Raw genomic sequence first — 72,089 nt, 5'->3', positions numbered from 1 at the left:
CATTGCAGAGTTGCACATCACCTAATATGCTTAATTGGTAGTAGGCTTTCGAGCCTATACAGCTTGGAGTAAGACAACATGCATGAAGAGGATGATGTGGACAAAATACTCATTTGCCTAATAATTCTGCACTCCCTGTAGTTATCCACAGCGTGAATTATGCGCCAGCAATAATTCCACAGCTGTGCGAGGTACTTTCCCTCTGAGGCAAAAGGTGAGTCCGCTGGATCCATCTTGTGGTCGCGTCGTTCTGTCAGGGCTCTGTGTGCGGGCAGGCGGAGAGGAGGATCCAAACGCAGGACTCTGACACTAACTTGAAACTCAAAAACCTCAGCTTTATTGCTGGTACGAAAACAAAACATGAAGTGAACACGGAATATGGAGAACAGAAACACACAGGCATAATCTGATGGTACGACACAACACCAAGCATGGGAAAACACAGGGCTTAAATACACAGGGTAGTAATGAGGGAATGGGCAACAGAAGGGAGACACAGCTGGGGGAGATCAGGGCTAACGAGACGGGGGAGCTAAGCTGCACACTCTAACATAAGACAAAGACTTTCACAATAAGACAGGAAGTCAAAGGAGCTTGCAAAGAAAAGCGTCTGGACTTCTTTAAGTTACTTGAAGACGTTTCACCTCTCATCCGAGAAGTTTCTTCAGTTCTAAGGTCAAATGGTGGAGAGTCCCAGATATAAACCTAGTGGGAGTAACCCCCCACAGAGGGACAAAAGGACACCCTGATGATCCTCTAATCGCCTGAACCAAGGTGTGAAACTGGGTGTGAGTCACAATCAGCCAGAGTTTCGGGTGAGCTCATTGTGAAACCTGGCCCCACCTTATCATGCGAATTCCTGAGATCAGATGGCCCAGGATGTGAGTGGGCGTTAAGGCGTCTGGGAAGGGATCTCAAAACTGGATTATAGATGGCAGAGAGTTGGTGTCGTAAACCCCCGCCTCTGTTCAAAGATGGTCGCTCACAGTGGACATAGATGGCTTCTTTCACTCCTCTTTCAAACCATCTGTCCTCCCTGTCCAAAATGTGAACATTGGCATCCTCGAAAGAGTGTCCTTTATCCTTAAGATGCAGATGGACTGCTGAGTCATGTCCTGTGGAGGTGGCTCTTCTGTGTTGTGCCATGCGCTTGTGAAGTGGCTGTTTGGTCTCTCCAATGTAGAGGTCTGAGCATTCTGCACTGCACAGTACAGCAAACACCACATTGTTAAGTCTGTGTTTTGGCGTTTTGTCTTTCGGGTGAACCAGTTTTTGTCTGAGCGTGTTGCTGGGTCTGAAATGCACCGGGATGTCATGCTTGGAGAAAACTCTCCTGAGTTTCTCTGATACACCGGCTACATAGGGGATGACAATGTTGTTGCGTCTGTCCTTCTTATCCTCCCTGGCTTGTGTCTGGTCTTCTTTTCTGTGCCTCTTTGCTGACTTTAATAAGAACGCCCATTTAGGATAGCTGCACGTTTTGAGTGCTTCTTTTACATGTGTGTGTTCCTTCTTTTTTCCTTCAGGCTTAGAGGGAACATGTTCTGCCCGGTGGTGTAGGGTCCTAATTACTCCAAGTTTGTGTTCCAGAGGATGATGGGAGTCAAAGAGGAGGTACTGGTCCGTGTGTGTGGGCTTCCGGTAAACTTTTCTTTGCAAGCTCCTTTGACTACGATGACCTGGATGACTGAGAACCTTCATAGACAATAAGACAGGAAACAAGAATTACTAAACTAGATGCAGACATGACACTGAGAGACAGACTAGACACTGAACAGAAACTGCAACACACATGAGAACCCAAAACCTAAGAACTGATCCCTAACCAAGAATAACAGAAACAGATCTATAATGATAATAATAAACAAAGCACCAGAACATCAGAAAACAATCCATAATGAAAAAAAGAAACCAAAACATAAACTCAAAATACTGGGTCCAACGGACCCAGAAACGTGACAAGTTGGTTTTGCTCTTTAGTTTGATGTTGATGAATTATGGGTCCTGTAAACATCACATTATAAATCTTCAGTGTAAGAGCATTAGCCTAGTAGATTACAGCAGACATTTGAAATTGGCCTTATTCACTAACTGTGCACTATTTGACATGTCCATTCAGTCTTGCCAAAATCTAAGTGTGCTCTGGCTGTCCAAGATTAACTCTCAAAATGAATGCTTAGTGCTTTCTTTCATGATAAGTTCTGTAAGAATATATGATTGCAGTAGAAAGTAGGAATTACCGTAAAAATCATAATTAGAACAATGATTACTTGTTTTATTTTTTTCTTGTTCAATGCACTAATACATGAATATTCTTTAAAAAATAATACGTTTAGAAATGTCATGATCTTTTTTATTTCATTTCTTAACTTGAAAATTCAACTAACTCTTGTGTACTTATTTCGACAAATCTATAGTGTTATATTCATAATAAATTGAATTTAGGTTTATGCATTAAATGTGTTTTCATTACAGTTAACCCAAAATGTTTATATTCCAACACTAACCTTAAAAAGAGACCAATAAGATGGTCATTTATTATTTGGTATAACTGAAGTAATTAAATGCTAAGGGATAAGATAAAATGGATAATAAGATAAAAGGAATAAAACTTTATTTTGGTAATCATCACCCTCACGTTGTTCTGAACCTGTTTCTTTGTTCTGTTGAACACAAAAGAAGATATTTTCAAGAATGTTGGTAACCAGTTTCTTGTCCCTACTGACTTCCATAGTATTGTTATTTTATACTATGTCCATACTATGTCAATGGGGACCAGCAACTGTTTGGTTATCAACATTATTTTATGTTAACCTTTCCAAAATGGACTTTCCTGTTGCATCATTTTTTGACAATGATTTTTAGGCTTTTCCCAAAAATCGTTGGTTTTCTTCAAACTACGTGACATCCATAATTTCCTAACATTACGTAGTCCATATATATCCAATATGATTTTACACCCTCAATAAATACAAAGTATGACCTAGTAACAGAAAAAAAAATCTGATATTTCAATAAGGAACAGTCAGCATTTCACAAACATTACACTTGTTTTGAGAGAGTGAAAGCTATCACAAAAGGACAGAAGCTGTAGCTACCTAGTGAAACTTTTTTCTGCTCTCCATTATTTATGGAAGCATCACTTCATTCATTATTGCAGACAAAACAAAAAAAAGAGACAAATCAAATAAAACTTGAAAATGCTACAAACAAAAATAAGCATAAGAAAACTGTAAAAAAAAAAAGACCCTGTTGAATTTTAGTGGTATTTGATGAGGGTGTTGACTGAGCATCCACCCATCTCTAAAGAAACAACAGTTTCATGTGTGACTGATGGTGCCAACAGTGTTTTTTTAATGGGAGTTGGTACAGTAGCACATGAGGAAGTGAGGCTGATACAGTGACTTTGTAAACACTCTCACATTACAGCAAATATTATAATGATACTTCTCTCATGACAACTTGCCATTGAAGGATATAAAAAAACAACAGCAATAGAATAATATTAAACACAAAGTGAACCCGTCTTCCTTCATTAAATAGGTTCTTTTAGATGTTAAGGAGGAATTGACTTAGCCAGGCTGGCGGAGAATGAAGACAACCGGACACCTGCAGCAGATGGGGGAATCAGTGAACTTTTATTGAGACAGAGACAACCTCTCAAACAGCTCACATCAGGAGATTCCCAATATTTGCTGTGAGGATGGGTATATATTCTCTAAAACTTACAGGAGGGGGTTGTGAGGACAGTGCTGCATTAGCAGAAAAACAACTCCATAAAAGGAAAGCGGCCTTGGGTGTTCTAGTCTCTTCGCTTGCAGATATCTTGCACCTGCAGAATGAGGCGATCGCTTCTTATCGCTCTCAAGGCCAAAGTCGTGAGCGCATATTTTTATTACACAGTTGCACAGTAACTTTAAAGCTGAACAATATTTAAAGCTGAATAATGTTTGATCAGATTATATTTTCTTCACCATCTACAACTAACTATTTTCCCATAAAGGTGAAGATGGTCTCCAGAGCTGAAAACATTCATGAGCTTTCTCTTTAAGGTGTAAACTGTAGTAGGATAAATGATACATTTTCTCACAATCAGCTTCTTGTATGGACTTACAAATATTTACAAATACAAACACGTTTTCAGTTTTTGCAGTTGATGTCAAAATCATTCAATCCAAGCTGTAACTTGCTTGGTGCATCACAATGACCAAGCCATGTTATGCTATGTGTAAATGATGCTTTTCTTTGAGTTGCTGCAATGAAACTTTGTCAAATCAAATCGTATCAAATCTGATTTGCTTCCAAAGTGTTCATTTCCTTTTTTTTAAACTGTCTATTTTATGGCTGTTCTTTATTGATCTGTTACCCATTTTAGGTATTTTGTTTTTCATAGAAATACTCCGATATCACCATGAAGCACTTGGGTGTGACACTGAGACCAGTGGAGAAACATACATGGGAACAAGACTGATTGGGAGATAGAAAGAGAACACCGAATGCAGAGACAAGACTAAATGGAAAGGATAAGGCTGACTAAACATGGGGCATGGAAATTCCCCTGTTCCGTGCTCCATGATAACAGAAACCTACAGACTAGAAAACAAAACTAAGAAGACCTAAGAAAACAAATATAAACAGAGGGATCACAACTGTACACCAAAACGAGGAACAGAACCTTAACCATAGAACATTAAACAACCCAGAATCAAAAGTCCAAACACATTTACACTGAGCCAAAGACCCAGGAGCGTGACATCTTTGTTGACAAGCAGTCAATAAATGAAATTAAACATCCATGAAATTCAAGCTGGGTGGAGAGAATTGCATAAGGTTGGTAAAGACAGGGGTAATTGGGCATGGAATCAAAACATACTTAACCCTATAAGACCTACCATAGAACCAAGTCCGCTAGAGCTTCTATTATATTTTTACATGTTGTAGTGCCATTTTTGGGAGCATTTCAAGTTGCTATACATCAATACAACCATTACAGCCTAAATTTTAAAAACATGCATGCATTAAGTGTATAGTAATTAGATAAATTGCAAAAAAAAAGGTGCAATAAACTAAAAATAAAAATTCAAAATGGTTTTTGTTTTTTTAACACATATTTCTAGTTAGAGAAATTTAAGAGGCTTATCCCTCAAAACTTTAAATACAAAAAAGTTGCACAAATAGTTTCCCACCACAGGAAATTTATTTTGAGTGTCTTCATAGTTTTATTTTTGAAATACACCAATTTCTATACACTGCAGGAAAAACGAAAATAAATATTATACTGCAAATTTGCAAAAAAGCAGCATATGCATCAAAATACACTATTTCCAGCAGTGCAATATGAGTCCTAAGGATCCCAGAAATGACACAGAAAGTCAAACATAACTTTTAAAAACACTAGTATAAGCTCATGAGGCCCTGATGGTAAAAAACTACATTTCCGCGAAAATGACATCACTTCTGGTTTCGGGCAAGTCATTGCGGACATGCAACAGTTCGTGCTGATGGACGTAGGAAGTGTTATGAACAGCTGATCGGATCGGTAAAGCGTCTTTCTGGAATATTATGTTTTTGTTGCTCCAAGTGCTTTTTACGCAGTTTTTGCAAAGCTATATGTGGAAGGAAACTGTGACCTAGGACAAGCTGATAGCATAAGATGTAAGTGCAACTCCTCGGGTTTCATATGCAAAAAAACCTTATTGCGCTAGCTTACGTGGTTGCAGTGCTACCAGGATTTAAAAATAGTTACGCAAAACGGAGCATGCCCGCTCCCACCGGCTTTAAAGGGTTAATTATTTCTAGTTCATTTCTTCCTGGTATTGAAATGTAAATATAAGAAAGTGTATATAAGTGCTCATCTCTACATGAGGGGTGAAGCTACAGGCTGGCACTTGAAAGAGGAGAAGACATTCTACAGACTAGTGATGGGTCGTTCGCGAACGAAATGGCTCTTAGAGCCGGCTCTTTGACATGAACGACGCGAGCCGGCTCCTTATCGCGAGCTGTCACGTGGTTTTTTTTTTTTTTTTCTCTCAGCCTCTCTCTCGCACTTTTTTTCCGCTTCACTCTGCACGCGAGCCTTGTGCTTTACGCTGGGCAGAGGGGGGAGGGGCGGTAGTTACACTCAGTAGCACAGGAACAGAGCCAGAGAGAGAGAAAGCGAGGCAGGGACAACAACATTAGAAAGGTATAGTAATCATCCACAACTATTTTCGGTTGCAGATGATAAAGGATTGAGAAAGTTTATTCATGCAGGTCCATATGACAGAGAATGTGCATGTTCTTTTAGTTTTCATATTATAATTTATATTTAATTGTGTTGTGGTTTGCAGTGTTTTGTGTTCTTTTCACTTTAAATTTGTGAAAGGAAAAAGCTGAAAATTTAAATAGTTAAAACTTGAAATGTGAATAGTTGATTTTTATATTATATGATTTATTTATTACATTTTATGTGGAGTAAATAAATAAAAGTATATATACGGTGGCCCCTAGAGACAAAGCACATACAAACTTCAAATCACGTACGAACTCTGAAGCATGTACAAACTCCAAAACATGTAAAAACACGTACAAACTCCAAAACACGTAAAAACACGTACAAACTCCGAAGCACGTAAAAACTCAGAAGCATATAAAAACTCAGAAGCACATAAAAACTCAAAACACGTACAAAAGACAACAGAAGTGCTCCAGGATGCTGGGCGCAGTGTTGAGCCTTTGTTATCTTGTGGCTACACAAGCCAGCAAGTACCAACGACCGGATTTGGTGTGTCATAGTAACAGGTAAATGAACTTTTTTTTAAATTATTTGAATATATATATGAGTGCCTGTGTATAAATACACAAACAATACACACATGCTTTCAATTGTGTAATTTAAGTGATCTAGTAGCTCTGCTTTGGAAGTTCAGTTCATGCTAGAAATGTGTTTTGGAGTTTGTACGTGTTTTGTCTCTAGGGGCCACCGCATATATTTATATATAAACATATATAAATAAAACCACTTGTTTTTATGTTAGGAATTCCTTTTGTGCATAATTTTATATTATTGTTAATAATAAATTAATTAAATCAACAAAACAACCTGAAGAGCCGGTTCGGAGCCGAAAGAGCCAGCTCTTTTTAGTGAGCCGAAAGGAAAGAGCCGGATCTCTAAAAAGAGCCGGAAATCCCATCACTACTACAGACAGGTATGTTACAAATATGCTGAGTATCTTCTATCCTTTCTTTATCAAACTGCTAATCACTTTTGTTAATGTGTTTCTTACAGAGACACTAAATATCATCATGAAGCTGCTGACTGCATCTGCACTTCTCTGTGCAATGATGGCTCTGACCGCTGCTCAGGGTAAGTATAAAATAGGTTACTAGTATCATACTGAATGTTGTGCATGTCAATGGGCTATATACAGCTGTCCAAATAATAAGATCTATTTTTAAATACATGTTTTTAAAAATAGAAATCTAAAGGAAAAAAATGACACATTTTCCAATTGAAATTTGTTGAAAAATAAAACTAATATCAATAAAACACAAGTTAATGACCATAATTATAATTATTCCAGTAAAGGGGGAATTGAGTCAGCATTTTGTCACACAATATGTTTGCTTTCTCTTGTCAGATGAGTGCTATGTTCTCAAGAAGTCCTCATCATGCCCTGCTGGTTGGACTGAGTACAACAACAAATGTTACTTCTATGTTTCTACACCCTTACCCTGGGGTGATGCTCAGGTAATAACATCAGGACTCACCAGTTACTGTTACTGGTTTCTTTGATTCTTTAATATTTGGATAAGAGCTTATAATAATATTTTTTTAATATTATACTAAACATTTTTATATTGACAATTATTAAAATGTTATCAAAGCCAAAGTACTGTTAAAATTTGTCTAAAATTATAATAGTATGTATTGATCATTGTTAATGTTATCATTTTTTGAATTTTAATAATGCTATCATTTGTTCTAATATGTATGTATGTCATATATAATAATGAATTGGATTTCTATAGCGCTTTTCCAGGCACCCAAAGTGCTTTACAATGCCACTATTCATTCACTCTCACATTCACACACTGGTGGTGGCAGCTACGGTTGTAGCCACAGCTGCCCTGGGGCAGACTGAGAGAAGCGAGGCTGCCATATCGTGCCATCGGCCCCTCTGGCCAATACCAGTAGGCGGTAGGGTAAAGTGTCTTGCCCAAGGACACAACGACCAGGGCAGAGAGGCCAGCGAACAAACCGGTGACCTTCCGGTTACAAATGCGCTTCCTAACCTCATGAGCCACCGTCACCTCATATGTCAGGTCAGGTATCAGATGCCACCCCTCTAGGGACAGGCCCTCCAAAGTATGGAGGGTTATCCCCCCCCTACCCCATACGGTAGGGATCATTGTAAAGGGGGGCCAACTTTGCAGAAAAGTTGGATGATGCATCCGATTTCGGGTGAGACCTCAACCATACAAGGCCTGGTTGAACGGCTGCTGCTTATCTAACATGACACACAGCGTTCATACAACCCGTAACGTTGCAAAGGGTTTCTGGAGGAGTAAAACATATAAAGCCGTCTCTCTCCATGTATTTGCGTGCAAGCATGTTGCTCCCATAAGTCACAGGCTGTGTCCGAATTCAGGGGAAGGATGCTTAAAATGCCATATTTGGATGCAATGACGTCCCAGCGACGTGACAAGGGCTGTCCGAATTCAAAGAGCACTCAAAATGTGGCGACAAATGCGTGCTACTTTGCCCCAAATTTTAAGGATGGGTCCGATGTATCCTTGGTGTCCTACCATATCCCAGGATTCATTGCGGGTCATAGAGGAGATTTGTTTCTGATAACGATGGTGGTCAAAGCAGGAGAGGAAAACACTTTCAAATGTAAGTATATGAAAATCTGGTTGTACAAAAGTTAAATTGTTATAGCAGTCGTTTTGTTAAGCTTTGGGCATCTGCATAGACATGTTTCTTTTATTAAAATAACCATAAACCAGCTTGTCCCATGGTTTTTCATGTATTGCCGCTTACATACAGCTAATTTTGATTTTTTTCGAATTGGTGATATGTTGTGGGGAACAAAGACCAAACGGCTTAATTTATTAAAACAAGGAGAAAACGATCACCTCTTCACTGGGGTGAAGATTTGGGCCGCTACGGCGTGGAGGTACAAGAATCAATCAATTTACACATCATATTCATATGAGTACGGTCCTATTAACCTTCATGCTGTACAGCAGCGGTCCCCAACCTTTTTGCGCCACAGACTGGTTTATGTAAGACACGGACCGGCCTTTAAGATACAAAAAACCAGTAGATGTTTCTGTTTGCCTTCCTATTAATTCATCTGTAATTCCTGGCATTCTCAAGACATTTGGGATTTGATCTTCCAAGGAGAGGTATATGTTAGGGTCCCTGGGTCGTTGACCCAGTGTTTTGTGTTTTTGGTTCTTTGATTTTGTTATTTCATTATATTCTAGTTTTGCTTTATGGTTTTTAGGATCATTCTTAGTTTAGGTTCTCTGGGTGGGGTTTGGTTAGAGTTTTAGTGTTCTGGGTTTCTGTCTGTGTGCCATGTTGCTGTCACCCCTGTCTGCTGTATCCCCACATCCAGTCAGTGTCTGTCTGCCCTGGTCCCATGTCTCTGTTCCCTTTGTTATAGTGCCTGCCTGTGAGTCTGTGTTATGTTTCCTGTTTTACTTTGGAAGTCCATGTTTGATGTTAATGTGTCTGGTTTTGCTTCCCCTTGTCTTGTTAAGCCTGATTTGCCCCAGCTGTGTTTCCCTCCTGTTACTCATTCCCTGATTGCTCCCTCTGTGTATTTAAGCCCTGTGTTTCTCTGTGTCCATGTGGTGATCTACTGTTTATTTTGCTGTGTGTTTTGTCTGCTTGCCTGAGTTTATGCTTAAAGTCTCAGTTCTGGTATTTTTTCAGTTCAGCATTAAAGCTGTTTTTTTTGGAAGTTTACTTTGTGCCTCCAGAGTCTGCACTTTGGGTCCTTCTCCTGCCTCCACACAGCCGTCACATAACAGTATATGAAAAAGTTATTGCTAAAACCTACTTGCTTTGTCATAGCAGTGTTGCCAACTTAGCAACTTTGTCGCTATATTTAGCAAGTTTTCAGACCCCTTAGCGACTTTTTCTCTAAAAAAAGTCACTAAAAAAAGACACGTAAGTGCGTATCGCTTTTGCTCTCAACAAGCAGCGGGTGCTGTAACGCAGTCAGTTCTTCTTTTACTCTTTTACTCTTATGCTGTTTTGTGGATCACAAGGTTTAAAACTACTTATAAACACACACGCACAAAGTAACTCCACCAGAGTGCCTATTTCGGGTCACTTCTGCCGGTCCAAGCCCGGGTAAAGGAGCAGGGTTGGAAATGTGACATTAAAAAAAACAATAATTGCTAAAAGAAATTTAATTTGTAGTTCTAAATGAACTCTAAATGCATTTAGACATTTTTTACTCACTTTATGTCTCTTCCACGATGTTATTTCTCTCTCCAACAACATAGGTTACAGTTACATTAGCATGACCAATTATGCAAATTAGGCGATGACGTCATTTAGCGACTTCTAGCGACTTTTAGGACAACCAATAGCGATTTTCCTTACTGGGGAGTTGGCAACACTGTGTCATAGGCAGTGTTGGGTAAGTTACTTTAAAATAGTAACTTAGTTACTTCTCTCAAAAGTAACTCAGTTACTTCAAGTTACTCGTTACTTTCAAAGTAACTAGTTACTAGGGAAAGTAACTTTGGTTTTACTCAGAATTCTCTTGTTAATGTGTTTCTTCCATAACTTTGCCAGTCTTCTAGCTTGCTTACTTGTCACAAGTGCACTGTGCCACCTACCAATAGAAAGGAAAAGATAATGTGCATATTTCTGTTGTGATATTTTGATACCATGGTAGCATTTACAGGATATTGTTTTATAGTGATATTATACAGGAAAACTGTTACTCAATAAGGCCCATTTACTAGTTGTTTTTCTCTTTCTCTGTGACCCAAGAATTAATGTGTAAGACTCACAGGCTGGTACCCCAAGGTCGAAAATACCACAGAGATGAGACCACTTCCTTACTCCCATCCTCCCTTCCTTATCCTTTAGAAAAGAGCTTGTTAAAGGCCAGGTGGTTTGTTTCAGAATTCACTAATGAAAGAACTCTGTATTCTATGTCTAGGAGTGTATTTTGCTGGGATGATCATAAATTGTAGCTGAACTGATAAACTACACAAAGGATACCTCTTTGCTCAGGAAGACGTTTCCTTATTTGGTCTGTACCGGTTTGAACTGAGAACCTGCTGACACATGAACCTTTTTTTCCTTTATATAAACTGTTGTATACTGAATAAACCTTTGAGTTGATTGTGGGAGAGCAACCTGAACAGTCTCTGTATCATTTTGTTCTCCTAACTGCTCCCGACGTCGTAACTAACCCAGCTGAACGGCATACCTGAGCGTTACTTTGAATAATTAGGAATCTTATAAGGAAAGGACAAAACTCTGCTTATCGGTGCTCACGCCTTGGAGGAAACCCGATCCACGGAGAAACCCGGGACGGAGATTTCTTTCAATTTCCATGAGAGAAATCCCACGCCTGGACCGTCATTGACTGCTGCCATGATTCTAGCCTACGTCACAGCGTCATGTGCGCCTTTTACATCCAACACAAAAACTGCAGTCGTGGTGCTTTCGTTTGTCCTCAGAACTCGGAAATTCTGCCTTCTGAATAGGAAGATGTAGGCAACACCAGACTGCAGATGAGCTGCATACAGGGCTGGACTGGGACAGAAAATTGGCCCGGGCATTTTGACTAGAGACCGGCCCAGCATTATAGGAAAAATCATAAAGCCTTTGAATGAAAACAAACGCTGTTGTGACAGTGATGTACACTGTTTTGATGGAATATATGCATCAATCTATCAATCGTTTGTTGTAAGATTCAGATAATTATTTTTTAAAAGCTAGACATTTTAAATGAGAATAAGAAAGAAAAGTATTTCTTTGTGCCCCCCTTTCCCTTTTAATGCCCTACATGCCCCCCTGGCAACACATTGCTAGATCCGCCCCTGCACAGTTACCAGCTGTCAGCTACCTAAAAAAGGATCCTGGTGTTATTTGTTTCTCAGAAACAGTTCATAACTTCCCTTCAACTCATTCATGTCACCTAAAAGGTAAACCTGTTTCACCATCACCTGTTCAGCTCTGATGATTCAGTAAGGACATCTCCTGGTTTCATCTTCATGTTTCCCTCTCACCAGATAACCAAACCATATCATGACCAGCAGCTTTTTTGCAGCTGTGGCTCCAGCAAACATCAGCTGATACTAGAAATTAATATTAAATAAATTCTAACAATAGCTGATCAAGCTTAAACGTGCTGCTGTTTTTTAGCGCGACATCCGCTGGTTTCCTCTTTCGGCGCAAAGTGGGCGATAAATAAACAAGAGAGAAAACCTATCAGCTGATCATTGATCAGTTTTCATGATTGAAGTGGAAACGGGAGAGGGAGGGGGAGAATGAAAGAAGAAGAGGCAGCTGTGCAGCAAAGACACAGAATAACTGCAGCTTTGTGCCTTTTTCATTGTAGCTGAATTACGGGACAAACTGTTCCTTTTCACCTCAATAAGAAACGCATAATATTTTCTCTGAATACCAGACGGGACGGTTGGCAACTCTAATAACTTATGAACAAAATAAAGTTCAACATCAGTAACATAGCACCCACCCAGCTGTATAGAAACTCCGTCATGCTAGCTAGTCAGAATAAGGAAAAAAAATTACACCTAAACTTGGTTCATATCTGACCTAGAGAGACTGCAGGTCATAACTTCTTACCTGAAGTTCAGTTCACACTTGGACCGGCGGCTGCTTCGGGTCTCTCCTCCTCCTGCCTCCCTTTTCCTTCATCCACCTGCTGGCCTCCACCACTTGCTAATGTTACTGAATCTGTGGAAGCTCCGCGATGCCACCACACGAAGTAACGAGTAACGCGTTCCTGATTTTGGCATAATAACTAGTTACCGTGCTCGTTACCACAATAATAACGTAGTTACTGTAACGTTACTTAATAACGCGTTAGTCCCAACACTGGTCATAGGTGATGTTGCATTGAACACAATGAACTTGGTCCAGCTCAGCTGACATTATATTACTACCCTGTTCACACACATAACAGATTTTAATGTCTTTTGTATCATCAAAAGCTTTGTAAAATGAATATTTTGTCCTGCATGCTGAATCACTGCCACCAACAACATTAAGGATTTTCATGATATCTTCAAGACAGTCGTTGGTCAAAATGTGTTTGAGCTTGAGTGCCAGAAATAGTAGTTGGTTTTGCTCTTTAGTTTGACCTGAATCCACTGGGACCTCTACCTGAACAGGACCTGCAGTGCACTCTTCTTCATTAGTCATCAGCAGAGTTCTGTCTTCTGGAAGGGTGTCTAGGATTTCCTTGAAAAGAGAAGAAGGAGAGAATTATGGGTCCTGTAAACATCACATTATAAATCTTCAGTGTAAGAGCATTAGCCTAGTAGATTACAGCAGACATTTGAAATTGGCCTTATTCACTAACTGTGCACTATTTGACATGTCCATTCAGTCTTGCCAAAATCTAAGTGTGCTCTGGCTGTCCAAGATTAACTCTCAAAATGAATGCTTAGTGCTTTCTTTCATGATAAATTCTGTAAGAATATATGATTGCAGTAGAAAGTAGGAATTACTGTAAAAATCATAATTAGAACAATGATTACTTGTTTTATTTTTTTCTTGTTCAATGCACTAATACATGAATATTCTTTAAAAAATTAATACGTTTAGAAATGTCATGATCTTTTTGATTTCATTTCTTGACTTAAATTCAACTAACTCTTGTGTACTTATTTCGACAAATCTATAGTCCTATATTCATAATAAATTCAATTTAGGTTTATGCATTAAATGTGTTTTCATTACAGTTAACCCAAAATGTTTATATTCCACCACTAACCTTAAAAAGAGACCAATAAGATGGTCATTTATTATTTGGTATAACTGAAGTAATTAAATGCTAAGGGATAAGATAAAATGGATAATAAGATAAAAGGAATAAAACTTTATTTTGGTAATCATCACCCTCAAGTTGTTCTGAACCTGTTTCTTTGTTCTGTTGAACACAAAAGAAGATATTTCAAAGAATGTTGGTAACCAGTTTCTTGTCCCTACTGACTTCCATAGTATTGTTATTTTACACTATGTCCATACTATGTCAATGGGGACCAGCAACTGTTTGGTTATCAACATTATTTTATGTTAACCTTTCCAAAATGGACTTTCCTGTTGCATCATTTTTTGACAATGATTTTTAGGCTTTTCCCAAAAATCGTTGGTTTTCTTCTAACTATGTGACATCCATAATTTCCTAACATTACGTAGTCCATATATATCCAATATGATTTTACACCCTCAATAAATACAAAGTATGACCTAGTAACAGAAAAAAATCTGATATTTCAATAAGGAACAGTCAGCATTTCACAAACATTACACTTGTTTTGAGAGAGTGAAAGCTATCACAAAAGGACAGAAGCTGTAGCTGCCTAGTGAAACTTTTTTCTGCTCTCCATTATTTATGGAAGCATCACTTCATTCATTATTGCAGACAAAACAAAAAAAAGAGACAAATCAAATAAAACTTGAAAATGCTACAAACAAAAATAAGCATAAGAAAACTGTAAAAAAAAAAAGACCCTGTTGAATTTTAGTGGTATTTGATGAGGGTGTTGACTGAGCATCCACCCATCTCTAAAGAAACAACAGTTTCATGTGTGACTGATGGTGCCAACAGTGTTTTTTTAATGGGAGTTGGTACAGTAGCACATGAGGAAGTGAGGCTGATACAGTGACTTTGTAAACACTCTCACATTACAGCAAATATTATAATGATACTTCTCTCATGACAACTTGCCATCTAAAACTAACTATTTTCCCATAAGGGGGAAGATGGTCTCCAGAGCTGAGAACATTCATGAGCTTTCTCTTTAAGGTGTAAACTGTAGTAGGATAAATGATATCCTACTACAGTTGTCAAATCAAATCGTATCAAATCTGATTTGCTTTCAAAGTGTTCATTTCCTTTTTTTTAAACTGTCTATTTTATGGCTGTTCTTTATTGATCTGTTACCCATTTTAGGTATTTTGTTTTTTATAGAAATACTCAGATATCACCATTATCAGATTATTCTGTTATTATATGTTACCTTATATATGTAATCAAAGTAGTTGAATTAGAATACTGCTGTAGATCATATTATACCCTTTTATATAGATTGTGTGATCTGTATGTAGTTTAGTTCTCATTATACTTTTGAGTTAAAAGAACATATTCACTTATTAGTTTATTAGATAAGTGTGCATCACTCTGTATCCTTGATCTGCTGTGAATGTATTACACTGTTTTCGTGACATGCTTTACTGTTGAATCATAAAAAGAAAGATTGTTCAGGAGACTCTGTGTCTAAGACAGGGGAGATAGACCACATTCCATACCCCCACTTTACAGAGAGCAGAGAAAGACAGGGAGCCGAGGTCATAACTTAGGCGCCGTAACAGAGAAAGAATGTGAATGTTTGGGCTTTTACTAGGTGGGGGCCACTAGCGGCTATAAGAAGCTGAGTAACACGTCACCATTTCGAGACTGCTGTGACCCTCTTCAGGCATGTCTCCCCATCATGATGGTTCTAAATGCTCTTTGTGTTGAATTGTATGGAAATAAATGATTGTTGATTGAGCATTTATACACCGAGTATTGTCCTTCCTTCAGCCCAAAGATTCAAAGAATTGGGAGATTTCAACACCATGAAGCACTTGGGTGTGACACTGAGACCAGTGGAGAAACATACATGGGAACAAGACTGACGGGGAGATAGAAAGAGAACACCGAATGCAGAGACAAGACTAAATGGAAGGGATAAGGCTGACTAAACATGGGACATGAAAACTCCCCTGTTCCGTTCTCCATGATAACAGAAACCTACAGACTAAAAAACAAAACTAAGAAGACCTAAGAAAACAAATATAAACAGAGGGATCACAACTGTAAACCAAAGCGAGGAACAGAACTGAGCGTGACATCTTTGTTGACAAGCAGTCAATAAATGAAATTAAACATCCATGAAATTCAAGATGGGTGGAGAGAATTGCATAAGGTTGGTAAAGACAGGGGTAGTGAAGCATGGAATCAAAACATACTTAAGTATTTTTAGTGCATCTCTTCCTGGTATAGAAATGTAAATATAAGAAAGTGTATATAAGTGTTCATCACCAGATGAGGGGTGAAGCTACAGGCTGACACTTGAAAGAGGAGAAGACATTCTACAGACAGGTATGTTACAAATATGCTGAGGATCTTCTATCCTTTCTTTATCAAACTGCTAATCACTTTTGTTAATGTGTTTCTTACAGAGACACTAAATATCATCATGAAGCTGCTGACTGCATCTGCACTTCTCTGTGCAATGATGGCTCTGATCGCTGCTCAGGGTAAGTATAAAAGTATGTAACTAGTATCATACTGAATGTTGTGCATGTCAATGGGCTATATACAGCTGTCCAAATAATAAGATCTATTTTTAAATACATGTTTTTAAAAATAGAAATCTAAAGGAAGAAAATGATACATTTTCCAGTTGAAATTTGTTGAAAAGTAAAACTATTGCCAATAAAACACAAGTTAATGACCATAATTATAATTATTCCAGTAAAGGGGGAATTGGGTCAGCATTTTGTCACACAATATGTTTGCTTTCTCTTGTCAGATGAGTGCTATGTTCTCAAGAAGTCCTCATCATGTCCCACTGGTTGGACTGAGTCCAACAACAAATGTTACTTCTATGTTTCTACACCCTTACCCTGGGGTGATGCTCAGGTAATAACATCAGGACTCACCAGTTACTGTGACTGTGTTTCTTTGATTCTTTAATATTTGGATAAGAGCTTATAATAATATTTTTTAATATTATATTAAACATTTTTATATTGACAATTATTAAAATGTTATCAAAGCCAATGTACTGTTAAAATTTGTCTAAAATGATAATAGTATGTATTGATCATTGTTAATGTTATCATTTATTGAATTTTAATAATGCTATCATTTGTTCAAATATGTATATATGTCATATATGGCTTTACTTTTTAACAAGTAAACAGTAACAATATATTAGTAAACAAGAAATACAAACAAAGAAGCAAACAAACTAAAGTCTCCAGTTTCACGTTCCTACAATTTATGCCATGGATAAATCACCTGTCAATTTTTGCTTCGATTAAAACCAGTTCTTATATGTACTGTGAAATATGCACCCAAGCTTATAATAGCAAATATTATTTTTTAATTTATAAAAATAATGCTAATTATTGCAGTAAATGGTTTAAGCCACCAACATTAACTGCATGAAATAATTCTGAATGATAAATGATTGTAAATGTATTAATCATTAGTCCTTTCAATATAATAATTTTTTAAAAACTTTATTTTTTATTACTTGTTGAATGGTAAGCTATTAATAAAAGGTCAGATAATTAAAATCAATAATTCTGTCAGTCAATGTAAATATTTCTTAGTATGTTTTATTATTATTTGTATGTTTGTGGTGGTGTAATCATGAAGGTTGTTTTATAAATCTTCTGTAACTCTTCTGTCTTTTTGTTTACTGTAGAGAAACTGTCAGTCCATGAGTGCAAACCTTGCATCTGTACAGAGCCTTGGGGAATACCAGCTGATTCAGAGGGTGATATCTGATGGGAGTAGAGCTAATGGACGAACATGGATTGGTGGTTCTGATGGTCAACAGGTATGCCAGTCTGCCAGTTAAAACATAAATCTATCCACTGGATATTTTACTTATTTCTCATTCTTATCTTTTTTTTCATTGCCATATAATTCCATATATCTTGTTTCATATATTTGATATCTTCAGTTTCTATCTACAACGTCGGTAGTAGTGAAAGTAAAGACAAACCAATAAATGAGAAGGTGTGTCCAAACTTGGTAGTCGATGTATAATGTTAAAGTGTAGTTTCGTTAAAAAACGATTTCTTATTTTTAACTTTTTTCTGTTCTGTAGGAGGGTTATTGGTTTTGGATCGATGGAACACGTTTCCAATACACAAACTGGTGTCGGGGGGAGCCTAACAACTTGGGCAGCGAGCAATGCATGGAAATGAATTTTTCAGGTATAAAATTGTAAATAATATATACAAGTGCTATTGTCATTATACATAAAACCAAAAAAACCAAAATATTTTTCTCATATATTCTATATTTTTGTGTCCATGCAACAAAAATTTCAGTTAAAGTTGATTTTTGGTGCTTACAGGAGATCTGTGTATGAATGATATCTCTTGCCAGTCCCGATTCCCTTCTGTCTGCATTAAGAGTAAGTGATGATTCCTGGGCTGACATGAAGGCACGTCATCTGAAAAAGAAAGAAATCTTCTCATATATCACTCAAAATATCTGTTTTCACATCTTTAACTTTTTTCTTTTGCTGTAACGATGCATAAGGAACGAAGCGACAAGTGACATAAAATAGTGTGATTGTGTCTTTTAAAAGGAGCAATTGAAATGTGTAATGGAAAGAATGCTTTTAGCAAAAACTTAAAAACAAAACTTTTTTTCTCTTCTGCATCATTAAACTATTAAGCATTGAATCAAACTGGTCTGTGAGTATCTGTGTTTTTGTGTAACATTATGTAAGCTTGGAGTTCAGTTTTTAAACACTCACTGATTAGATTAACTCACTGATAGATTAACCCACGTATAAATCTTCTTGAAACTACACCAATTTCTCTTGAAGTTACTTTAATCTTTTTAATCTGATGCTATTTGCTTCTGTGTCCTGTTTCTGCTTTTGATGGCATCACCACACACGAGCATGCAATTAGACACTCACACACACACACGATGAGGTCTCCTTTAAATAAGTCTGCCCTCTTTTGCTTCCCTCGTCCCAAACTTTTAGTTTCACCTAATAGTGCTAAATTTCAGAAATAACTAAATATTTTGCTAAAGCTTTTGTACATTGTCATACTTGTTAAGATACAAGCTTGCACCCTTTTCACAAACCTCTAAACACAAACTGAACTTTTTTTCACAAAACCTCTGCAAATACATAATAAAACCATGTTAGGTTACTTTTATAACAACTTCTGGGTAAAAGCCGTAGGTTATTAGTTTAAATGTTGGTTTAAAAGTCGTGACTCAAGAGTTGGGTTGGCGATGTGCTGGGTTAATTAACTCCCTGGCTTGAATAATTCTATTGGGTCATAGGTTCGCTAGCTTTGATCAAATATTGGGCCAAGATTTTACCCAATTGTTTGTGTAGAAGATACGCTTCAGAAGAAGCCACATTATTCTTCTGAAACTGCCATTTTCAACTAGACTGTGACCTGATCAGATATCACTGATTTCTCCTCTACTATGAAATAAAACATGGCAAGCAAAAAGTGAATTCCAACACTCTAAAAATCACTGGGTTATTTTTGATAATTACACTTTACTGGTTTATTCTAGAACTTTGATTAAAGGCCTTTTTACAGACAACAACAGCTAGCTTGAGATGAAGAAAGATAAAGTTATTTCTACTTAAAAATGCTCGATAATGTCTTTTAAACTTATTATTTGAAATGAGGCTGAGGTTGCTCTGTTTGACAAATTATTTAGAGATTACTACATCTAGAAAATATTTTGGTTTTGCATCTTTTGTTGAATAGATGAATCTCAGGACATGAATCAAATATGACCAAATTAACGAGGGCTCATTTAGCTATGATGGAAGCATAAAATGTTGCTCATTAAGGTGTATGAAATGATCTGAGAGGGAGAGTCCCTCTTGCCACTTGTAATGTTGGGTTGTGTTCAGTGGTTGAGAATAGTCGGTAGAAACCTTAGCAGGATAGTAGGAAGGATACACGATCATACTGGTACTGGGAATTCCACAGCGTATCCTTTAGTGCACATTCTCTTCATCAACCACACAAGGCCTTGCAGGAGGTCTCCTCTCTTCAGGAACTCACTCTGCAGGAAGGGGAGCTACAAGAGAGGTGGAGGAAGATCTCAGCCTGGGCGTCTACTGTCTTGTGTAGTCTGGAAGATGAGTGGATGACGGGGTGGGTGCAGTTTTCTCTGTGGTGGGGTCGGGTGGGCTGTCCTGGGCTCTGCAAGGCCAGGCAGCGCTGCTGAACTAGGGCCCCCCTTTCCCTGGTGGGTTGCAGAGTATGGGGGTGCCTACTGGGGTCAGCGGGGGAGCTGGGGCCAGCTCTCCCAGGGAGGGGTCACTTGCCCCGCTCCCTTCCTTCCCTCCCCATCTCCAGCTGCCTCCCTCTTCCCGCTCCACCACAATCACCCACACAGGCAGGGCCTTCGGGTAAAGGTGTGTCACAGGGTGCAGGGGAGGCACCCCCCCTTCTGGCTGCCTGTGCCTCAATTTTATCCCACAACTTAGACATTCACATTACTCACACTCGCATTACACATATGTAACCACGGTAACTTCTGACCCCACTTCCGCCAGTCCCTTTATTGTGGCGGGAATGAACCCTGCATAAGTTCCGGGTCAATCAGCTGCATGTTCCCTGCTCCTCTGGCTGTTGTTGTCCCTGTGGTTGGCGTACTTGTCAGATATCGACAAACACTACAGACCAGTTGACAGCGTGCAATAACCTGGCCGATTCATTCATCTTTACACTACCTCACAATCGAGTCAACGGTGAGTTAGTTGTTTGTTTGTTTGTTTTTTCACAATTAATGAAAATGCGGAGCCGGTAAAATGCCGGTAAGCTAATTCTAGGCTAGCGACAGTAAGTGCAATTACTAGTTTTATTTATTGAATATTGTTGTTTTTGTTTGTTCCATTATGGCCGAATGTTGACTTAACGTATCTAGAGTTGAAGGAGTGATTTGAATTTTCTAGTTTTGTCCGTTTTGGATGTTTTTTGTTACTTTTCTGATGAAATGCCAAAACGGCCTATGAGATTTTGCATAGAGTTAAATTCCATTGAGATTATTGAATCTGTTGCGCAACACCTGTGATTAAATGAGTTTTGTAAATATATTTGAATAACTTTGGATAATTTTTATTAGCTTTATTGCTGATATACTTTGACCCATGAGAATGGTTTTCTATAATAGTATTTTGAATGAAATTCATTATAAGAGATGATGGTTTATTGATTGTTGTATGAAACATGGCATTAATTAGTTGTCTTTGTTATTTATGGATTTATGTATTTATTTTGTCACAGCAGTAGAATGCTGTTTCATTTTCTTCGGTGAATGATAATTTATGTTTTTGACCTTGTTTAGGTCAGGTTTTTTTTCTCCCGCGATCAGCGCGGGATGGCGAGCCACCCGACCACCGCTACGTTGCGGTAGGAATCGTAAACCTATGGACTGAATTAAACTGTTGACACATGACCTATCACAGGTCTATGGAACTAAACTAAATCTCATACTGGACTACACCTCATCCCACCTCCTTTTGGAACCTAATAAGCTGTTTTGCATTGTCAACATTATTTTTGTTTGTGATATATATGCATATTTTTTAATTTTTTCGTACATCTGTCTATACATTTCTCATACCAAACATAATATATATATTTTGAGCTCTAATTTGCTTTCCTGTGCTTTATTCACACACTCAGGCTCCATAGTCGAAACGAATTCTGATAGCTCATTGTCTATGAAGCTGCAGTACGGCGCCCTGGTCCTTTAACCGCGTTACACATACATATAGGATCTTGGGGGTGGGCACGCTACACGGTACCCAAAAGACCATCAGGGTGTATAACCTCACCCCTGGCGTTGTTGCCCACCTCTCAATTTTAAATACATTTAGACATTGAGGGCTATCAGGAGGGGCTATGCGCTTACCTGCTGCTCTCTGGCAGGTAGCTTCATGCCCTCCTGGGTTTTAAATGCACCTTAGAACACACATGCATCAACACTACATATGAGCGGGCGGAGGGAGGTTTGGAGTCTTCACACACCCCCGTTCTCTACGGCCTGTTGGAGCAGGTGGACTAGGAGTTGGAGATGGCCGCCCGATTGGGGTCTGGAAAGTGGGGCCTCACTGCTGCTGCCGAGCTGGGGCGGTCTGCTTCTCTCCACCCCAGGGAAAAAGGGTAACACTACCTGGGTCTGGGTAGCAAGGGTACCTAGACCCGGGGCTTAGAGTACGCTTGGGGAGTGTGATTGTGTGTACAGTGTCTCTTTATGTCTGTCTCCACGTTGGGTGAGTGTTGAGTAATTGCATATGAGAGCATGAGGGTGGGAATGGATGTTTGTATCTGTGTGTGCCGATATGTCAGGTCGGGTATCAGACGCCACCCCTCTAGGGGCATCTCAGGCCCTCCAAGGTATGGAGGGCTATCTCCCCCCCGCCCTCAGACATCGGTGCGTTGGTGGTTCTTTGTGTCCAGGGATGGGCGTCCGGGTAGCCACCGGCTCACTCCTTGGTGGCTGCTTGTCGGGGCCTGGAGCCTGGGGCTCGCTCGGGAGACTTTGGGGGTGGGGTGCCCTCGGCCTCTCGGCCTGGGGCTCGGTCACTCTGGCACAGCTGGCTGCCAGCGGAGCTCACGGGCACGTCACTGCAACTCCCCCTGGCTTCTGCTCCGCAGCTGCTGAGTGAGCCCTCATCTGGGACTCTCGTCAGCTCTTTCTGGGACAGTGGCGCAGCTGCCCCTCTGTTGGTCTTCCTTGGTCTCTTGTGCTCAGAGGGTCTCTGGATGTCTGGAGTTTTGATCTCCTCCATACCTGCTTCATGCCCTGGAGGGTGGCTGTGGCTCCCCACACCCTCTAGCAGATCATTACATGAAGGAACCTTTTAATACAAGCACGCTCATGCTCACAGGTGTACACATGGGTGCTCACACACACAAACTACACCCTTTTTGGCTCCTACCTCAAAGCACACTGTGCGCTGTCGATCTTACGTGCTGCACAATAATGTTTAATATTTAGTATTTACTGTTATATTCCCATATATCATCGTGACGTTGTTTATTATGTTGATCTTTTTTTTCTTCTGCTTGTTCTCTCCTTTTTTCTTTCTCAACAGGTGATCCAGGTGATTGATATATGTATTTTTTTTTGTCTGCTTATTTTGTTGGTTTTTGCCCTTTATCCCCGTCCCTCTTCCCAGCTGTTTTTCTTTCCCTTTCTTTCTCCCCTTTCTTTTCGCCAGTCAAGTCCATCCCGTATTTAACAAGTGAAAATAAAATAAAATAAACAATAAAAGGTGAATCAAATAGGCCATTACGGCAAGGCTGCGATGGTCAATTTGGTAAAGTAAATCCGTTGGGCATCTTTCTTCGCCTTTAGACAATAATTCTGATGGCAAAAGAGCCAAACGGGACAGGGGGGAAAAAAACAAAACATACAAGGCCTGGTTGAACGGCTGCTGCTTATCAAACATGACAGACAGTGTTCATACAACCTGTAACGTTGCAAAGGGTTTCTGGAGGAGTAAAACATATAAAGCCGTCTCTCTCAATGTATTTGCATGCAAGTGTTGCTTCCATAAGTCACAGAGAGGGCAGTGGCACACACTAATGACATCATTAACCCTCGACTTGTGTTACATTAAAGAGATACCACACCATTGTGACTGTTGCATATTTCCCCCGGGTTAAACAAAGGCTGTCTCCAGCCGAACACAGCAAAGGTACAATCCAGACTTCACCGGCCTCCATACATGGTTAGCAGGATAAGATGTTGAAACCAAAACAGGGAAATGCACAGTGCAATATTGACAAACTGGCATACATGACAGTATCCCACATGGTGTATGTCCATTTGAACAAATGTTATAGAAAGAAAATAAACTTAGGACAGCCAAGACAATTAGAGAATAAAATTCCCTCTTTGTCGTTATTTATTTCTTTTCCCCAAAAACTGCAACAGTCAGCATGAACATATTGCCACAACATGAAAACATTGCCAACATGACCACACAAAATACATAAAAATGCAAATAAGGTCACTTCAGGTCAAATCTGTCACTCTGAAAAGGGTTGGTCCAGCTATTGCCTGACCAGTCAGTGGTGACCAGGGCCGGCCCGTGGCATAGGCTGTATAGGCAAATGCTAAGGGCGCCGTCCATCAGGGGGCGCCACGCCAGTGCCACAAATGTTGAAAAAAAAATGAAAAAAAGTTTGTACTATTATTTCTAAATACAAAAAAATAATCCCACGTTAATTAAAATGCAAAGTAAAGCTTATTTAATAGAAATATTATTTGTTACAACATTACACTACACTGCTGATGTAGGGAGGCGCCACGTAAAATCTTGCCTAGGGCGCCAGATTGGTTAGGGCCATTTCTGGTGGTGACTCTAGGCACACATCTCGGTCTGAGGTTATAAGAACCTCCAAAAGCACACCCATTGTCAGCAGGAGGTGAACTGTTAACCTCTGTCTCCAGAGCAATGTCAGCAGTCTCTTGTAAAGATTTCTGGTCCATGAAAAGCGGGACAGTGTCAGTACGGTCAAAGTCAGTCTTAGCAGTGGTGTCGCTAGAGACAATGGGGGTTGTGTCAATAGCATCACAGTTATTGTGGCCTGGGTCTGGAAGAGCAGGAGACAAGCTGCTGTCTGGGGGATTGAGATCCAAAGCTGCTGCAGCCTTTAGCTTTCATGTTTGCCAGATAAAGCTGTGGCCCAGGTGTAGAATGGTTGCAGGTTTGCAACATGAAAAACTCCAACTTTCTCTCCAGTGTCCACTGTGGTGAGAGAGATTCACATCAGACATCCTCTTAGAGATACAGTAGGGATCATTGTAAAGGGGGGCCAACTTTGCAGAAAAGTTGGATGATGCATCCGATTTCGGGTGAGACTTCAACCATACAAGGCCTGGTTGAACGGCTGCTGCTTTTCAAACATGACAGACAGTGTTCATACAACCCGTAACGTTGCAAAGGGTTTCTGGAGGAGTAAAACATATAAAGCCGTCTCTCTCCATGAATTTGCGTGCAAGCATGTTGCTCCCATAAGTCACAGGCTGTGTCCGAATTCAGGGGAAGGATGCTTAAAATGCTATATTTGGATGAAATGACGTGACAAGGGCTGTCCGAATTCAAAGAGCACTGTATCCTTCGTGTCCTACTATATCCCAGGATTCATTGTGGGTCACAGAGGAGATTTGTTTCTGATAACGATGGTGGTCGAAGCAAGAGAGGTAAACACTTTCAAATGTAAGTATATGAAAATCTGGTTCTACAAAAGTTAAATTGTTATAGCAGTCGTTTTGTTAAGCTTTGGGCATCTGCATAGACATGTTTCTTTTATTAAAATAACCGTAAACCAGCTTGTCCCGTGGTTTTTCATGAATTGCCGCTTACATACAGCTAATTTTGATTTTTTTCGAATTGGTGATATGTTGTGGGGAACAAAGACCAAACGGCTTAATTTATTAAAACAAGGAGAAAACGGTCACCTCTTCACTAGGGTGAAGAATTGGGCCGCTACGGCGTGGAGGTACAAGAATCAATCAATTTACACATCATATTCATATGAGTACGGTCCTATTAACCTTCATGCTGTACAGCAGCGGCCCCCAACCTTGTTGCGCCACAGACCGGTTTATGTCAGACACGGACCGGCCTTTAAGATAAATACAACCACATAAAATGATCCGACCAAGACAAAAACTGTGGTATTTTGTAAATATAATAACAAAGGTGATTAGCAGCGTCCTCCTGAAAATGTGCCAACACTTAGAGCAACATCCTCCTCTCTGCCGCTTAATGCTCTCTGGTCGCTATGGTAACGTAAATATTTCTTTCAAAATAAGACACACAACTACAACACGGGAAAGACCCAGGGAAACCGAGTTAACGATAAAAACCCCGAAAACCATAAATTTCACAGCGGCGCCTCAACTTTCGTGGCCAAACGACTCACGAACCGCTGCTGTACAGAACCTGTGATGTCCAGACGGTGTTCCTCTGGTGTTCTGCTGTGAAAACTTTTGGGTTTAGGGATTAACATAGTTGTCATGGTTTCCTTTCTTCTCTTATTTGTTGAGTATGATCAGGACAATTCTGGAGAAGATGGGCCTGCAGGGGAAAGTCACCCTCTTGCAGGCCAGAAGACATGAGATAACTTTAAAGAATACAAAGTACATATGTGTGTTATCAAGAAGAAATTTCTTAAGAACACAAGTTAATAAATGTACAATTACTAAGGGTTGTTGTATTGTTTTTATTTGTCTACTGTCATTTTTGATTTCCTCTGCCTTTAGGATTGCAAGTATCCAGGCTCAGGAGAGGGGGTCAGTGGGAAACCCTCTGCTGCTACTTGGCCCTGGTTTGCCCTCATGGATGAGGTGATAGGACAGATGTCTTCCATTAAGCCTCCTGTCCTAATGTCCTCTCTCCCTGAGGACACTCCAGGGCCAAGCGCAGCAGTGGGTGACCAAAACAACAGCAATGACGAAGCAAGTCAGCCACCTATGACAGGGAGAAAGAGGAAAAGAGACCGGGATGATGAGCTGCTAGACCTCATCAGAGAGGACATGAGGCAGCAAAGAGAGGCTGAGGAGAGGAGAGCAGGGAGAGGATGGACACACTGTGTTCACTTCTAGAAAGATTAGTTCCCAAATGAGTTACGTATTGAGAAATTTATTTATTTGAATATATTTGTTACACTGTTAATATGTGTTGCATTAGTTTAAAGGTTTTATGTTATTAATAAATTGATTCAAACAAACAGTAATTGTCACTGAACTCAATTTGATTTACAGGCATTTTTAAGATGTATGAACATAACGCTAACTTTGAACACTATTGCATGGATATTTATTTGATAGCAATAAAGTAAATAACAATAACAATTAACCAGACAAGGGAAACAACAATCCTCATACCAGGTATGCAGGAACTTCACTGTGACATGTGTACATCCTAACACCTAAAATCATGTTTTATTTGCATTTTTCATCTATGTGAGGTTTATGTTTTAGAGTACTTTACATTTTCAAAATATTCCAAGTTATTTATAAAACCGCACAGTGTTATGTCATTTTAGCTGGCTGTATGAAATCTGATCTTCAAATGGTTGTCATCACCATTTGAGGAACAGCTGGGTTTCTCTTAGCTGCAGCTGGACTGATTGCTCTTTTGTTTAAGCCATGTGGCAAATTTGGTAAGTAACAGTTCTCAACTAAAAGACGAAAACAAAAACAGTGCTACAGCAAGGCAAGCCACGGAGCCATATACTTTTATATATACTGAGCAGCTTAGACATATTTTATAGTGAGGTATGTCCAGTGATCAGTAATCAGTGTTGGGAAGTGCACACACTGATTCTTAAACAAGAATATTTCAAATACACAGTATGTAAAGATGAAAAAACAGTATTTACAGTTGTTCATACAGGAATAATCTGAGTGACCTGTTCCTGGACCGTTTCTTAGTGGATGCTATATTATTAGTATAATACTTGTAACTCTGTAGCAGACAACTGCTTGATAAAGTGCTATGTAAAATAAAACAACAAAAGATAAGATTCTATACGTTTCAAAGATATTTAGTTTATATATTTTATATGATACAGTACATGTGTGAGAATGACCGATGTTGTCATATGTCAAATGTTTCCCTCATTAACGATATCAAGTCACCTTGAGCCACCAGCAACATTCCTGTAACAAGGTAGAAGCTGCAATTAGTTTTTGGCAGTGGCTTTTATATATCCTTTATTTATCCAGTTAAAAAAAAATCTTGCTGACATTAGAAATTTATTTTTTAAGAGTAATCTGGCCAAGAGGACAGCAGACCGCGCAACAAATGTATAAATTGTACCTACATTATGACCAGAGTTGTAAAGATACTTGAACAACAGGTAATTATTGTATATATAAAACCCCTTTGTAAACCATATTCACCGAAGTCTATTTACCAACATACATAAAGATGTTACACATATTACACATGGTAACATTGGAAATCAGTTTTGGCGGGCGAACACCTTTTTGGCACAACGCTGGCAATAATTCAATTATCCATGTAATTAGCTGAGTAATTCCTAAATGCGTGTAGATTAAAGGAAATTATTTTACCTGGATATGATTGTCTCTGATGAGCCTAACGGTGTGTTCACACCGAACGCGATGGACGCAAACAAAACGCCCCAAACGCCCCTAACACTAGCATCCCCAGGTTTCTACCTTTCTACCTATAAAACCCGAGAGCAGTCAAATGGTGGAAGTGGCTTCTACCTTTCTACCTATAAAACCCGAGAGCAGTCAAATGCTGGAGTCATTCATATGTATATTAGGTCGTTACCTAGGAATTCTGGAGGGAGGGGAGTGGGGGTGAGTGATTGAGGGGGGGGGGGGGAGCTGCTAAAAGCTGTGAACTTCCTTTTGTGTTTCATCTTGATGCATTCTCAATCATCCAGGGAAATAAATCTCCAAAAGTCACCAACTTGGAGTGTTTCAGTTTGCCATCTTGGGGAGAAATCAACACACATGGGTGTATGTCCTTTGTTGCTGACATTTATTGATAAAAACAGTACAAAAAACCAACCATTTGTACACATATTTACAAATAATTCAACATTGTCAGCAATCACTCACAATCCTGGCACTGCCACGGTATCTGTCGTCTGCATTTACCACATGTGTACCTGTAGCAGTGAACACATCGCACAGTGGCCTGATTTTTTTTGCATCTGTGTTTGACCTGACACGTGGCCCTTTTTCCAGGGCTCGGTGTGGAGGGTTCTGCCCGAAGCAACTGATCTTTTCTTGCCTTCTTCGCAGCTACATGAGAGTGAGCCAACTCTGTTGCAAGCGCCACCAGGAAGTCCACCCGTCTTTCCTTCGTCCCGGTGCATGCTTGATACAGCACATGTGCATTCAGTGCTGCCATGTCAATCATGTTATAAAACATCGCCCTGAAGAATCGTCTCCTCTCCAAGGAAAGAAAAGACCAGACCCCAATCGGGCGGCCATCTCCAACTCCTAGTCCCCCTGCTCCAACAGGCCGTCGAGAACGGGGGTGTGTGAAGACTCCAAACCTCCCTCCGCCCGCTCATATGTAGTGTTGATGCATGTGTGTTCTAAGGTGCATTTAAAACCCAGGAGGGCATGAAGCTACCTGCCAGAGAGCAGCAGGTAAGCGCATAGCCCCTCCTGATAGCCCTCAATGTCTACATGTATTTAAAATTGAGAGGTGGGCAACGACGCCAGGAGTGAGGTTGTACACCCTGATGGTCTTTTGGGTACCGTGTAGTGTGCCCACCCCCAAGATCCTATATGTATGTGTAACGCGGTTAAAGGACCAGGGCGCCGTACTGCAGCTTCATAGACAATGAGCTATCAGAATTAGTTTCGACTATGGAGCCTGAGTGTGTGAATAAAACACAGGAAAGCAAATTAGAGCTCAAAATATATATATTATGTTTGTTATGAGAAATGTATAGACAGATGTACAAAAAAATTAAAAAAATATGCATATATATCACAAACAAAAATAATGTTGACAATACAAAACAGCTTATTAGGTTCCAAAAGGAGGTGGGATGAGGTGTAGTCCAGTATGAGATTTAGTTTAGTTCCATAGACCTGTGATAGGTCATGTGTCAACAGTTTAATTCAGTCCATAGGTTTACGATTCCTACCGCAACGTAGCGGTGGTCGGGTGGCTCGCCATCCCGCGCTGATCGCGGGAGAAAAAAAACCTGACCTAAACAAGGTCAAAAACATAAATTATCATTCACCGAAGAAAATGAAACAGCATTCTACTGCTGTGACAAAATAAATACATAAAAAACCATAAATAACAAAGACAACTAATTAATGCCATGTTTCATACAACAATCAATAAACCATCATCTCTTATAATGAATTTCATTCAAAATACTATTATAGAAAACCATTCTCATGGGTCAAAGTATATCAGCAATAAAGCTAATAAACATTATCCAAAGTTAATCAAATATATTTACAAAACTCATTTAATCACAGGTGTTGCGCAACAGATTCAATAATCTCAATGGAATTTAACTCTATGCAAAATCTCATAGGCCGTTTTGGCATTTCATCAGAAAAGTAACAAAAAACATCCAAAACGGACAAAACTAGAAAATTCAAATCACTCCTTCAACTGTAGATACGTTAAGTCAACATTCGGCCATAATAGAATAAACAAAAACAACAATATTGAATAAATAAAACTAGTAATTGCACTTACTGTCGCTAGCCTAGCATTAGCTTGCCGGCGTATTACCGGCTCCGCATTTTCATTAATTGTGACAAAACAAAACAAACGACTAACTCACCGTTGACTCGATTTTGAGGTAGTGTAAAGGTGAATGAATCGGCCAGGTTATTGCACACTGTCAACTGGTCTGTAGTGTTTGTCGATATCTGACAAGTACGCCAACCACAGGGACAACAACAGCCAGAGGAGCAGGGAACATGCAGCTGATTGACCCGGAACTTATGCAGGGTTCATTCCCGCCACAATAAAGGGACTGGCGGAAGTGGGGTCAGAAGTTACCGTGGTTACATATGTGTAATGCGAGTGTGAGTAAGGTGAATGTCTAAGTTGTGGGATAAAATTGAGGCACAGGCAGCCAGAAGGGGGGATGCCTCCCCTGCACCCTGGTGACACAACTTTACCCCAAGGCCCTGCATGTGTGGGTGATTGTGGTGGAGCGGGAAGAGGGAGGCAGCTGGAGATGGGGAGGTAAGGAAGGGAGGGGCAAGTGACTCCTCCCTTCCTTACCTCCCTGGCAACCCGCCAGGGAAAGGGGGGCCCTAGTTCAGCAGCGCCGCCTGGCCTTGCAGAGCCCAGGACAGCCCACCCGACCCCACCACAGAGAAAACTGCACCCACCCCGTCATCCACTCATCTTCCAGACTACACAAGACAATAGAGATTGACAGACCACGTGCATGCCGGTAACTCGTGGCAAAACAATCCAAGTACCGCATCAAATGCAAGCATTTGCAGCACTGCAAAGCATTCATTCTTCGGTTCCAATAAATTCTTGCTTTTTCTTTGCCCCCCAAAAAGGTATGTACAAAACGAAGGAGAACAATGCCGGTCCGTACAAAGACAGACATGATGAAAAGTCAAAGAAAAGATACGAGGAAAAAAATCAAACCAGTGAAAGTGTTAAATCCTTACGAGCACACAGAGGGACAAAATACGTTAGCGTGCTGCCCAACTTCACCATGCTCATATTTATAATTATACGGTTCTTGGAGTGAGTGCATACACTCGTGAAGTTTAGTAACTTCAGGTCACCGCAACAAGCCCAGGTACAGTTTACCGACAGATGGGTACAGGACCTTGAAATGCACCGTGTAGAACGAAAGACCATCGTACGTATCATAAGTTTACCAGTCTCACAAATCGTCTTCATAAATACACATTCGTTAACCGTTTAATAATGGGAACTTTGAGCTCAACGGTAATTAATTAGTAGTGGAAATAATTTCTGGTAGCATCACAGAAATGTAGCAGTGACAATAATATTGTATGCTGTAACCGTACTGGGCAATTAGTGATACAAAAAACTTGTTTTATCCTGTGAATAAAAGTATATGTTTTTGTCAGTGTACCATAATAACAGAAGCGAAACACAATATTCTGTCAGGACAATTTACTATTTATGCACAATAAATAAAGGAGCATAGCGCGACAATTTCTGTTCAGCGCCAGACTTGCTTGTAACCTATATCACCAATTATGTTATGAAAATGATGTATTAACTACAACAGCAGACTGACCTTTGTGGAAATGCTTGGAGCAGACTAACCTGTGAGCTGGAGTGTTCTGGGACGTTATATTTGATCTTTGAATGGCTGCAATCCAGTCGCCTCTTTGTTACTTCGGAAACATGGCTCGAACAATTTCTCTTCAACGACGTAATCCGATAACAACCGATCTCTTTACCCGTCGGCTTCCCGTGGCTGTCATGCGACCGGCTATTGCAGTTAATAGCACAACAGCTTCTTGCCATTTTTTGTGTTTCTTTTTATCGCTGTATAACTGATTTCAATTGAAAGCCTGCGTGCGCTAGTACCTCTTGCCACGAGTTCCCAGAATTCTTTGCGGTTTTACCCCTGAGTGACGTCACATTTTCAATCTCTATAGACGCCCAGGCTGAGATCTTCCTCCACCTCTCTTGTAGCTCCCCCTCCTGCAGAGTAAGTTCCTGAAGAGAGGAGACCTCCTGCAAGGCCTTGTGTGGTTGATGAAGAGAATGTGCACTAAAGGATACGCTGTGGAATTCCCAGTACCAGTATGATCGTGTATCCTTCCTACTATCCTGCTAAGGTTTCTACCGACTATTCTCAACCACTGAACACAACCAGTATGATATCCACATCCACACATGTGCAATAACACTAAGTGCAATAATCTTTTCTGGCATCGTTGTATTTTTACTCAGTTGTATATAGCATTCATATTCTATTTTTATCTTATTGTATATTTTTATTCTTATCTTTGCAGATAAGCACTGGGCTTATCCACACACACACACACACACACACACACACACACACACACACACACACACACACACACACACACACACACACTACCCGGGTAGATTGACAAAGTTTTTTCTCAGAGCTCTGAATTTATTTTATTATTATTTTTTACTTCAACACCATATTTTACTTTTTTTCCTTTCCTCACCAACCAGAGTGGTTGGTGGAGGTAGAGCTGTGACAAGAGACATAAATGGACTGCTACTACTATGGAAACTGAACTGACTGATTGAAGGGGGGATTGTATTGGGGTTTTGTCTCATAAGTGTTGTTAACATTCTGCATATTATTGAAGTTGCTGATGAGACTGTTATGTGTTGTGTTGTAATAAATGCCATAGAGTGTTCTCTATAAGACAGCATAAGGAGGTGTTCTAGTTTTCTTGTTCCTCTTCTCCTCATTGAAAGTACCTAGAATATCCATGTCCCTAAGTTAATCAATTAAGGGATCGATTACAATTGGAAATCAGTTTTGGCAGGCGAACACTTTTTGGCACAACGCTGGCAATAATTCAATTATCTGTGTAATTAGCTCCTCGAGAATTAAAATTGTCCAAACAACTGAGCAACATTTCTGGGTCCATTTTAAAATATTCGCGCTGTGGCACTAGCGACGGAAAAACACAGAAGTAAGGGCGGGGTTGAAGGATAGAAGGCTGTCCACAGCCCATCTGTTATGTTGGATACTCATTGTTTGTTCAATAAAGTTTCTATGGAGAAAAAAAATGGGGCTGTCCACAGCCGCTCACTTCTTGACTACCCGTCCGTCTACGGACACTACCTTGTGACGTAGGTAGGTAGTGTCCTTATGAGCATCCTTCCCCTGAATTCGGACACAGCAACAGAGAGGGCAGTGGCGCACACTAATGACATCATAAACCCTCGACTTATGTTACATTAAAGAGACACCACACCATTGTGACTGTTACACACTTTTCCTAAGTGTTGAAGTATGTTAAGTACTTAAAAATTATGCAGTCATCTGTTTTTAATGTTAAGAGTTTTTACATGTAGACATGAAAACTAAGAAACACAATGAAACAACTATGAGAAACTGTGAATAAACTGTGACAATTGTGACCACTATGAAACACTATGACATACTACGGTGAGGTTAACAGATGACCTGACAATGAAAGGCAGAAATAGAGAACTTAAATATAAACAGGAGGTGATCACGGGAAGTGGGAACACATGGGGAAGCAGCTGACTGACATGAACATAATGGCACAAGGGCCGCGTACTCAAAGACCGCTAAGGCCAGAAGTGTGATGCTTGTTGGCTTGTGAAATGGGACGGTCTAGCCTCCGTCACGCTGCCCAGGTTGCCTAGCAACCATGATACTAAAAGCTGGAAACGTTTCATACAGCTTTGTTTGACAGAAATGAAGGAGAACCTATTTTGTACATTTGTTTCTCCATGAGCTTTGTGTGATATAATAAGTATCTGAGGCTGAGACCACAGGACTGTAAAACATGATTGTTGGGCTTCATTTCTGTGCTGAACAGTCATTTAAGATTAGCTAGTAAATAACAATTAGCTAATGTTGTTCATGAGTTTAAAATCATCTCACTTTGGCAATGTAAATATAATATGGCCAATATTAAAGTTATTATATTAATCATTATTAGTCATTACAGCAGTGAACTTGAACTCTGTGTCAAATACTGAGCTTCAGTACAGATCCAAGTTAGTTATTTATATTTCCTATCACCTTAAATCTTCACTCAAAGACACTCAAGTATCTTTGACAGTGTATCTATAGATGTATTATATATAAGAGACAAATATTGTTCTTTCAGTATGTTGGCATCACTAAATTTGGCTCGATGCTTATATATATGTATAAAAAGCAAATGTACGAGCTGTGATAACTTTCTGATAGAATGAAGAGTAGACTGATATATGAAATATTCCTTTATTGGGTGAGAAAATCAGACCATGTCATAACTGCTTTAAGTCATACAGAATAGATATCAGAGCCTTAAACAGGCTGACTTCTGCTAAATGGGTCAAACTGGGCAGAAAGTCTACAAACACATAACATCCTTATAGAATATGATGTAACACTATAGATCAACTTACCTCAGAATATATAAAGCATATAAACAATTACAGCAATATGATGCAACAAACACAGCAGTGCTACTAATCCAAAATACTCAAAGCTTCGCAGAACTGAAACAAATATTTATTTTTAGGTCCATTCTGCTGCTGATACATACTTTAGGTTTCTGAATATTAAACTTGTCTCTGCCTTTCATAGTGTGTAACTTGAAGGCCCTGAGTACTTTCTCCCACACTGAAAACACTGGAATGATAAAATGATTTGAACATTACCTAATAAGACTGATTCAGGACAGACAATTAATTATGTTAAACTTTTCTAGCAGTCCTTCACAAACAGGGAACAGTCTGTCTATTCTCTCCATCTGTCAGCTGCTGCTGGCTCTTCCTCCTCTTCCTCACACACTGCTGAGTTTGTCCTGGTGGATCATCAGGGGTGCAAAGCCTCACAGCTGATGTGCAGCAGTGGGTCCTTCAGTCTGTCCTCACTCTTGACACTTGCAGTCGTCACACATGGAAATCAAATGTGTGATAAGCTGCAGGATTCAAACACAAGTTATAAACACATGTTCATACTTTTATTCCACAATCAGACAAAGAAACAGAGAGAGAGTATACAGTATACACTGCTACAAAACAGCACAAGAGAAGGAGGATTTAGTGTTTGTGTTATTACGAAACAAGAAGAGTTCCCAGATGGTACAGTGGATTGAATGTCCTTCTGAAAAGGATATACACGAGTGGAACCTCTGCCTTTTTCAACTTCCTTTCCTTCATGAAGGCAGTAGGCGCATCCATGTTCACCATTAAACTGTTTAAAATTCTGGACCAGAGGTCTGGCAACTGAGTCACTCATTAGAATTAGAGGGATTACTTTTGTATTGACAGAAACTCCTTTGTCATTGTGAAACCACTGTCCTGTAGGTCCACAAACTCATCAATGGAAGCAATTAATTCATCTGTAATTCCTGGCATTCTCAAGACACTTCTGATTTGATCTTCCAAGGAGAGGTATATGAAAAAGTTATTGGTAAACCTACTTGCTTTGTCATAGGTGATGTTGCATTGAACACAATGAACTTGGTCCAGCTCAGCTGACATTATATTACTACCCTGTTCACACACATAACAGATTTTCATGATGTCTTTTGTATCATCAAAAGCTTTGTAAAATGAATATTTTGTCCTGCATGCTGAATCACTGCCACCAACAACATTAAGGATTTTCATATCTTCAAGACAGTCATTGGTCAAACTGTGTTTGAGCTTGAGTGCCAGAAATAGTAGTTGTGTCAGGGCTCTGTGTGCAGGCAGGCGGAGAGGAGGATCCAAACGCAGGACTCTGTCACTAACTTGAAACTCAAAAACCTCAGCTTTATTGCTGGTACGAAAACAAAACATGAAGTGAACACGGAATATGGAGAACAGAAACACACAGGCATAATCTGATGGTACGACGCGACACCGAGCATGGGAAAACACAGGGCTTAAATACACAGGGTAGTAATGAGGGAATGGGCAACAGAAGGGAGACACAGCTGGGGGAGATCAGGGCTAACGAGACGGGGGAGCTAAGCTGCACACTCTAACATAAGACAAAGACTTTCACAATAAGACAGGAAGTCAAAGGAGCTTGCAAAGAAAAGCGTCTGGACTTCTTTAAGTTACTTGAAGACGTTTCACCTCTCATCCGAGAAGCTTCTTCAGTTCTAAGGTCAAATGGTGGAGAGTCCCAGATATAAACCTAGTGGGAGTGACCACCCACAGAGGGACAAAAGGACACCCTGATGATCCTCTAATCACCTGAGCCAAGGTGTGAAACTGGGTGTGGGTCCCAATCAGCCAGAGTTTCGGGTGAGTTCATTGTGAAACCTGGCCCCACCTTATCATGCGAATTCCTGAGATCAGATGGCCCAGGATGTGAGTGGGCGTTAAGGCGTCTGGGAAGGGATCTCAAAACTGGATTATAGATGGCAGAGAGTTGGTGTCGTAAACCCTCGCCTCTGTTCAAAGATGGTCGCTCACAGTGGACATAGATGGCTTCTTTCACTCCTCTTTTAAACCATCTGTCCTCTCTGTCCAAAATGTGAACATTGGTATCCTCGAAAGAGTGTCCTTTATCCTTAAGATGCAGATGGACTGCTGAGTCATGTCCTGTGGAGGTGGCTCTTCTGTGTTGTGCCATGCGCTTGTGAAGTGGCTGTTTGGTCTCTCCAATGTAGAGGTCTGGGCATTCCTCGCTGCACTGTACAGCATACACCACATTGTTAAGTCTGTGTTTTGGAGTTTTGTCTTTTGGGTGAATCAGTTTTTGTCTGAGCGTGTTGCTGGGTCTGAAATGCACTGGGATGTCATGCTTGGAGAAAACTCTCCTGAGTTTCTCTGATACACCGGCTACATAGGGGATGACAATGTTGTTGCGTCTGTCTTTCTAATCCTCCCTCGCTGGTGTCTGGTCTTCTTTTCTGTGCCTCTTTGCTGACTTTAAGAACGCCCATTTAGGATAGCCGCACGTTTTGAGTGCTTCCTTTACATGTGTGTGTTCCTTTTTTCCTTCAGGCTTAGAGGGAACATGTTCTGCCCGGTGGTGTAAGGTCCTAATTACTCCAAGTTTGTGTTCCAGAGGGTGATGGGAGTCAAAGAGGAGGTACTGGTCCGTGTGTGTGGGCTTCCGGTAAACTTTTCTTTGCAAGCTCCTTTGACTACGATGACCTGGATGACTGAGAACCTTCACAGACAATGAGACAGGAAACAAGAATTACTAAACCAGATGCAGACATGACACTGAGAGACAGACTAGACACTGAACAGAAACTGCAACACACACGAGAACCCAAAACCTAAGAACTGATCCCTCACCAAGAATAACAGAAACAGATCTATAATGATAATAATAAACAAAGCACTAGAACATCAGAAAACAATCCATAATGCAAAAATAAACCAAAACATAAACTCAAAATACTGGGTCCAACGGACCCAGAACCGTGACAAGTTGGTTTTGCTCTTTAGTTTGACCTGAATCCACTGGGACCTCTATCTGAACAGGACCTGCAGTGCACTCTCCTTCATTAGTCATCAGCAGAGTTCTGTCTTCTGGAAGGGTGTCTGGGATTTCCTTGAAAAGAGAAGAAGGAGAGAATTATGGGTCCTGTAAACATCACATTATAAATTTTCAGTGTAAGAGCATTAGCCTAGTGGATTACAGCAGACATTTGAAATTGGCCTTATTCACTAACTGTGCACTATTTGACATATCCATTCAGTCTTGCCAAAATCTAAGTATGCTCTGGCTGTCCAAGATTAACTCTCAAAATGAATGCTTAGTGCTTTCTTTCATGATAAATTCTGTAAGAATATATGATTGCAGTAGAAAGTAGGAATTACCGTAAAAATCATAATTAGAACAATGATTACTTGTTTTATTTTTTTCTTGTTCAATGCACTAATACATGAATATTCTTTAAAAAATGATTTTTAGGCTTTTCCCAAAAATCGTTGGTTTTCTTCAAACTACGTGACATCCATTATTTCCTAACATTACGTAGTCCATATATATCCAATATGATTTTACACCCTCAATAAATACAAAGTATGACCTAGTAACAGAAAAAAAATCTGATATTTCAATAAGGAACAGTCAGCATTTCACAAACATTACACTTGTTTTGAGAGAGTGAAAGCTATCACAAAAGGACAGAAGCTGTAGCTACCTAGTGAAACTTTTTTCTGCTCTCCATTATTTATGGAAGCATCACTTCATTCATTATTGCAGACAAAACAAAAAAGAGACAAATCAAATAAAAACTTGAAAATGCTACAAACAAAAATAAGCATAAGAAAACTGTAAAAAAAAAAAAAAAAACCTGTTGAATTTTAGTGGTATTTGATGAGGGTGTTGACTGAACATCCACCCATCTCTAAAGAAACAACTGTTTCATGTGTGACTGATGGTGCCAACAGTGTTTTTTTAATGGGAGTTGGTACAGTAGCACATGAGGAAGTGAGGCTGATACAGTGACTTTGTAAACACTCTCACATTACAGCAAATATTATAATGATACTTCTCTCATGACAACTTGCCATCTAGAACTAACTATTTTCCCATAAGGGGGAAGATGGTCTCCAGAGCTGAGAACATTCATGACCTTTCTCTTTATGGTGTAAACTGTAGTAGGATAAATGATACATTTTCTCACAATCAGCTTCTTGTATGGACTTACAAATATTTACAAATACAAACACGTTTTCAGTTTTTGCAGTTGATGTCAAAATCATTCAATCCAAGCTGTAACTTGCTTGGTGCATCACAATGACCAAGCCATGTTATGCTATGTGTAAATGATGCTTTTCTTTGAGTTGCTGCAATGAAACTTTGTCAAATCAAATCGTATCAAATCTGATTTGCTTTCAAAGTGTTCGATTCCTTTTTTTAAACTGTCTATTTTATGGCTATTCTTTATTGATCTGTTACTCATTTTAGGTATTTTGTTTTTTATAGAAATACTCCGAAATCATCATGAAGCACTTGGGTGTGACACTGAGACCAGTGGAGAAACATACATGGGAACAAGACTGACGGGGAGATAGAAAGAGAACACCGAATGCAGAGACAAGACTAAATGGAAGGGATAAGGCTGACTAAACATGGGGCATGGAAACTCCCCTGTTCCGTGCTCCATGATAACAGAAACCTACGGACTAGAAAACAAAACTAAGAAGACCTAAGAAAACAAATATAAACAGAGGGATCACAACTGTAAACCAAAACGAGGAACAGAACCTTAACCATAGAACAATAACAACCCAGAATCAAAAGTCCAGACACATTTACACTGGGCCAAAGACCCAGGAGCGTGACATCTTTGTTGACCAGCAGTCAATAAATGAAATTAAACATCCATGAAATTCAAGCTGGGTGGAGAGAATTGCGTAAGGTTGGTAAAGACAGGGTTAGTGAAGCATGGAATCAAAACATACTTAAGTATTTTTAGTGCATCTCTTCCTGGTATTGAAATGTAAATATAAGAAAGTGTATATAAGTGCTCATCTCTACTTGAGGGGTGAAGCTACAGGCTGACACTTGAAAGAGGAGAAGACATTCTACAGACAGGTACGTTACAAATATGCTGAGGATCTTCTATCCTTTCTTTATCAAACTGCTAATCACTTTTGTTAATGTGTTTCTTACAGAGACACTAAATATCATCATGAAGCTGCTGACTGCATCTGCACTTCTCTGTGCAATGATGGCTCTGATCGCTGCTCAGGGTAAGTATAAAAGTATGTAACTAGTATCATACTGAATGTTGTGCATGTCAATGGGCTATATACAGCTGTCCAAATAATAAGATCCATTTTTAAATACATGTTTTTAAAAATAGAAATCTAAAGGAAGAAAATGATACATTTTCCAGTTGAAATTTGTTGAAAAGTAAAACTATTGTCAATAAAACACAAGTTAATGACCATGATTATAATTATTCCAGCAAAGGGGGAATTGAGTCAGCATTTTGTCACACAATATGTTTGCTTTGTCTTTAGATGAGTGCTATGTTCCCAAGAAGCCCTCATGTCCCGCTGGTTGGACTGAGTACAACAACAAATGTTACTTCTATGTTTCTACACCCTTACCCTGGGGTGATGCTCAGGTAATAGCATCAGTACTCACCAGTTACTGTGACTGTGTTTCTTTGATTCTTTAATATTTGGATAAGACCTTATAATAATATTTTTTAATATTATATTAAACATTTTTATATTGACAATTATTAAAATGTTATCAAAGCCAATGTACTGTTAAAATTTGTCTAAAATTATGATAGTATGTATTGATCATTGTTAATGTTATCATTTATTGAATTTTAATAATGCTATCATTTATTCTAATATGTATGTATGCCATATATGGCTTTACTTTTTAACAAGTTAACAGTAACAATATATTAGTAAACAAGAAATGCAAACAAAGAAGCAAACACACTAAAGGCTCCAGTTTCGCGTTCCTACAATTTATGTCATGGATAAATCACCTGTCAATTTATGCTTCGATTAACACCAGCTGTACTGTGAAATATGCATCCAAGCTTAAGCCACCAACATTAACTGCATGAAATAATTCTGAATGATAAATGATTGTAAATGTATTAATCATTAGTCCTTTCAATATAATAATTATTAAAAAACGTTACTTTTTATTACTTGTTGAATTGTAAGCTATTAATACAAGGTCAGATAATTAAAATCAATAATTTTGTCAGTCAATGTAAATATTTCTTAGTATGTTTTATTATTATTTGTATGTTTGTGGTGGTGTAATCATGAAGGTTGTTTTATAAATCTTCTGTAACTCTTCTGTCTTTTTGTTTACTGTAGAGAAACTGTCAGTCCATGAGTGCAAACCTTGCATCTGTACAGAGCCTTGGGGAATACCAGCTGATTCAGAGGGTGATATCTGATGGGAGTAGAGCTAATGGACGAACATGGATTGGTGGTTCTGATGGTCAACAGGTATGCCAGTCTGCCAGTTAAAACATAAATCTATCCATTGGATATTTTACTTATTTTTCACTGTTATCTTTTTTTCATTGCCATATAATTCCATATACCTTGTTTCATATATTTGATATCTTCAGTTTCCATCTACAATGTCGGTAGTAGTGAAAGTAAAGACAAACCAATAAATGAGAAGGTGTGTCCAAACTTGGTAGTCGATGTATAATGTTAAAGTGTAGTTTCGTTAAAAAACGATTTCTTATTTTTAACTTTTTTCTGTTCTGTAGGAGGGTTATTGGTTTTGGATCGATGGAACACGTTTCCAATACACAAACTGGTGTCGGGGGGAGCCTAACAACTTGGGCAGCGAGCAATGCATGGAAATGAATTTTTCAGGTATAAAATTGTAAATAATATATACAAGTGCTATTGTCATTATACATAAAACCAAAAAAAACCAAAACATTTTTCTCATATATTCTATATTTTTGTGTTCATGCAACAAAAATTTCGGTTAAAGTTGATTTTTGGTGCTTACAGGAGACCTGTGTATGAATGATCAGTCTTGCCAGTCCCGATTCCCTTCTGTCTGCATTACGAATAAGTCATACTTCCTGGGCTGACATGAAGGCACGTCATCTGAAAAAGAAAGAAATCTTCTCATATATCACTCAAAATATCTGTTTTCACATCTTTACCTTTTTCTTTTGCTGTAACGATGCATAAGGAATGAAGCGACAAGTGACATAAAATAGTGTGATTGTGTCTTTTAAAAGAAGCAATTGAAATGTGTAATGGAAAGAATACTTTTAGCAAAAACTTAAAAACAAAACTTTTTTTCTCTTCTGCATCATTAAACTATTAAGCATTGAATCAAACTGGTCTGTGAGTATCTGTGTTTTTGTGTAACATTATGTAAGCTTTCTCTGCTGACCTCAGGTGAATGTGTTACACCCTGAAAAGGGGCTGAAAAAAAAAAATCTGTCTGGTTAGTATCTGAGGTTTTGTGTCCCGATGTACCGTTCTGAGCAGCCTGTTGCAACTCAAAAATTTTGTCTTTCAAAATCAGTAGCTCAGACATTCCCTCATCTTCAAGCTCATCCAGCTCCTCTCTTTCTAAGTGATGTATTATATAGGAAATGAGAGAGGAACGACTTTTACCCGATACCCTTTCAAGTTTTGAACCAGCAATATTTAGGAAATCACAAACTTCGATCAAAATGTCTCTTGTCACTGTATACAATGCACCAGCAACTTCTAACTTCAGGTCCTCTAGCCCTGAAGACTCCATTTCAGTCTGTGGTCAGTGCAGCTTCCCTGGCACCAGTAGTTAACCTCAGGTTGCATGCAGGTCCCTCTGCGTAACTGTCGAAACCAGCACACTGTATCTCCCACCGTGGTTTTTGATGTGAGGGGTTGAATGATGACTGGGGCGTCTATCTGGGACAGTGGGCCCTCATCACATTCATCCCAGCAGTGCCTCCAAAATGTTACACCCTGAAAAGGGGCTGAAAAGGGGATAAGTCAATGACGACGCTCAGACATGATGCTTCTCTTTCAGCAGCTTCATTTCAAATGATTTGGAAATATAAACATACATACAAAATTATTAAACATCTTAACAACGATGTACAGTCTCTGTTAGTTGTAAGACAATATATCTCAAGACCGTTTTCTCTCCTTTCCTTTAAGTTACGGATTAAATTAAATGTAAGAATTTACAAAAATAGCTTACGAATCAATAAACAAACTTAGACCATTAAACTTAAATGTACCGAAAATAAACAAAATATACATATAAAAATACTAATAGGCATTTGTCCCTTCACACAAAATAAACATGTTCTTCGACCAGATCAAATGCAAAATGCACACAATGTATGTTTCATACACAGTCTGACACGATAATGCTTCATGCTAGCCACCAACAGAGCGCTTAGCTTAGCTTGCTGCTTATAGCTTATCCTAACATCACAGTTAACATAGGTCATCTAAGTATTCCTAGTATCCTCTTGGTAGGTGTGGAGGAGGAGCGAGTAAGCAGAGCTGTAGGCCTTAAGCGGCAGGGAGCATGGACAAGGTGGGAGAGCACCTTGCAGCGCAAGGTCACCTGGGCAAACATCATGCAGGCAGACTTCCACCAGATCCGATTCCTAGTGCAGGCAGTATACGACACTCTGCCAAGCCCAGCAAACCTCCATTTGTGGGGAAAGAGCGAGACACCTGCCTGTCCCCTGTGCTCTGGAAGAGGGACCCTAGAACACCTCCTTAGCAGCTGCCCAAGGGCCCTGGCCGATGGTCGGTATCGTTGGCGGCACGACCAGGTGCTCAGAGTAGTTGCTGAAAAGATTGCCTCAGCAATCAGCATCAGCAAGCATCATCATGCTCCGAGGAAGGCAATCTCTTTTATTAAGGCTGGAGAGAAACCCCAGGGGCGCCCACATTTGACAACTGGCCTTCTCCACACAGCCTCTGATTGGCAGCTACAGGCTGACCTGGGTAAACAACTAAAGTTTCCTCAGAACATTGCAGAAACATCACTCCGGCCAGACTTGATAATTATTTCTGAGGCCTCAAAACAGCTGATCATGCTGGAACTCACAGTGCCCTGGGAAGAGCGGATTGAGGAGGCTAATGAAAGGAAACGAGGAAAGTACCAGGAACTAGTGCAAGAGTGCAGGGGAAGGGGCTGGAAGACTTTCTATGAGCCCATAGAAGTGGGTTGTAGGGGCTTTGCAGGACGATCACTCTGCAAAGTTCTAGGCCGGCTGGGCGTGGCTGGGGCAGCCAAGAAGAGGGCCATCCAGGCTGTGAGTGAAGCGGCAGAGAAAGCCACAAGGTGGCTGTGGATTAAGAGGGCTGATCCGTGGGTAGCTACTGGTACGCAAGTCGGGGCCTGATCACCCCCGGCTGGGTCGCCTGGGCGAGGGTGTATGATGTTGTGAGACCCGAAACACCTGATGACCCTAGGATACATCACTGAAGATGCGTACCAGTGCATCCAGGAGATGTGTCTTTATAGTATAATAGGAAACACGGTCAGTACAACTCAACATACATATTTGTAAAGTCCAACAGCAGAATTGCACAATTATTACCTGAAAAGGGGATAAGTCAATGACGACGTTCAGATACAATGCTTCTCTTTCAGCAGCTTCATTGCGAATGAGGCATCGTGGCCAGAGCTCCCCCTTCCGGCAACGGCAGGCATAACTAATCAATCACGATCACTAAATCACATGGATTATTCCCCAGGCTCGACAAGTAGATCACAGATTGAATGTTACACAGGTTGTAGTCACATTAATACGGTGGCCCATAGAGACAAAGCATGTGCAAACTCCAAAACACTTACAAATTCGAAATAGCACGCACAAACTCCAAAACACGTACAAAATACAAAACACATGCAAAATACAAAACACGTACAAACTCCAAAACACGTACAAAATCCAAAACACAAGCAAAATACAAAACACGTGCAAAATCCAAAACACGTACAAAATCCAAAACACGTACAAAATCCAAAACACATGCAAACACTAAGACACGTGCAAAATCCAAAACAGTTACAAACGCCAAAACACATGCAAAATACAAAACATGTACAAAATTCAAAACACATGCAAACTCCAAAACTCATACAAAATCCAAAACACATGCAAACTCCAAAACACATGCAAAATCCAAAACACATGCAAACTCCAAATCACAACGGAAGTGCTCCAGGACGCTAGGGGCAGAGTTGAGCTCGATTTGCAAAATAAACGGCAAGTTTGTTGCAAATACATGGGCTCAAGTCTCCGTCGTGCTTCCCAGGTTGCCTAGCAACCATGATACTAACAGCTGGAAACGTGTCATACAACTTTGTTTGACAGAAATGAAGGAGAACATATTTTTTTCATTTGTTTGTTTGTTTCTACAAGAGCTTTGTGTGATTTGATAAGTATCTGAGGCTGAGACCACAGGACAGTAAAACATGATTTTTGGGCTTCATTTCTGTACTGAACAGTCATTTAAGATTAGCTAGTAAATAACAATTAGCTAATGTTGTTCATGAGACTAAAGTCATATCACTTTGGTAATGTAAATATAATATGGCCAATATTATGGTTATTATATTAGTCATTATTAGCTATTACAGCAGTGAACATGAACTCTGTGTCAAATACTGAGCTTCAGTACAGATTCAAGTTGCAGTTATTTACATGTCTTACCACCTTAAATCTTCACTCAAAGACAAGTATATAGGAATGACTGCCAAATTTATTTGCCACTGAAGCAGAAGGATGGCATCTGAATAAAACCTCTCTTGACATGCCTAGATGACATTAAAGCTTGGTTGGCTCTAAACTTTTTAAATTTGAATGAAAAGAAAACAGATTTGTTGGTGTTTGGACCCAGTGGCCCCTGTGAGTCCTCTTCTTTTCATTTGGAACCCCTGGAAGTTTATTTTAAACCTGTTGTTACTGCCCTTGGTTTTAAGTTGAACCAGTCCATTTTTATCTTAAGGCGACTGGCAAGAGTGAAATCTTTTCTTCCTAGGCAGCACTTTGAAACCGTGATCCATGCTTTTATTTCTTCCCCTGTGGACTACTGTAACACACTTTATGTGGGGGTCAGTCAGTTGTTACTCTGACATCTGCAGCTGGTTCAAAATGTATATTGACAGTGCATATATAGGTGTATCACATATAAGAGACAAATGTTGTTCCTTCAGTATGTTGGCATTACTAAATTTGGCTCAGTGCTTACATACATGTGTAAAAAGAAAATGTACAAGCTGTGATAACTGTTTCTGATAGAATGAAGGGTAGACTGATATATTAACCCTTTACAGCCGATCGGAGCGGGCACGCTCTGTTTTGCGTAACTATTTTTAAATCCCGGTAGCTCTGCAACCACTTAAGCTAGCACAATAATTTTTTTTGCATATGAAACTGGAGGAGTTGTACTTACATCTTATGCCATCAGCTTGTCCTAGGTCACAGTTTCCTTCCACATATAGCTTTGCAAAAACTGCATAAAAATCACTTGCAGCAACAAAAACATGATATTCCAGAAACACGCTTCGCCGATCCATCAGCTGTTTGTAACACTTCCTACGTCCATCAGCGCGAACTATCACATGACCGCATGACCTGCCCGAAACCGGAAGTGACGTCATTTTGCGGAAATGTAGTTTTTTACGATCGGGCCCTTATGAGCTTGTGTTTTACTTGTTATGTGTTTTAAAAAGTTATGTTTGAGTTTATGACTTTCTGTGTCGTTTCTGGGATGCTTAGGACTCATATTGCACTGCTGGAAATAGTTTATTTTGATGCATATGCTGTTATTTTGCAAATTTGCACTATAATATTTATTTTCGTTTTTCCTGCAGTATATAAAAATTGGTGTATTTCAAAAATAAAACTATGAAGACACTCAAAATAAATTTCCTGTGGTGGGAAACTAGTTTGTGTAACTTTTTTGTATTTACAGTTTTGAGGGATAAGCCTCTTAAATTTCTCTAACTAGAAATATATGTTAAAAAAACAAAAACGATTTTCAATTTTTTTGTAGTTTATTGCACTTTTTTGCAATTTATGTAATTACTATGCACCTAATGCAGACATATTATTAAAGTTTGGGCTATAATGGTTGTATTGATGTATAGCAACTTGAAATGCTCCTAAAAATGGCTCCACAGCATGTAAAAATATAATATAAGCTCTGGCGAACTTGGTTCTATGGTAGGTCTTAAGGGTTAAACATTCCTTTATTGGGTGAGAAAATCAGACCATGTCATAACTGCTTTAAGTCATACAGAATAGATATCAGAGCCTTAAACAGGCTGACTTCTGCTAAATGGGTCAAACTGGGCACGAAGTGTCCAAACACATAACATCCTTATAGAATATGATGTAACACTATAGATCAACTTAGCTCAGAATATATAAAGCATATAAACAATTACAGCAATATGATGCAACAAACACAGCAGTGCTACTGATCCAAAATACTCAAAGCTTCATAGAACCGAAACAAACATTTATTTTTAGTTCCATTCTGCTGCTGATACAAACTTTATTTTTCTGAACATTAAACTTGTTGCTTCCTTTCATAGTGTGTAACTTGAAGGCCCTGAGTACTTTCTCCCACCCTGAAAACACTGGAATGATCAAATTATTTGAACATTACCTAATAAGACTGATTCAGGACAGACAATTAGTTATTTTAAACTTTCCTAGCAGTCCTTCACAAACAGGGAACAGTCTGTCTATTCTCTCCATCTGTTATGTCATGACAAAAATGAATGACTAACAAAACATTTTTCTCCTTCATTTCTGTCAAACAATGCTGTATGTAACGTGTCTCGCGGTTAGTATCATGGTTGCTAGGCAACCTGTACAGCGAGACGAAGCGTATACCGTCCCATTTCACAAGCCTCTCACTTCCGCACTTCTCGTGCGTAGTACGCGTAGTGCGCGTAGTTCAAGCGTGCAGTCTCTTAATTAGGACACAGCCTTCGTCGTGTCGCTGTGACATAATCGGCCTTATAATGCGGCCTTTAAGGCTGCAGACCCATAGATCTAAAACCAATACTATTCATAAATTGAATATAAATGGTACGGTCAGTGATGATGCAAAAATTATCTCTCAATTTTTTTGTAATTTCTACTCAAAGTTGTATGAATCCAATTATAACGCAAAGGTCGCTACCCAATTTATTGACTCTGTAAACAATGTTGAAATGATTAAAAGTGCTGATAGGCTTTTATGTGACAGTCCAATTACTGAAAAAGAGATATTGACATCTATTGAATTTCTTAAAAACAACAAATCTCCAGGCACAGATGGGCTGGTGGCTGAATTCTATAAATCATTTTCTTGTCAGCTTGCACCCTTTTTGTTGCAGGTTTATAATGAAAGTATTGAAAGGGGCACTCTTCCTCCCAGCCTTACTCAAGGACGTATTACTTTAATTCCCAAACCTAAGAAGGACCTACTTTTTATAAACAACTGGAGACCAATAAGCCTCCTAAATAATGATTATAAAATATTAGCTCTATTGCTAGCTAGAAGAATTAAATATATTTTGGACGATATTGTAGACGATATTGGTTTTATGACAAACAGGCACATCTCCAATAATATTAGACTCGTCTTGGATATTCTGGACTACTCAGCATTAATATCTGATGACTCATTTATCCTTCTCCTGGACTTCTATAAAGCCTTTGACTCAATTGAGCATGAATTTATATTTCTTACACTTCAGAAATTTGGTTTTGGTGATATCTTCTGCAGAGCTATCAAAACTCTGTATTCCAATGCTAATAGTTCTATTAGAATGAAAAATGGCACCACTTCTCATTTTAGTCTTAATTGAGGTGTACGCCAAGGTTGCCCGATTAGCCCTTATCTTTTTTTACTTTGCACCCAAATTCTTGCCTCTCATATTTCAAATAGCCCGGTGAAGGGCATAAACATAGCAGACAGAGAGATTGTCATCAGTCAATTGGCAGATGATACCACAATTTTTCTTAAAAATGCCAGCCAAGTGCCAATTGCTTTACGTGTAATAGAGGATTTCTCAAAAGGGTCTGGATTGGTTCTAAACTTAAATAAATGTCAATTATTACCTGTTAAAGAGTGTAATGTTCAGAGTATTTGTAATATAACAGTTAAAAATGAAGCAACATATTTAGGTCTGATTATCTGCAAACATCACAAAGTTCAAAAGGGACATAAATGTGAACTGTGGATTTTGTGGAAGCCATCCTGAGACTGTGCAACACCTCTTCTGGATCTCTTCATACGCTAGAACATTTTGGAAAGGCTTCAGTAGATTCATTGCTGGACATCTCTATAAAGACTTTACTGTGAAATGGGAAAATGTTGTATTTTGTTTCTTTCGAAGGCAAAAAAAAGATGTTTACTTTATAATAAACTTGTTAGTTATCTTAGCTAAATTTTATTTTCACAAATGCAAATACAGTAACAAAAAACCTAATTTTAAACATTACTATAATGATGTTTTATGTTACATAAAATTGATTAGTGGATCACTTAACAAAAAGGCTATGAAAACTATTACTATTTGTAGTAATTACAAATTATTTGAATGTTTGTAATTCTTTGTATTACAACCCCTGGCATATGTTAATTTTGTTCTGATTGTATACATGTTCTGTATACTGTTTCTTAATAAAGTTTAATATTTGAAGAAAAAAAGGAGAAAAAAAAAAAAGGCTGCAGACCCCAAATCCGGTCATTGGTACTTCCTGGCTTGTGTAGTTACTAGGTAACAAAAGCTCAACACTGCCCCTAGCGTCCTGGAGCACTTCCGTTGTGTTATGGAATTTGCATGTGTTTTGTATTTTGCAAGTGTTTTGTATTTTGCAAGTGTTTTGTATTTTGCAAGTGTTTTGTATTTTGCATGTGTTTTGGAGTTTGCAAGTGTTTTGGATTTTGCATGTGTTTTGGATTTTGTAAGTGTTTTGGAGTTTGCATGTGTTTTGGATTTTGTACGTGTTTTGGATTTTGTAAGTGTTTTGGATTTTGTACGTGTTTTGGATTTTGTAAGTGTTTTGGATTTTGCATGTGTTTTGGATTTTGTAAGTGTTTTGGATTTTGTAAGTGTTTCGGATTTTGTACGTGTTTTGGATTTTGCATGTGTTTTGTATTTTGCATGTGTTTTGTATTTTGTAAGTGTTTTGGAGTTTATACGTGTTTTGGAGTTTGTACGTGTTTTGGAGTTTGTGCGTGCTATTTGGAATTTGTAAGTGTTTTGGAGTTTGTACGTGCTTTGTCTCTAGGGGCCACCGTACATTAAGGATTATTATCCGGTTGAACATAGTCATGAACTCTTTTAACTATTTTAGCCTGTGTTACATTACGTCTCTTAATGGGACTTCTTTTACCGTTGTTTATACATTTACATATTTGAAATAAATTGAATAATATATTGGGTAACTTTTAACCACAACTTTTTACTCCATTATGAACTTCAACAAATAATCAATCTATCACAAATGTATGGCTATTCACCCTATGCAGCGAGCTTAACATAAGAGGAGATGGTTCCAGGAACGACAGGACAAGACCTTTTTAATCCTCTTTTAATTTGTAAGACTGTGAACATACAGTAAAATAATACGTAAGCATCAGTATCAACATATTTTGTAAACAAAGCAGAAGTTAGCAACATAGCTTTCCTTACGCTTTACATTCATCATTAACATCTTTCCTTATACGTTCAAATAACCTTTTAAGTAACATGAAAGTAGCAAATCTTACAGAAAATGAAGTTAGACATTGCTTACTTACAGATTATGGCTCAACAAACTCCCCAACGATGTACACTGTGCTTAAAGTTTTGCAGCTTGTTTTCTGCTCCATGCATTTTCTCCCACTGCCTGCGTGAACTTTGCCTGCTGCTTACAACACATCACCAAAGGGGGCAGTGTAGTGCACACCAAATAACCAAAGAAGAAGCCACAAACTGAAGGGGTAATACTGCCCACTATTGGGAAACCTGAGAAATGCGCCAGCCAAAGAAACCCAACAAAGCAACAACAGAGGGGCAGAATACTTTCAGTTCAGTTTTTAAACACTCACTGATTAGCTTAACTCACTGATAGATTAACCCATGTATAAATCTGCTTGAAATTATACTAATTTTTCTTGAAATTACTTTAATATTTTTAATCTGTTTGCTTCTGTGTCCTCCATCTAATTTCTGCTTTTGATGGAATCAGCACACACGAGCATACAATTAGACACACAAACAAAAACACACACATGATGATGAGGTCTCTCTTTAAATAAGTCTCCCCTCCTTTGCTTCCCTCTCCCCAAAATTTTAATTTCATAAATAACCAAATATTTTGCTTTTGTACATTGTCATAACTGTTAAGATACAACTTTGCACCCTTTTCACAAACCTCTAAACACAAACTGAACTTTTTTTCACAAAACCTCTGCAAATACATAATAAAACCATGCTAGGTTACTTTTATAACAACTTCTGGGTAAAAGCCGTAGGTTATTAGTTTAAATGTTGGTTTAAAAGTCGTGACTCAAGAGTTGGGTTGGCGATGTGCTGGGTTCTTTAATTAACTCCCTGGCTTGAATAGTTCTATTGGGTCATAGGTTCGCTAGCTTTGATCAAATATTGGGCCAAGATTTTACCCAATTGTTTGTGTAGAAGATACGCTTCAGAAGAAGCCACACTATTCTTCTGAAACTGGCATTTTCAACTAGACTGTGACCTGATCAGATATCACTGATTTCTCCTCTACTATGAAATAAAACATGGTGAGCAAAAAGTGAATTCCAACACCCTAAAAATCACTGGGTTATTTTTGATAATTATATTTTACTGGTTTATTCCTGAAATTTACCTACTGATTAAAGGCCTTTTTACAGACAACACCAGCTAGCTTGTGATGAAGAAAGATAAAGTTATTTCTACTTAAAAATGCTTGATAATGTCTTTTAAACTTATTATTTGAAATGAGGCTGAGGTTGCTCTGTTTGACAGATTATTTAAAGATTACTACATCTGGAACATTTTTTGGTTTTGCATCTTTTGTTGAATAGACATGAATGAAATATGTCACCAGGGTGCAGGGGAGGCTACCCCCGCCCCCTCCTCCCTGTCCCCTTCTGGCTGCCTATCCCTCAATTTTATCCCACAACTTAGACATTCACATTACTCACACTCTCATTACACATATGTTACACATACATATACGATCTTGGGGGTGGGCACGCTACACGGTACCCAAAAGACCATCAGGGTGTACAACCTCACCCCTGATGTTGTTGCCCACCTCTCAATTTTAAATACATGTAGACATTGAGGGCTATCAGGAAGAGCTATGCGTTTACCTGCTGCTCTCTGGCAGGTAGCTTCATCCCCTCCTGGGTTTTAAATGCACCTTAGAACACACATGCATCACCACTACATATGAGCGGGTGGAGGGAGGTTTGGAGTCTTCACACCCCCCCGTTCTCTACGGCCTGTTGGAGCAGGGGGACTAGGAGGAGGAAATGGCCGCCCGATCGGGGTCTGGAAAGTGGGGCCTCACTGCTGCTGCCGAACTGGGGGGGTCTGCTTCTCTCCACCCCAGGGAAAAGGGTAACACTACCTGGGTCTGGGTAGCAAGGGTACCTAGACCCAGGGCTTAGAGTACGCTTGGTGAGTGTGATTGTGTGTACAGTGTCTCTTTATGTCTGTCTCCACGTTGGGTGAGTGTTGAGTTCAATTTAATTCAATTTTATTTATAAAGCGCCAAATCACAACAAAAGTCGCCTCAAGGCGCTTCATAGATACAGAGAAAAACCCAACAATCAGATGACTCCCTAAAAGCACTTTGGCCACAGTGGGAAGGAAAAACTCCTGAGTAATTGCGTATGAGAGCATGAGGGTGGGAATGGATCTTTGTATCTGTGTGTGCCTATATGTCAGGTCAGGTATCAGACCCCACCCCTCCAGGGACATCTGAGGCCCTCCAAGGTATGGAGGCCTATCTCCAACAATCCAGGAACCAACCCCCAAATGACCAAACTGTCCATCTCAAAAGTCCCAGAGGCTCAACCGCGACTCCAGCGGAGGCACAAAACAGTTCAATAACCCCCCAAAACTGTGGCGGGAGAAAAATAGTTCAGGCGGCCAGTAACTATAACACAAGAGTTCAGGTGGCCTACCTCGGGTCCCGTGAAAGCAACAGAATACTTCAAGCGGCCTGCCACGGGTCCGGTGGCGGCGGCGTCGCAACAGTTCCGGCAGGCGGCCACGGATCCGGTGGCAGCTGTGTGACAGCTCCGGCGGGCGGCCACAGGCCCGGTGGCGGCGGCGTCGCAGCTCCGGCAGGCGGCCACGGGTCCGATGGCGGCGGCGTTGCAGCTTTGGCGGCCGGACACGGGCCCGGTGGCAGTGGCGTTGCAACAGCTCCGGCAGGCGGCGGAGTAGAATGGCCCATAATCCCAGACATGCTGGACGTTGACGGTGTGGGCGGTGTGGAGGGCGTGGACGCGCATCCTGCACAATGACCCCCTGCTAAGGCTGAGTGGGTCCCTCCGGCACGCCGATCTCCGGCTGTGGCTGAGCGGGTCCCTCCGGCACGCCAAGCCGCTCTCTTGATGGTGGGCGCTCCTCCCGCATGCCGAGCTCCCGCTCCGGCTCACAGAGCTCCTCCCGCACGCTGAGCTCCCGCTCCGGCTCACAGAGCTCCTCATCAGGCGGTGCGGGCTCCCGCTGCGGCTCGCCGCCTCCGGCTGTGGCGCGGGCTCCACCCGCTCGCTGAGCTCCTGCTCGGGCAGCGCGAGCCCCTCCTGCTCGCTGAGCTCCTGTTCGGGCAGCGCGAGCCCCTCCCGCTCACTGAGCTCCACAGTTGGCAGCGCAGGTCCCTCCTTCAGCTCCGGCGCTGTCTCCCGCTGCGGCTCGCCGAGCTCCAGCGCTCTCTCCCGCTGCGGCTCGCCGCCTCCGGCTGTGGCGCGGGCTCCTCCCGCTCACCGAGCTCCTCTGCAGGCGGCGTGGGCTCCTCCCGCTCGCCGAGCTCCTCTGCAGGTGGCACGGGCTCCTCCCGCTCGCTGAGCTCCTGCTCGGGCAGCGCGAGCCCCTCCCGCTCGCTGAGCTCCTGCTTGGGCAGCGCGAGCTCCTCCCGCTTGCTGAGCTCCTCTGCAGGCGGCGCGGGCTCGTCCCGCTCGCCGAGCTCCTCCGGCTGCACTGCAGCTACGGATGGTTGAGCCGGTGGCGAAGATGGTGATACGGCATCCGCAGGCGGTGGAGATGATGGTAAAGTAGGTGATGTGGATAGTGAAGCCGAGAGTGCTGCACTCGTTGCAGACTGATGGGACGCTGGTGGAGTGGGTCCAGCCGGTGTATCGACCTCCGACACAATTGGCTGAGGAAAAGTCAGGGAACCTGGCAGTGGTGAGGCACGCCGGCGGCGCCAACGTCGCTTCCTAAACAATGCCGGGGCCGGTGTCTGACTAAGGTTCCACCAGCCGGCCGGGCAGGACAGCAGCTGTGTGGTTTTGAGCTGCCGGTCCTTCGTCTGCTGACTCAGCAGAAGCCGTGGGGTGAGTGGAGATGTGGTGAGGTGCAGAGAGCGTGGGAACTGTTTCCCCCACAATGGAGGGTCCAACAAGTGAGCTGCAAGCGACGGTGGGGAAGCTATCTGCCTATGAAAAAAGAAACAGGCAGCAAGGGCTCCCAGGGAGGTCGCCACATCCGCCTCACCCGGACAGCCCAAACCAAAAAGCTCAAAGCTGGAACTTGCCCTCAGTATGGTTATAATCGAAATTAATCTCTTAATGTCCAAAAAGCTTACAGAAAACGTGGTTAAAGACAGGAAAGTATCAAAAAATATGACCTGTATTTGTCTCTGATGTGGATCTGCCGCCTGGATAATGCTCCGACAGTAATTCCAGAGCTGGGCGAGCAATTCCTCCTGTGAGACGGTCCTTGAGTCCACTGGGCCCATAATGGCTGGATTATTCTGTCACGGTCTGGCTGGCAGACCGTGGGGAGATGGGGAAATAGGACCCAACCGCCGGACTATTCAGTGCAACAGTGTTTATTTACAAGGTGGTGAAGTAAACAACAATAAATCCCCAGTTTCCCAGACTCCCGTGTAGTGTCTTCTTCCCAAAAGTCCCCGTGTAGTGCTCTCTGCCCCAGTGTCCCTGCACTCCCCGTGCTCACTGCTCCTTCTCGTCCCACACTCCTCCTGAGGGGAAAACAATAGAGGCAGCCGTTACACACTTGTCCCAGCGGGCATACACTCACACTTGACTATGCTTGAAGATTGACGTGTAGTCAAACGCAATAATCCAGCGTCGGTGGAAGCTCCATCGCTCATCTAAATAGCTCCCCCGATGAGCCCAGATGAGGAGCAGGTGTGCGGCAAGAACTTCGGGTGTGGCCAGCCCTCAAGTCAGGCCACGCCCCCAGGGCTGAAGGTGCCTGTAACTTGGCCACAGCAGAAAGGCAATACACACACACATACCTGCCTACCTACAGATGTGCACAGGGGCAGTGCAGACAACACACCAAATAGTAATAATAATAATAACAATAACAGTCATAGTCCCCACTGCCCACGGACCCCAAGTCCCCAGAGCCGTGTCCGTGACAGACAGTGTCAGTACGGTCAAAGTCAGTCTCAGCAGCGGTGTCGCTAGAGACAATGGGGGTTGTTTCAATAGCGTCACAGTCATTGTGGCCTGGGTCTGGAAGAGCAGGAGACAAGCTGCTGTCTGGGGGATTGAGATCCAAAGCTGCTGCAGCCTTTAGCTTTCATGTCTGCCAGAAAAAAGCTGTGGCCCAGGTGTAGAATGGTTGCAGGTTTGCAACATGAAAAACTCCAACTTTCTCTCCAGTTACCACTGTGGTGAGAGAGATTCACATCAGACATCCTCTTAGAGATATGGTAGGGATCATTGTAAAGGAGGGCCAACTTTGCAGAAAAGTTGGATGATGCATCCGATTTCGGGTGAGACTTCAACCATACAAGGCCTGGTTGAACGGCTGCTGCTTTTCAAACATGACAGACAGTGTTCATACAACCCGTAACAATGCAAAGGGTTTCTGGAGGAGTAAAACATATAAAGCCGTCTCTCTCCATGCATTTGAGTGCAAGCATGTTGCTCCCATAAGTCACAGGCTGTGTCCGAATTCAGGGGAAGGATGCTTAAAATGCCATATTTGGATGAAATGACGTGACAAGGGCTGTCCGAATTCAAAGTGCACTGTATCCTTCGTGTCCTACTATATCCCAGGATTCATTGCGGGTCATAGAGGAGATTTGTTTCTGATAATGATGGTGGTCGAAGCAGGAGAGGAAAACACTTTCAAATGTAAGTATATGAAAATCTGGTTCTACAAAAGTTAAAACCATAAATTTCACAGCAGAGCCTCAACTTTCGTGGCCCGGTACCAAACGACTCACGGACCGCTGCTTCACAGAACCTGTGATGTCCAGACGGTGTTCCTCTGGTGGTTTCATGATGTCTTTTGTATCATCAAAAGCTTTGTAAAATGAATATTTGCTGAAACACTGCCAACAACAACATTAAGGATTTTCATGATATCTTCAAGACAGTCATTGGTCAAACTGTGTTTGAGCTTGAGTGCCAGAAATAGTAGTTGTGTCAGGGCTCTGTGTGCAGGCAAGCGGAGAGGAGGATCCAAACGCAGAACTCTGACACTAACTTGAAACTCAAAAACCTCAGCTTTATTGCTGGTACGAAAACAAAACATGAAGTGACCACGGAATATGGAGAACAGAAAAACACAGGCATAATCTGATGGTACGACGCGACACCGAGCATGGGAAAACACAGGGCTTAAATACACAGGGTAGTAATGAGGGAATGGGCAACAGAAGGGAGACACAGCTGGGGGAGATCAGGGCTAACGAGACGGGGGAGCTAAGCTGCACACTCTAACATAAGACAAAGACTTTCACAATAAGACAGGAAACAAGAATTACTAAACTAGATGCAGACATGACACTGAGAGACAGACTAGACACTGAACAGAAACTGCAACACACATGAGAACCCAAAACCTAAGAACTGATCCCTCACCAAGAATAACAGAAACAGATCTATAATGATAATAATAAACAAAGCACCAGAACATCAGAAAACAATCCATAATGCAAAAATAAACCAAAACATAAACTCAAAATACTGGGTCCAACGGACCCAGAACCGTGACAAGTTGGTTTTGCTCTTTAGTTTGACCTGAATCCACTGGGACCTCTATCTGAACAGAACCTGCAGTGCACTCTTCTTCATTAGTCATCAGCAGAGTTCTGTCTTCTGGAAGGGTGTCTGGGATTTCCTTGAAAGGAGAAGAAGGAGAGAATTATGGGTCCTGTAAACATCACATTATAAATCTTCAGTGTAAGAGCATTAGCCTAGTGGATTACAGCAGACATTTGAAATTGGCCTTATTCACTAACTGTGCACTATTTGACATGTCCATTCAGTCTTGCCAAAATCTAAGTGTGCTCTGGCTGTCCAAGATTAACTCTCAAAATGAATGCTTAGTGCTTTCTTTCATGATAAATTCTGTAAGAATATATGATTGCAGTAGAAAGTAGGAATTACTGTAAAAATCATAATTAGAACAATGATTACTTGTTTTATTTTTTTCTTGTTCAATGCACTAATACATGAATATTCTTTAAAAAATAATACGTTTAGAAATGTCATGATCTTTTTGATTTCATTTCTTGACTTGAAAATTCAACTAACTCTTGTGTACTTATTTCGACAAATCTATAGTCCTATATTCATAATAAATTCAATTTAGGTTTATGCATTAAATGTGTTTTCATTACAGTTAACCCAAAATGTTTGTATTCCAACACTAACCTTAAAAAGAGACCAATAAGATGGTCATTTATTATTTGGTATAACTGAAGTAATTAAATGCTAAGGGATAAGATAAAATGGATAATAAGATAAAAGGAATAAAACTTTATTTTGGTAATCATCACCCCCACGTTTTTCTGAACCTGTTTCTTTGTTCTGTTGAACACAAAATAAGATATTTTCAAGAATGTTGGTAACCAGTTTCTTGTCCCTACTGACTTCCATAGGATTGTTATTTTATACTATGTCCATACTATGTCAATGGGGACCAGCAACTGTTTGGTTATCAACATTATTTTATGTTAACCTTTCCAAAATGGACTTTCCTGTTGCATCATTTTTTGACAATGATTTTTAGGCTTTTCCCAAAAATCGTTGGTTTTCTTCTAACTATGTGACATCCATAATTTCCTAACATTACGTAGTCCATATATATCCAATATGATTTTACACCCTCAATAAATACAAAGTATGACCTAGTAACAGAAAAAAAAATCTGATATTTCAATAAGGAACAGTCAGCATTTCACAAACATTACACTTGTTTTGAGAGAGTGAAAGCTATCACAAAAGGACAGAAGCTGTAGCTACCTAGTGAAACTTTTTTCTGCTCTCCATTATTTATGGAAGCATCACTTCATTCATTATTGCAGACAAAACAAAAAAGAGACAAATCAAATAAAAACTTCAAAATGCTACAAACAAAAATAAGCATAAGAAAACTGTAAAAAAAAAAACCTGTTGAATTTTAGTGGTATTTGATGAGGGTGTTGACTGAGCATCCACCCATCTCTAAAGAAACAACAGTTTCATGTGTGACTGATGGTGCCAACAGTGTTTTTTTAATGGGAGTTGGTACAGTAGCATATGAGGAAGTGAGTCTGTGGCTGATACAGTGACTTTGTAAACACTCTCACATTACAGCAAATATTATAATGATACTTCTCTCATGACAACTTGCCATCTACAGAAGATGGTCTCCAGAGCTGGCACATTCATGACCTTTCTCTTTAAGGTGTAAACTGTAGTAGGATAAATGATACATTTTCTCACAATCAGCTTCTTGTATGGACTTACAAATATTTACAAATACAAACACGTTTTCAGTTTTTGCAGTTGATGTTAAAATCATTCAATCCAAGCTGTAACTTGCTTGGTGCATTACAATGACCAAGCCATATTATGCTATGTGTAAATGATGCTTTTCTTTGAGTTGCTGCAATGAAACTTTGTCAAATCAAATCGTATCAAATCTGATTTGCTTTCAAAGTGTTCGTTTCCTTTTTTTTAAACTGTCTATTTTATGGCTATTCTTTATTGATCTGTTACCCATTTTAGGTACTGTATTTTCACGACCATAAGACGCACTGTACTAAAAGGCGCAGTCTCAGTTATGTGTGCCATTACTGCATTTAACACACACATAAGGCGCACTGGATCATAGGGCGCATACAAGTACCGTATGCGTATTTAAAAATAAAGCGGGAGCAAACCTGAGTTCGGTACCTTACTCACATTTCTATTACCGGTAAGCGTCATCATCAACAACACACAAGCATACAAGTGCGCATATTTAAAAATAAAGCGGGAGCAAAACTGAGTTTGGTACTCACATTTTTATCATCAATCAAACCCATCGAAGTCCTCATCCTCTGTGTCTGAATTGAACAGCTGCGCTAAATCTCCATCAAACATTCCAGGTTCACTTTCTTCACCGTCAGAGTCACTTTCCGTGCCGTGCGGCTCCTCGGAAACGATGCCGGCTTTTGCGAAAGCTCGAACAACAGTGCCAGCAGACATGTTAGCCCAAGCATCTACAATCCATTCGCAAATTGTGGCGTAACTCGCCCGGCGCTGCCTTCCACTCTTGGTGAAACTGTGGTCTCCATCGGTCATCCATCGCTCCCAGGCCGCTCGCAGCCTTACTTTGAATGGGCGGTTCACACCGATGTCCAGCGGTTGGAGTTCCTTTGTCAGGCCTCCCGGAATGACAGCAAGCTCACAATTCATTTGATTCACAAGTTTTTTCACATCGGCTGTGAGATGGGCACGCATAGAGTCACAGATTAAGAGCGATGGTGATGCGTGGAAAAAAACCACCTGGTCTCCTTACATACACCTCCCTCAGCCAGTCTTTCATCATTTCCTCATCCATCCAGCCCTTTTCATTTGCCTTAATGATGATTTCTGCTGGAAACTTCTCTTTAGGCAAAGTCTTTCTCTTAAAAAGCACCATAGGCGGCAGTTTCTGTCCATTTGCATGGCAGCCAAGCACAACAGTAAAAGACGACTTTTCATACCCCGTTGTGCGTATCGCTACCGTGCTGGTCCCCTTCTTCTCCACAGTGTGACTCACCGGGATGTCAAAAGTGAGCGGGACCTCGTCCATGTTAGTGATGTGGCTGGGCTGGATGTTTTTGTCGCCGATGTGTTTGCTGCAGTAGGAGCGGAAGATGGCCAGCTTTTCCTTATAATCCGCTGGAAGTTGCTGCGCTACCGTAGTCCTGGTCCGGATGGAAAAATGGCACCGTTTCATAAAAAGTGAAAGTGAAACTGCTTTTAGCCGAATGGTGACCGTCGAAACGCTTCTCCCGCTCGATCTTTGCTCGATGATCCACCGCTCGAGTCTTTCCTCCAACTCGGCCACACTTCACCCTTTAGCGTTCTCATTTTGTTCTCTACTACGTCCTCATTACAATACACAGGGCGCACTGCGCTATAGGGCGCGCCGTACTTTTTGAAGAAAATCTAAGACTTTTAAGTGCGCCTTATGGTCGTGAAAATACGGTATTTTGTTTTTTTATAGAAATACTCCGAAATCATCTTGAAGCACTTGGGTGTGACACTGAGACCAGTGGAGAAACATACATGGGAACAAGACTGACGGGGAGATAGAAAGAGAACACCAAATGCAGAGACAAGACTAAATGGAAAGGATAAGGCTGACTAAACATGGGGCATGGAAATTCCCCTGTTCCGTGCTCCATGATAACAGAAACCTACAGACAAGAAAACAAAACTAAGAAGACCTAAGAAAACAAATATAAACAGAGGGATCACAACTGTAAACCAAAACGAGGAACAGAACCTTAACCATAGAACATTAAACTACCCAGAATCAACAGTCCAGACACATTTACACTGGGCCAAAGACCCAGGAGCGTGACATCCTTGTTGACCAGCAGTCAATAAATGAAATTAAACATCCATGAAATTCAAGCTGGGTGGAGAGAATTGCGTAAGGTTGGTAAAGACAGGGGTAGTGAAGCATGGAATCAAAACATACTTAAGCATTTTTAGTGCATCTCTTCCTGGTATTGAAATGTAAATATAAGAAAGTGTATATAAGTGCTCATCTCTACTTGAGGGGTGAAGCTACAGGCTGACACTTGAAAGAGAAGACATTCTACAGACAGGTATGTTACAAATATGCTGAGGATCTTCTATCCTTTCTTTATCAAACTGCTAATCACTTTTGTTAATGTGTTTCTTACAGAGACACTAAATATCATCATGAAGCTGCTGACTGCATCTGCACTTCTCTGTGCAATGATGGCTCTGATCGCTGCTCAGGGTAAGTATAAAAGTATGTTACTAGTATCATACTGAATGTTGTGCATGTCAATGGGCTATATACAGCTGTCCAAATAATAAGATCTATTTTTAAATACATGTTTTTAAAAATAGAAATCTAAAGGAAGAAAATGACACATTTTCCAGTTGAAATTTGTTGAAAAGTAAAACTATTGTCAATAAAACACAAGTTAATGACCATAATTATAATTATTCCAGTAAAGGGGGAATTGGGTCAGCATTTTGTCACACAATATGTTTGCTTTGTCTTCAGATGAGTGCTATGTTCTCAAGAAGTCCTCATCATGTCCCTGTGATTGGACTGAGTACAACAAGAAATGTTACTTCTATGTTTCTACACCCTTACCCTGGGGTGATGCTCAGGTAATAACATCAGGACTCACCGGTTACTGTGACTGTGTTTCTTTAATATTTGGATAAGACCTTATAATAATAGTTTTTTAATATTATATTAAACATTTTTATATTGACAATTATTAAAATGTTATCAAAGCCAATGTACTGTTAAAATTTGTCTAAAATTATAATAGTATGTATTGATCATTGTTAATGTTATCATTTATTGAATTTTAATAATGCTATCATTTGTTCTAATATGTATGTATGTCATATATGGCTTTACTTTTTAACAAGTAAACAGTAACAATATATTAGTAAACAAGAAATACAAACAAAGAAGCAAACAAACTAAAGTCTCCAGTTTCACGTTCCTACAATTTATGCCATGGATAAATCACCTGTCAATTTTTGCTTCGATAAAAACCAGTTCTTATATGTACTGTGAAATATGCATCCAAGCTTATAATAGCAAATATTATTTTTTTAATTTATAAAAATAATGCTAATTATTGCAGTAAATGGTTTAAGCCACCAACATTAACTGCATGAAATAATTCTGAATGATAAATGATTGTAAATGTATTAATCATTAGTCCTTTCAATATAATATTTTTTTAAAAACGTTACTTTTTATTACTTGTTGAATTGTAAGCTATTAATAAAAGGTCAGATAATTAAAATCAATAATTTTGTCACTCAATGTAAATATTTCTTGGTATGTTTTATTATTATTTGTATGTTTGTGGTGGTGTAATCATGAAGGTTGTTTTATAAATCTTCTGTAACTCTTCTGTCTTTTTGTTTACTGTAGAGAAACTGTCAGACCATGAGTGCAAACCTTGCATCTGTACAGAGCCTTGGGGAATACCAGCTGATTCAGAGGGTGATATCTGATGGGAGTAGAGCTAATGGACGAACATGGATTGGTGGTTCTGATGGTCAACAGGTATGCCAGTCTGCCAGTTAAAACATAAATCTATCCACTGGATATTTTACTTATGTTTCGCTCTTATCTTTTTTTCATTGCCATATAATTCCATATATCTTGTTTCATATATTTGATGTCTTCAGTTTCTATCTACAATGTCGGTAGTAGTGAAAGTAAAGACAAACCAATGAATGTGTGTCCAAACTTGGTAGTCGATGTATAATGTTAAAATGTAGTTTAGTTAAAAAACGATTTCTTATTTTTAACTTTTTTCTGTTCTGTAGGAGGGTTATTGGTTTTGGATCGATGGAACACGTTTCCAATACACAAACTGGTGTCGGGGGGAGCCTAACAACATGGGGGGCAATGAGCAATGCATGGAAATGAATTTTCCAGGTATAAAATTGTAAATAATATATACAAGTGCTATTGTCATTATACATAAAACCAAAAAAAACCCAAAACATTTTTCTCATATATTCTATATTTTTGTGTCCATGCAACAAAAATTTCGGTTAAAGTTGATTTTTGGTGCTTACAGGAGATCTGTGTATGAATGATCAGTCTTGCCAGGACCGATTCCCTTCTGTCTGCATTAAGAGTAAGTGATGATTCCTGCGCTGAGATGAAGGCAGGTTATCTGAAAAAGAAAGAAATCTTCTCATATATCACTCAAAATATCTGTTTTCACATCTTTACCTTTTTCTTTTGCTGTAACGATGCATAAGGAATGAAGTGACAAGTGACACAAAATAGTGTGATTGTGTCTTTTAAAAGGAGCAATTGAAATGTGTAATGGAAAGAATGCTTTTAGCAAAAACTTAAAAACAAAGCTTTTTTTCTCTTCTGCATCATTAAACTATTAAGCATTGAATCAAACTGGTCTGTGAGTATCTGTGTTGCTTTCAGTTCAGTTTTTAAACACTCACTGATTAGATTAATTGACTGACAGATTAACCCACGTATAAATCTGCTTGAAACTACACCAATTTCTCTTGAAATTACTTTAATCTTTTTAATCTGTTTGCTTCTGTGTCCTCCATCTAATTCTTGCTTTTGATGGCATGAGCACACATGAGCATGCAATTAGACACACACACACACACACACACACACACACACACACACACACACACACACACACACACACACACACACACACACACACACACACACACACACACACACACACACACACACACACACACACACACACACACACACACACACACACACACACACACACACGATGAAGTCTCTCTTTAAATAAGTCTCCCCTCCTTTGCTTCCCTCGTCCCAAAATTTTAATTTCACCTAATAGTGCTAAATTTCAGAAATAACCAAATATTTTGCTAAAGCTTTTGTACATTGTCATAATAAGATAAGATAAGATAAGATAAGATAACCTTTATTAGTCCCACACGTGGGAAATTTGTTTTGTCACAGCAGGAAGTGGACAGTGCAAAAGTTATGACGCAAAAATTAGAATACAATAAGAATAAATACAGCTGTACAGAATAGAATAAAATAATATACTATATACAGTAGAATAAAATAGAATAAAAATATACAATAAGATAAAAATAGAATATGAATGCTATATACAACTGAGTAAAAATACAACGATGCCAGAAAAGATTATTGCACTTAGTGTTATTGCACATGTGTGGATGTGTGTGTTTGTTCAGTTAAAGTCTTTGTTGTGGAGTCTGACAGCAGTGGGGAGGAAAGACCTGCGAAATCTCTCCGTCCCACACCGTGGGTGCCGCAGTCTCCCACTGAAGGAGTTGCTCAGTGCTGTCACAGTCTGCTGCATGGGGTGGGAGACGTTGTCCAACAGGGATGACAGCTTAGCCGCCATTCTCCTGTCACTCACCACCTCCACTGGGTCCAGAGGGCATCCTAGAACAGAGCTGGCCCTTCGGATCAGCTTGTTCAGTCTCTTCCTGTCCCCAGCAGAGATGCTGCCGCCCCAGCAGACCACACCATAAAAGATAGCAGAAGCCACCACAGAGTCATAGAAGGTCTTCAGGAGTGGGCCCTCCACCCCAAACGACCTGAGTCTCCGCAGCAGGTACAGCCTGCTCTGCCCTTTCCTGTAGAGGGCGTCTGAGTTATGAGTCCAGTCCAGTCTGTTGTTCAGATGAACACCAAGGTACCTGTAGCTGTCCACAGCCTCAATGTCCATACCCTGGATGTTCAGTGGTTGCAGTGGAGAATGCTTGTGCCTGCGGAAGTCTACCACCAGCTCCTTGGTTTTACTGGCATTGATCTGGAGGTAGTTCAGCTGGCACCAGTCCACAAAGTCTTGAGTCAGTCCTCTGTACTCCTTGTCGTCCCCATCAGTGATGAGGCCGACTATTGCAGAGTCATCAGAGAAGCACTGGGTGGAATTGTGGGAGAAATCTGCAGTGTAATTGTTAAGATACAACCTTGCACCCTTTTCACAAACCTCTAAACACAAACTGAACTTTTTTTCACAAAACCTCTGCAAATACATAATAAAACCATGCTAGGTTACTTTTATAACAACTTCTGGGTAAAAGCCGTAGGTTATTAGTTTAAATGTTGGTTTAAAAGTCGTGACTCAAGAGTTGGGTTGGCGATGTGCTGGGTTCTTTAATTAACTCCCTAGCTTGAATAATTCTATTGGGTCATAGGTTCACTAGCTTTGATCAAATATTGGGCCAAGATTTTACCCAATTGTTTGTGTAGAAGATACGCTTCAGAAGAAGCCACATTATTCTTCTGAAACTGCCATTTTCAACTAGACTGTGACCTGATCAGATATCACTGATTTCACCTCTACTATGAAATAAAACATGGTAAGCAAAAAGTGAATTCCAACACTCTAAAAATCACTGGGTTATTTTTGATAATTATACTTTACTGGCTTATTCTAGAACTGTACCTACTGATTAAAGGCCTTTTTACAGTCAACAACAGCTAGCTTGTGATGAAGAAAGATAAAGTTATTTCCAGTGTTGGGTAAGTTACTTTAAATTAGTAACTTAATTACATTACTAGTTACTTCTATCAAAAATAACTCAGTTACTTTAAGTTACTCGTTACTTTCCAAATAACTAGTTACTAGGGAAAGTAACTTTGGTTTTACTCGGAATTCTCTTGTTAATGTGTTGCTTCCGTAACTGGATACCCAGCAAGATTGCCAGTCTCCTAGCTTGCTTACTTGCCACAAGTGCACTGTGTCACCTACCAATAGAAAGGAAAAAATAATGTGCAGATTTCCACGAGAGAAATCCCACGAATGACCAAAGCCCAATGATCAATGGGTGTATCAGTGGATTTTGGTCAGTGGTTGTTGATCAATGGTCATGAGAATTTGCATAACTAAGATTAAGGAACTGACCTCCCAGCCCATTGTTCCTTCAGTTAGCTGAGACTGAAGAAATCACTTGGATAAGTGACAAAACGTTTCTCCCACAAAACGCTACGTCCAGATGAACAGAATCAACTTTTGCAGAAAGAAAGAAAATTATTTCTTTGTGCCCACCTCTCCCTGTTAATGCCCTACCTGGCCCACTGGCAAAACTTTGCTAGACCTGCCCCTGCACAGTTACCAGCTGTGAGCTACATAAAAAAATGATCCTGGTGTCATTTGTTTCTCAGAAACAGTTCATAACTTCCCTTCAACTCATTCATGTCACCTAAAAGGTAAACCTGTTTCTCCGTCACCTGTTCAGCTCTGATGATTCAGTAAGGACATCTCCTGGTTTCATCTACATGTTTCCCTCTCACCACATATCCAAACCGACATCATGACCAGCAGCTTTTACAGCTGCGGCTCCAGCAAACATCAGCTGACACTAGAAATAATATCAACAACAGCTGATCAAGCTTAAACATGCTGCTGTATTTTAGCGCGACCTCCGCTGGTTTCTTCTTTCTGGCGCAAAGTGGGCAATAAACAAACAAGTGAAAAGCCGATCAGCTGATCATTGATAAGTTTCATGATTGAAGTAGCAACAGGAGAGAGAGGCAGAGAGAATGAGAGACGAAGAGGCAGCTGTGCAGCAAAGACAGAATAACTCCAGCTTTGAACTCATAATGAGTTCAGCCCTGGTGAGAGAGAGAGGACTAGAGAGAAAGAGGGAGAGACAGCTGATCAGTGACCAGCTGAACCCCCAGGCCGTGACACTCCGTCATGCTAGCTAATACGCTGTACGAAAAAGTCAGCATAACGAAAATAAACTCCACCTAAACTTGGTATAGATCTGACCCAGATAGACTGCAGGTCATAACATCTTACCTGAAGTTCAGTTCACCTGACACTCGGACCGGCGGCCGCCTCAGGTCTCTCTTCCTCCTGCCTCCCCTTTCCCTCATCCACCTGTTGGCCTCCACCACTTGCTAATGGTACTGAATCTCTGAAGCTCCGCGATAGCCACCACCGAAGTAACGAGTAACGACCCTATCTAAATCCAGTAACGATTAACACGTTCCTGATTTTGGCATAATAACTAGTTACCGTGCTCGTTACCACAATAATAACGTAGTTACTGTAACGCGTTACTTAATAAGGCGTTAATCCCAACACTGGTTATTTCTACTTAAAAATGCTCGATAATGTCTTTTAAACTTATTATTTGAAATGAGGCTGAGATTGCTCTGTTTGACAAATTATTTAGAGATTACTACATCTAGAACATTTTTTGGTTTTGCATCTTTTGTTGAATAGATGAATCTCAGGACATGAATCAAATATGACCAAATTAACGAGGGCTCATTTAGCTATGATGGAAGCATAAAATGTTGCTCATTAAGGTGTATGAAATTATCTGTGGGAGAGTCCCTCTTGCCACTTGTAATGTTGGGTTGTGTTCAATGGTTGAGAAGAGGCGGTAGAAACCTTAGCAGGATAGTAGGAAGGATACACGATCACACTAGTACTGGGAATTCCACAGCGTATCCTTTAATGCGTATTCTCTTCATCAACCATACAAGGCCCGGTTGAACAGCTGCTGCTTATCAAACATGACAGACAGTGTTCATACAACCCGTAACATTGCAAAGGGTTTCTGGAGGAGTCCGTCTCTCTCCATGTATTTGCATGCAAGCATGTTGCTCCCATAAGTCACAGGCTGTGTCCCAATTAAGAGACCGCATGTGTGACAAGTGCAAGGGTCCAGAGTGAGGACAGACTGAGGGACCCACTGCTGCACATCATCTGTGAGGCTTTGCACCCCTGATGATCCACCAGGACAAACTCAGCAGTGTGTGAGGAAGAGGAGGAGGAAGGGCCAGCAGCAGCTGACAGATGGAGAGAATAGACAGACTGTTCCCTGTTCGTGAAGGACTGCTAGAAAAGTTTAACATATTTTTTTTTTTAAGTTTAACATAACTAATTGTCTGTCCTGAATCAGTCTTATTAGGTAATGTTCAAATAATTTTATCATCCCAGTGTTTTCAGTGTGGTAGAAAGTACTCAGGGCCTTCAAGTTACACACTATGAAAGGCAGCAACAAGTTTAATATTCAGAAACCTAAAGTATGTATCAGCAGCAGAATGGAGCTAAAAATAAATGTTTGTTTCAGTTCTATGAAGCTTTGAGTATTTTGGATTAGTAGCACTGCTGTGTTTGTTGTGTCATATTGCTGTAATTGTTTATATGCTTTATATATTCTGAGGTAAGTTGATCTATAGTGTTACATCATATTCTATAAGGATGTTATGTGTTTGTATACTTTCTGCCCAGTTTGACCCATTTAGCAGCTAATATATCAGTCTACTCTTCATTCTATCAGAAACAGTTTTCACAGCTCGTACATTTTCTTTTTACACATATATGTAAGCATTGAGGCAAATGTAATCCCAACATATTAAACGAACAATATTTGTCTCTTATATATAATACATCTGTATATACACTGTCAAAGATACCTGTCTTTGAGTGAAGATTTAAGGTGATAGGAAATATAAACAAGTGCAACTTGAATCTTTGAACCAGAGTTCAAGCTCACTGCTGTAATATATCCTGTAATATACCACAGTGAGATGAAATGAATGAAATGACTGTTCAGCACAGAAATGAAGCCCAACAATCATGTATTACAGTCCTGTGGTCTCAGCCTCAGATACTGAACTAATCAAAGTGATGTCATGACAAAAATGAACAACCAACAAAACATTTTTTCTCCTTCATTTCTGTCACACAAAGCTGTATGAAACGTTTCTCGCGGTTAGTATCATGGTTGCTAGGCAACCTGAACAGCACGACGAAGGCTAGACTGTCCCATTTCACAAGCCTCTCACTTCTGCACTTCTCGTACTTATAGTATGCACCGTACATAGTACGCGTACTTCAAGCGTGCGGTCTCTTAATTGGGACACAGCCACAGAGAGGGCAGTGGCGCACACTAATGACATCATAAACCCTTGACTTATGTTACATTAACCCTTTAAGACCTACCATAGAACCAAGTCCGCCAGAGCTTATATTATATTTTTACATGCTGTAGTGCTATTTCTGGGAGCATTTCAAGTTGATATACATCAATACAACCATTATAGCCCAAATTTCAATAATATGTATGCATTACGTGTATAGTAATTACATACAGTGCAATAAACTACCAAAAAAATTGAAAATCCTTTTTATTTTTTTAACATATATTTGTAGTTAGAGAACTTTAAGAGGCTTATCCCTCAAAACTGTAAATACAAAAAAGTTGCACAAAATAGTTTCCCACCACAGGAAATTTATTTTGAGTGTCTTCATATTTTTTTTATTTTTGAAATACACCAATTTTTATATTCTATAGGAAAAATGACAATAAATATTATAATGCAAATTTGCAAAAAAGCAGCATATGCATCAAAATAAACTATTTCCAGCAGTGCAATTTGAGTCCTAAGTAAAAGCTCTTAATCACTCTCTTAGAGAAAATGGAAATGAAGGCTCACAATATCTCTTTGTATTGTATTATATGTAGTATTACAGGAAAAATACTAAATGATTAAAGCAGACAAATCAATTTGAACACTCATAATGCTTAGTTTAAGTTAAAAAGGAAACACAGATATTAAACTTGCACAGACACAGACTTCAGGCAGAGACATGCCTGATTTGGAAACAGAGGAAACAGAGACAGGGTTGACTAGACCAACACTAGACAGGGACCAGGGCCCTATTTCAGGAAGCCGGTTTAGTGCAAACTCTGAGTAAGTATACCCTGAGTTAACGAAAACTCTGGGTTTTCGGTTTCACAAAGCGAGTTTAGATTAATTCTGAGTGAGTTACTATGACGACACACTCCGTGAAGCTAACCTGCCCCCTAGCAGGGTTACTTCAACTATCCCTGACTTTCTCCGCCTCTTTGTCGGAAACCTGACTGTAGGAAGTGTCAGACATGGCGTGTCCCTTCCTTGAAGAGCCAGTAGATGTTGAAGCCCAAATTCTCCGCAGAGCTCTCCGCCGGGAGAGAGTGATTAGAGCGCGTTCGGACATTTTATCATTTCCTGATGATTTTCTGTGTGAACGTTACCGTTTTTCAGCACAATCTATAATTTATTTGAATAACATCCTCAGGCCTAATATTGCTCATGTGACACATCGCGGACATTCTCTCAGTTCTGTACATATTATTTGTATTGCACTTCGGTTTTTTGCAAACAGGAGCTTTCTGTATAATATTGGTGACGCTGAGCTCGTTTCCAAGGCTACCGTCTGTCGGGCAGTCAGGAATGTTACAGTTGCACTGAAACGTCTCCTGTACGCGTTTGTGGTGTTCCCCGGTCATAGACCCACAAGATTTATCAAAGAGGGATGCCACAAAATTGCAGGTATCAGGATGAACAAAACTTAATTCATGATGTGGTGATACTTGAACTACTACTTAAATTTTACATTTATTCTCACGGTTCCCAGGCGTGATTGGCTGTATAGATGGCACTCACATTCCAATCATTGCTCCTTCAGTAAATGAAGGAGACTATGTGAACAGGAAGTCTTTCCACAGCATTAATGTACAGGTACATAGCTCCCTGTAGCATTTCAAACTAACAAATTATTTCATTATAGTAATGGCTGCTAATTTGTGTTCTCTGCACTGTGAAGATCATATGTGATGCTGCCAACATTATCACAAATGTGGAAGCCAACTGCTCAGCCTCTGTGAGTGGTGGTGGTGGTGGAGGACCCCCACCTGTTTTTTGGGCCTCCGCTTTTTTTCTAGTGGCCATAACGGGTCACATTTGAGCATACAGAGTAAGCAAATCCTTGGCACTTGTGCAGGTGAACCCAAAGGGAAGATATGCTTCACCATATTTTCTTTGGCTTAGAATGAAGTTGGTTTGGAAACACATTCAGCGATGCTTCATCTCTTGCTTTGCGTTTCTGTGGGCGCCCCGTGCTAGCAGTGTCCAAGCGTTTTGTCCCCCCCCCCCCCTTTACATACCGCGCCCCCCCTGCAATGGCTCTGCGCCCCCCCCCCCACCCCCCAGGGGGCGGGCCCCACACTTTGGGAAGGTCTGGTTTAAGCAATGTTTCCAGAAAAGAGTGATACCATATATGCCCTATAGCTGCAGAAAAGGTTAACATTGTTATCTTTTTACAAAAAAACAACTAAACATGAGAGGTTTTTGGACAAAGTTTGTGTTCTTCATTCTTTAAGCACCGGTTCGAGCACCGTTAAAGCACCGGCACCATTTCAAAAAAGTGCCGGTTTGGCACTGGTATTGGATAAAACTTAAACGATACCCATCCCTAGTGCTTGCCAATAGATCCTCCTTGCAATATTTGGCGGTTAGTCTGGGAAAAGACGAGAAAGACAGTGATAGAAGCCGTGACTGGAGCTGGGATGTAGCCTCTAATCTATCCATGGCTGTCCTGAGAAGGCAAACACCTCAGTCTGTGTGGCTGCAAAAAGATGAAACACACCCCTTCCAACCACAGGGCAGGGAGTTAGATGAAGCTAGCCTCCAAACGCTGGGCATACACTGTGCAATTTTTGGCCCATTTTGAGCCGATTTTCGGTCGCGCAACCGTTTTGGGGATTGTTTCTTAATTGTGTGTCGATCCTCGTGTTGTATACATGGAGTAACAAAAAGTGATTAACACCTCATGTCCAGGGCCCTGTGCTTCGTACGTCGCTTACTACATCCAAGATCAAATGAAACATCCAAGACCAAACCATCGCGCTAACCGTGAGCGCGCTAATCCGGTTCCCCGAACACACCTGCTGTTGACGATTAGTACAGCTGGACGCAGTAATGTGACATCACTGGGTGTCGTAAAAGGGGCTACGCATCGATAGTGGAAACATTGATCGGCAACCCTCTGATTGGTCGGCGAAAATGTCGACGGAGCGCGCTCGGCTCGGTATTTTTCGGCAGCAGAGCAAGAACTCTTGAGTGAGGGATTTCAGGAGTTTCAGAGTTTAATCAGAACGCAAGGGAACACTGCAAAGGCTGCAAAAGCAAGGAGAGAGGGCTGGCAGAAAGTTGCTGACAAATTAAACTCGTAAGTAATTTAATAATAACAATAATAATGGATTGGATTTATATAGCGCTTTTCAAGGCACCCAAAGCGCTTTACAATGCCACTATTCAGTCACTCTCACATTCACACACTGGTGGAGGCAGCTACAGTTGTAGCCACAGCTGCCCTGGGGCAGACTGACAGAAGCCAGGCTGCCATATCGCGCCATCGGCCCCTCTGGCCAACACCAGTAGGCGGTAGGGTAGATTTATTATATTACACTATATTATCCAATATTATATT

General features: G+C 40.2%; 4 protein-coding genes across 4 annotated transcripts; 3 read left to right on the top strand and 1 right to left on the bottom strand.

Annotated features, from left to right (window-relative positions):
• Positions 1 to 16,309: 16,309 nt before the first annotated feature.
• Positions 16,310 to 18,479, top strand: LOC113017873 (ladderlectin-like). The gene is made up of 6 exons (XM_026160980.1): positions 16,310 to 16,355; positions 16,436 to 16,513; positions 16,789 to 16,898; positions 17,692 to 17,826; positions 18,100 to 18,208; positions 18,352 to 18,479. The coding sequence occupies exons 2-6, from the start codon at positions 16,453 to 16,455 to the stop codon at positions 18,417 to 18,419; spliced, it is 483 nt and encodes a 160-aa protein (XP_026016765.1). The 5' UTR covers positions 16,310 to 16,355; positions 16,436 to 16,452; the 3' UTR covers positions 18,420 to 18,479.
• A 21,199-nt stretch (positions 18,480 to 39,678) lies between these two features.
• LOC113017878 (ladderlectin-like) lies at positions 39,679 to 41,795 on the top strand. Its single transcript, XM_026160987.1, has 6 exons — positions 39,679 to 39,724; positions 39,805 to 39,882; positions 40,156 to 40,262; positions 40,987 to 41,121; positions 41,394 to 41,502; positions 41,647 to 41,795. The coding sequence occupies exons 2-6, from the start codon at positions 39,822 to 39,824 to the stop codon at positions 41,727 to 41,729; spliced, it is 495 nt and encodes a 164-aa protein (XP_026016772.1). The 5' UTR covers positions 39,679 to 39,724; positions 39,805 to 39,821; the 3' UTR covers positions 41,730 to 41,795.
• Positions 41,796 to 53,155: 11,360 nt separating this feature from the next.
• On the bottom strand, positions 53,156 to 54,331 carry LOC113017871 (serine/arginine repetitive matrix protein 1-like). Its single transcript, XM_026160978.1, has 3 exons — positions 54,327 to 54,331; positions 53,534 to 54,282; positions 53,156 to 53,445 (listed from the first exon to the last, which is right to left on the bottom strand). The coding sequence occupies exons 1-3, from the start codon at positions 54,329 to 54,331 to the stop codon at positions 53,156 to 53,158; spliced, it is 1,044 nt and encodes a 347-aa protein (XP_026016763.1).
• Positions 54,332 to 60,887: 6,556 nt separating this feature from the next.
• On the top strand, positions 60,888 to 62,956 carry LOC113017870 (ladderlectin-like). The gene is made up of 6 exons (XM_026160976.1): positions 60,888 to 60,902; positions 60,983 to 61,060; positions 61,334 to 61,443; positions 62,231 to 62,365; positions 62,632 to 62,743; positions 62,889 to 62,956. Exons 2-6 carry the CDS (start codon positions 61,000 to 61,002, stop codon positions 62,954 to 62,956), a joined length of 486 nt encoding a protein of 161 aa, XP_026016761.1. The 5' UTR covers positions 60,888 to 60,902; positions 60,983 to 60,999.
• Positions 62,957 to 72,089: the final 9,133 nt, after the last annotated feature.

This window comes from Astatotilapia calliptera, unplaced genomic scaffold, assembly GCF_900246225.1.
Source record: "Astatotilapia calliptera unplaced genomic scaffold, fAstCal1.2 U_scaffold_25, whole genome shotgun sequence".
In the NCBI taxonomy this organism is placed as follows: domain Eukaryota; kingdom Metazoa; phylum Chordata; class Actinopteri; order Cichliformes; family Cichlidae; genus Astatotilapia; species Astatotilapia calliptera.
This window is presented reverse-complemented; position numbering and strand designations above follow the sequence as displayed.

Bases quoted from the DNA above. Each gene is read 5' to 3' on its own strand.
- LOC113017873 (XM_026160980.1), top strand. From the start codon at position 16,453: ATGAAGCTGCTGACTGCATCTGCACTTCTCTGTGCAATGATGGCTCTG. The intron at 16,514-16,788 runs GTAAGTATAAAA...TTCTCTTGTCAG, and splicing joins GGCTCTGATCGCTGCTCAGG to ATGAGTGCTATGTTCTCAAG. The intron at 18,209-18,351 runs GTATAAAATTGT...TGGTGCTTACAG, and splicing joins CATGGAAATGAATTTTTCAG to GAGATCTGTGTATGAATGAT.
- LOC113017878 (XM_026160987.1), top strand. From the start codon at position 39,822: ATGAAGCTGCTGACTGCATCTGCACTTCTCTGTGCAATGATGGCTCTG. The intron at 40,263-40,986 runs GTAATAGCATCA...TGTTTACTGTAG, and splicing joins TACCCTGGGGTGATGCTCAG to AGAAACTGTCAGTCCATGAG. The intron at 41,503-41,646 runs GTATAAAATTGT...TGGTGCTTACAG, and splicing joins CATGGAAATGAATTTTTCAG to GAGACCTGTGTATGAATGAT.
- LOC113017871 (XM_026160978.1), bottom strand. The intron at 53,446-53,533 runs GCGGGAGACAGC...CTGCCCGAACAG, and splicing joins CTGGAGCTCGGCGAGCCGCA to GAGCTCAGCGAGCAGGAGGG.
- LOC113017870 (XM_026160976.1), top strand. From the start codon at position 61,000: ATGAAGCTGCTGACTGCATCTGCACTTCTCTGTGCAATGATGGCTCTG. The intron at 61,061-61,333 runs GTAAGTATAAAA...CTTTGTCTTCAG, and splicing joins GGCTCTGATCGCTGCTCAGG to ATGAGTGCTATGTTCTCAAG. The intron at 61,444-62,230 runs GTAATAACATCA...TGTTTACTGTAG, and splicing joins TACCCTGGGGTGATGCTCAG to AGAAACTGTCAGACCATGAG.